Below are 60,948 nucleotides of genomic sequence, written 5' to 3'. Positions count from 1 at the left end.
ATTTACGCTCGGCCCTTTTACATTCCCATTAAGCAAATGAAAATTATATTGCAACTAAACACAACTTTAAGAAATAAATAATCTCACTAACAAACATGTATACAGCCAAACAAGTCAATGAAGTACCTCGAGACGGGTGTGTAGGAAGACGGAATTCTATTACATTTGTTAGTAATTTTTTGGGAAAATTCCTGATTAGTATCCTATACTTTGGCTCGAGTGACAATTTGTTCCTCAAACTTTAAAATGCGACAATCCAATACCTGATCTTTTGAAACGCAACAATCTAGTACCTACGTTAACCAGCCATTAAGTGGCCTATAAAAAAACACAATACCCCTTCAAATGTCATCTAATTTTATTTATCAACCATCCACTAAAATCAAAACCAACCATCAATTTTTTCATCCCCGTTACAATACTTTTGTCTTTCTTCTCCTCTAAATATTTCGTCATATTCGGACCAAAACCAAAGCAATTTATGGGAGAAAAGTTTTACTTTAACTACAGTAATTAACTTATCTGAAAAATGGAAAAAGAGAAAAGTCTTTGGCCACCATCAATGATTTCTCTCTCTCTCTCTCTCTATCAAGACAAAGTTTTCAGTTCTTCTCCTCTCTTTTACCTGAATGAATAAAATATTACTATATTAAGTTAAACAAATAAAAATAAGTTATATAAAACTTGGAATTTTCTGTTATTAGCAAAGACTTGCAATGACTTTGTGAGAAAGGCGGTTGTTGCAAGTGTTTGTGACAAAGAGCTTGGGCTTGTTGCAAGGGTTTTGGTGTTTGTGATAGAAGAAGAATAAACAATGTATTTTATTTTCAATGATGATTTTGACATTTTCAAAAGTCTTAAATGACACATAAGGTGTTGCGATATACACGGTTAATTAATGATAAGTACTAGATTGTTGCAAGATTCAGGGACCAAATTGTTATTAGAGCCAAAATACAGGTACTGATTAGAAACTTTCCCTATTTTTTTCTTTTTTTTTGGGAGATGCTTGCTCAGTTGCTCAGCTCTTCCATTATCCACCATTACGTACTTGTTTCGCTAATCGAGATCAATCTTTAACGTATTAATGCTAATTGCCAAACAGGACCCTCAATGGGCGAGCTGCTGTAGCCGTGCCGTGGGACGCGGCCTTCGGTCCCAGTTCCCACTACCCTTGCCCAACCTTCAGCCCTCTGCTTTTTGGGAAACCACATCCATTTATCTATTAGCTATTATCTATTCCTTCCTTTACTTTCATTTTCTCAAACCCTACGATTCAAACCCATCTTCCCGCTTCTTTGCTCTACAAAGTACAAACCATCAACCATCCGTTGCCCATCTTATTAATCTTAACCGTCCATTCATTTGGCCACTCCCTGTGGTCCAACGTCTTTGCACGTCAACTTGTCAGAGACGTTTTCAACAGCCACACGATCTACGCAAGATTCTTGCATCGGAGACGGATATCTTACAAGTGGGATCAGATTCCAATCCAGGTCGCATACCCGGAACACGTGGACGGTAGATCCTATTTGCGTATAGTTCATAGGAACCCGGATAAAATCCAGTAGTCCTGTAGACCATACATGGCTTTGTGATTCTGGTTTGTCTTACATATGAAATCACACCACGTCCGGAACACATCAAAATTCAGAAACGCCCTCTCGCTCACGAAATTTGAATGATTTGTCTGACGTGAGTGGGAGCTGCGTTCAATCAGTACATGTATAGTCTATAGACGACCATAGACTCGTAGCTTTTTATATACTGGACTGGAATCTCGTCCGTTGCAGCGCAGATCTACGGCACAGAAGGTTCCGATCCAAGCGTTTCTACAGATTTTGCATTTATTCCATCAGATATGAAAAGCGACAGAGAATGGGGTGAACGAGCGGGCCCACCACGTGATTACAAACAAGGTAGGCACCATGGGACCCGGGTACTCGTCGTTTTCATATCTCCGGCGAGATCGACTTGTGCCCACACCGATCTAACAGTATTTTGCAACGTTGCATTGGGAATATTTCCCCATGAAGTAAAGTAACCTTGAGCAGGCTATAGTGTTACACACGCGCCAGATTTTGTTCACACGTGTTTTTATCAACTCGTACCCCTCTCCTCTCTCTCTCTCTCTCTCTCTCTCTCTCTCAAGTCATCTAAATACGACTTCAACTCAAAACTCAAGGGTTGCCCCGGTCTTCGTTTCAAAGTTTCAAATCCATTTCTTTTTCTCTCTGCTGCTGATTCGATCCAAAATTTATTTTACTGTTTTTTTTCAAAAAACCTGAAAAACAACTCAACAACCTCCATTGCAGCTTCTATCAAAAGTTCATACCACAAAAAAAATCCATTCTCTGAAAATCGGAGCTCCCTCCGCTCCCTCTCTCTCTTTCTCTCGCGTGTGTGTCATTTTTTTATCCTTATCTATCAGAGATTTGTTTTTAATAGTTTAAAAATTGAAATACTTGTTACTGTGCGGTTATCCGAGGCGTGGGCTTTTTGAAAAATTACGGGCTGGGATTGACTTACGATAGACGGAAGTTCTGTTCGGAACCCTAATCGGATCGAAAAGGTGAGACCAGAGAGATGAATGCAGTTGGTAGGCAGATGCAGAGATCTGGTACTTCGACCGTTCATCACCAGCGTCAGTACTCGGACAATTTCTTAGATACTTCGTCTAATGGAAGATGGCTTCAATCTGCTGGTCTTCAGCATCTTCAATCGTCTAACGCGACTTTACCTGGTTTACAGGTTTTTGATCTTTTTGTTCTCTTATTTCGACATGCATTGTGTGAAAAATTGAAGTTTTGGGTGCCGATTGTTGGTTTTTTTATCCTTCCTTTGTTGTTGGACCGTGAACAGGACTATGGTTATTATGGCGGCGGCGGTGGAGGTGGAGGAGTTCAGGGGTCGAAGATGTATCGGAATTTGCAGAGGAGTGTTACTGGAGTGAACGAGCTCTTCTCGGAGCCTTCGACTCCTCCTGTTAACTCGCGGTCATCCAGCTTGAGGAAGAACGGCGAAGATCATGTGTCGCCAAGCGAGCTCAGCCCTGGGATCTTGGATCTGCATTCCTTCGATACTGAACTACTTCCAGATGTGAGTCTCTTTTTTGCCTTATGAACTAAGTTTTCCGCGCGATTACGAGCAGTTTGGTGTTTGTACAATGTTATCTTGAATGCTGATTGGATAACGGGTTTTACTTCATATACCATCTGTAATTGGACGTCTTGTTTTACTTAATGCACTATTTCTGTATCCTGCTCTCTCTCTCTCTCTCTCCTTCTCCCTCTCTCTCTCTCTCCGGTAAATTGAAACTGTAATTCAGTTTTCTCCCTTGATAATTTGTTCTTTCTGAAGTTCCACCTATCAGATTTCCTCTCTTGGTTTTCTTGTTTTTCATATCGAGGGAGTCTCAGCTTTAGTTATTTTGATACTTGTATTTTTTTTTTTTTTTTGATAGGTAAAGTTACTTTGATACTTGTAGGTCTTGAATTTGTTGGATTTGATTGCCAAATGGCAGTGCAAATTATCAACTCTAATTCCTTTTTTTTTTCTGACTTATATTTGATTGATTCAATCACATCATGTCATTGAAAGTTGATGGAGAGCACCTGTACTCAAACCTTAAGTTGTCGGGTAGGACCAAATTCTACCCAAAGAATGCATATCAGGTTTGATTGAATGATCGATGTGCATTCAGGTTTATAATTCGTTCTTTAAATATGACATTCTTTTGTGGCCATTTGAGTTTTGCAAGTTCCACTGTAAATTTGGTGATATGCTGATTTTTTATTTAATACCACGGGCAGATGCCAGTTCCTGGCCTATATGATGGTTCTTCCCTTTACCATTCTGTTCGTGGAAGAAGCTTTGATGATTCCGAGCCTTATCTTTCCACCAACAAACAAACAACTAGAGCTCGTGGTTTGCCAGAGAACAATCTACTTAAAAGCTTTACAGCTGATAAGGAGAAGGCCTCTTCTGTTGCCAAGATCAAAGTTGTGGTATGTTCTTTGCTGCTCTGATGTTCTTATTTTAGTCTGTTCAAGGGCTTGGTGAGAAATATGTTATAGAAAAATTGAATTCCCTAAGCAAATAGGAGAGTCAGCTAGATGAAGGTAGGAATCTTATGAACTTTCAATTAAATTCACATCATCAGGTGGCTACTTCTGCATCAGAATAATGGGTCTATCATATTTATCTGTTTTGCATGAGTGAATTGGCTTTAGCTACAACTTTAGTGACATGTCAATGAAAGATACTATACAAATGCAGGTGCGCAAGAGGCCACTTAATAAAAAGGAAATGGCAAAGAAAGAGGAAGACATAATAACAATAGATTCGAGTTCCAACTCTCTTACAGTTCATGAGACAAAACTCAAGGTGAGTTCCTAGTTGGTGGGTTTGCTTATCAGTAATTGAGATTTCCATCTATGCTCAGCTTGAATGTTATCCTGTTGAAGACCCAGAAAATGCAACCTGGAAAAAAATTGAATTGATTGAAATTGGAATTGCAACCTTACCTAACTGTTTGTTGCATTCTGTCTGTTATTTGAGAGTCTGAAATGTTACCCCTGCCATGAGTGGGCGTACTAAATAATATTCTGAAATATGCATATTTGAAGCATGTTTGTCTTATGTAGTTCACATTTTTTTAGTTGATATGTGCATGAATTCTCATGATGGGAAGGGATCTAATAAAAGTATTCTAGTTGTTTGTTTTGTTTTTACGCATTTTCTTGTTACACATTTTATATTTTATATTGTCTGGACAGTTCTTTCTTTACTCAATGCATGTATATCTTGTTTATTACTCTCTGTACCCATTAGTGTTTTTTTTTTTAATTATCTGCATTCTTGTCTTGTCCTGACATACTTCATTATCTTTGCACAATGGCCTCTGGTGAATTGTTGAAAATAGTTAGCATCACCTCTCATTCTTTTAATTCCTACAACTTTCATCCTTTTTTAGCTGAAAAATATCTTTGTAATTGATTTGGTGATATGCTATTTACAGAGTCATGGGTTTCTTTTATTTCTTATCAAAAGTTACTCCTTGTACCATGTACTTCTCTTTTCTACATGCACCCACTTCACTTCTCTAAATTTCCATATGTTCTAGTTCTACTCTAGATTTGAAGTTTTTCATGCATATAGGATTTTCTTTTTATAGTGTTGAAACAATTGTATTATATTGTTTACTTTATGGAAATGCGTTTGATGTACTCCAACTTAATTTATTTTGATGTTGTCAACTCTAACATTGCATGTTCATTTACGTATTGTTTACCACCTGCATGATTTTACAGGAATGGTGACTGTCAGAGTACAAGTGCCAGAAATAATAAGTTGGTCTGATTGGCTTCTGTTTACATGTTTGCATTTAAAATGACTTAATTGCTTGCTGCAATGAACTTTTTAAATCTTCATCTTCAGAATGTTACTATCATTTGCTTGGTGTGCCTGCTTTTCCATGTGAATGAATATAGCTTCAAAAGATTACTATTGGGTCTCACTGTCACCCTCTGAACATGTATTTGCATATGGGAAAGTGATCTCCCCCAATGCTTCAATACTGGCCTTCTTATGACCATTGGAAAAATTTTGATTGGGCTTAATTTCTTTTGTTTTGCTTATTGTTTTTTGATAATTTTCATAGCTTATTTATCTCTCTCCTTCATAGTATCGAGATTCTTATTCAGATAAAAAAATCTCTTCCATATCCTAATTTATTATTTTCTGCAGGTTGATCTTACCGAGTATGTTGAGAAGCATGAATTTGTCTTTGATGCAGTGTTGAACGAACAGGTTTCAAATGATGAAGTGAGTGCAAGACAAAAACTGCAGGACATTGCCCACTATCTTGCTCAATACCTAAAAATTTGATCTTATGGTATTTTCTTTTCTGTTCTTTATCTGTAGGTATATCGCGAGACAGTGGAACCCATTGTTCCAATTATTTTCCAGCGAACAAAAGCAACTTGTTTTGCTTATGGGCAAACAGGCAAGTGCTTGAGTATCTCAAGTCTGGTTCATGTTTAATACTTTAGGAAACTTTCTTTTCAATAATTTTCAAACTGATGAGGCCCTCCTATTTTTTCCGTTTGGAATAGTGTATAGTTACAATCTATTGCCCCCATTCTGTGCAATATGTACATGTATGGCTTCTGTTCCCACTTTCTTGCTTATCTACTTATGTTTACCCATGTTCATGTTCTCCTTTTCCCCTCAATTTGAAGATATTTATTTTGACTATTTGTTGAATTATTTAGTTGTGGATTATGTAGAACTTGCCTATGAATTTCTTTGTTGAATTAAAATGAGATACAGATATTTTTCCAAAATTGAAGTTGTTATAAGCACAACTGACATTTGTCATAGATAAGCTTGATTTCATTGTCTCTTTCCTCATTCAGGGAGTGGGAAGACTTATACTATGCAACCATTGCCACTTAAGGCATCCCAGGACATATTGAGATTAATGCACCATACATACCGGAACCAAGGTTTTCAGTTGTTTGTGAGTTTCTTTGAGATATATGGTGGGAAACTTTTTGATCTCCTTAATGACCGGAGGTTAGTTTTAAGTTTTCAGTAATTAGTTTGGAAAGTTTTCTCACTCCGGAGGTTTATTTTCTTCACCTGATTCGTTGCTTTTGCAGAAAGCTTTGTATGAGAGAGGATGGTAAGCAGCAAGTGTGCATTGTGGGTTTGCAAGAATACCGAGTATCTAATGTGGAGACAATCAGGGAGTTTATCGAGAAAGGAAATGCTACTAGAAGTACAGGTACAACTGGTGCTAATGAGGAGTCTTCCCGCTCGCATGCCATACTGCAGCTTGCTATCAAGAGGTCAGTCGATGGAAGTGAATCGAAGCCTGCCCGGGTGGTCGGCAAACTCTCCTTCATAGATCTTGCTGGAAGTGAGCGAGGTGCAGATACCACTGATAATGACAAGCAGACAAGGTATTTGATTTCCTTTTTGATGTCTTCTTTTTTCGGGGGGGGGGGGGAGGGGGGTAGCCAGGTAGGCAAGATTTGATCCCAAGTGTCTTGCTGGGGTAGCCAGGTAGGCAAGATTTGATCCCAAGTGTCTTGCTGACAGGAAGGCATACCAAATGCATGGTGGTGCATGTAATGCACATGTTGGGTGTAGGACTTTGTGTTTGGTAGGTCACAGATCTAGGTGGATGATAGAAGAAATCATACCCAACCTATTTTCTTAACCAAATATTCTAGGTTGAATCTCTTGAAAAAATTGTTGGTGGCTATTCTAAAATAATTGTGAGGTCTAGTGGGTTTATCCAAGTAAGTGGAATTTGCCAAATAACACAGTTGGAGGGTTGGAGCGCATCCCTTTGTGGGTCTTACCCTCCTCCATGTACTACTTAATTTGCCCTGACGGTGGTAGAATGTTATTTTGTCCTTGAATTCCCTTGATAATTTTTTGGTATGTTTGTCCCTAATTTGCTGGACCTGTATACTTCCTGGTGCAGAATGGAAGGTGCTGAGATAAATAAAAGTTTACTTGCATTGAAGGAATGCATTCGAGCACTTGACAATGACCAAGGGCATATTCCTTTCAGAGGGAGTAAACTGACAGAAGTTCTTCGAGATTCTTTTGTTGGCGACTCGCGAACTGTTATGATATCTTGCATTTCACCAAACTCAGGATCATGTGAACATACCCTGAATACATTAAGATATGCTGACAGGTGACAATTGATAATCTAAGATATATGAGTTTGCATGGTGTTACACCTTTTTTACTTCCTGCATGTCTAATAAATGTTTACTTACCAGGGTTAAGAGCCTTTCAAAAGGGAACAACTCCAAAAAGGATCCTTTGTCGTCAGCATTAAACCCAAGAGAGTCAACTGCATTGCCCTTATCTTTAGTTCTACCGACTGTTACAACTTTTGATAGTAATGTCTTTGATGTTCCCAATGAAACCAACAGATTTGGATGGTCAAAACAGTTTGAAAAGGAAACTTCTCCTCCTTTCAACATGGATAGAGTACCTAGTGGGAGGGAGGATTTTGATTTCCCAAAGGATCAGAGAGGTGGTCGGGGTGGCACCCGTGCTGAAGATTTTGATTTGCCTGATGAATTCTATGAGCAGGAGAAGCCAGTGCGAAAGAAGAATGGAAAGATGGAGAAGTACCAGATCTCAACTGCCGAGGATAAGGTCAGGAATACCGATAGTCTGATGAAATGGAAGGATATTCCAGGTGTTGATTCTAACAATTCACATTCAGATGATGATCTGAATGCTCTATTAGAGGTAAAAGCATCGATAATGTGATATATTATCCATTTATTTGGGTCTCATTTTCTCTGACATGTTGAACATACGATTCATGATTTTAGGAAGAGGAAGATCTTGTTAGTGCTCACCGGAGACAGGTGGAAGAGACATTAGATATTGTTCGAGAGGTTAGTCAATATACTTTATCATCCGATCCTCTCGATGATAATTGATGGTCTAATATTTATTTGTTTGTTATAGGAAATGAAGCTCTTGGTGGAAGCAGAACAACCGGGAAATCAGCTGGATGATTACATCTCCAGATTGAACACTATTCTTTCTCAGAAGGCTGCAGGAATTTTGCAGTTGCAGACCCGCTTGGCTAATTTCCAGAGGCGTCTGAATGAATACAATGTGTTGGTGTCTTCTGGGATCTGATTTCATACGGGGTGATGATTGGAGTCACTTATTAGGGTTTGGCGTTTTGCATCATATTAGTGCAGAATATACACATTATATGGGGACTTGCCAGAATGCCCCGTTGGTGGGTTTGGTGATGCAGGTGCGCCACATCTGCAGTCGCGAGTAGCCATCTGTTGCTGTTGAAATATGGGGCTTCACTGCTCAGATGAGTTGCTTGTTGGTGATTTTCCTTGGACGATATGTGATATCAGGTTTTATAGGTTGCAGTTTTATGGAGTGAGAGGATCTGGTTCTCTCTTTAATTCTTTTTCTTTCTTGTGAGTTGTTGGGAACTAGTATATGGATTTATGCTGATTGAAATCTTCTTTGTAAAGATCTTTCTGTATAATTGTTTGATAAAGCAAATATTATTAGCTCTCTAATATTAAGCAAATTTCTTTCTGGTTTGAGTCGGTAGTTCATATTTCATACTTGTTGCTTGAAAGGTTCAGTCGGAAGAAACTAGACATCATCACGAGATACATACAAGTACTATTTATGAAGGCAAAGCTTGCCATGCAATGACTTAATGAAAGCTCAGAGCGCACTCCTAAAATTATCTCTGATTCTCTATTTAATTCATTGGTTTTCCATTGCCATGTATACATTCTCCTTGCCTCAATGCCAAATCCGTTCCACATATTGGAGCTTTTCTTCGAGTAACATTGCTAGCTGAAACTTCAACTAATGCACGTTTCCCTACCTTTCCCCATCTTTTCTTTCGAACCAAACACATATATAAAATATTTTAAGGTGATGAAAAAGCCAAACATTTGAACAGTTGGATCTAGAACGCCTGTGATAGCCCCGCTTTTTTCTTGCATCATACAAATGAAACCATGAACTAACTGCATGATGGTCATAGTGAGTTATCAAGAGATGGTTGGTGAAGGTAGCAGTGGCATCTTCTGTTTAATTTTCTTCTCTTATGAGTAGGTTTTTAGGCTGTGTTTGGTTTGAAATAAAAGGTAGGGAAAGGGTGCAGATTTAACTTGTGACTAAGCGCCTGTTTGGCATCGATGCCATTGCTCCAGAAAACGGTGATACATCAGTGTCATATCGGAAAAAAATGGTGCTTCAGGAAACGCCAATATGTTTGGAACCGTTTTTCCATAAAAAACAGTGCTCCGAGCTGCGCCTTGGATATTGAAAAGGCGTGGTTTCGTGCAACGCTGGATTTGACATTTTCTCAGGTTGCAGCTTGTTGCTGCCAACGAGGGCATGATGTGGATTTCATATAATGAGTATCAGTGCTAAAAACATATATGGAGCACTGGTACCAAACAGAAAGTATTGCTTTTGCTCTAGGAAACGTCTTACTTGGCAGCAACATTTCCAAACATAAAAAAAGAAACACCGTTTTCTTAAAAAACAGTGCTTCCAAGCCACACATCAGCAACACTGTGCAGATACAAAACAGTGTTATACCTACAGCATCGATGCCAAACATATACTAAAAGATTGCACTACACTAGATATAATCATCAACATCAATGTCTTGTTCTCCCCAATTATATGTGTATGTTCAAAATATAAAATGCATAAATCCTTTCCCTTCATTACCCTACCTTTTCTTTCAAACCAAACAGTCATTGAAACTTGTTACTTTGCAAATGCATCCGTATTTATGTATTTTTGTCACAACTGCACTATGGTAGAGACCGTCATCATTGTCATCATCATTATCATTATCATCACCATCATCATTAATGTGCTTGTTCCAATTATGTTCTCTTTGTTGCCATATCCATTGTTAAGTTATGAGGTTGAGTCATATCTTTCTACTTTGATGCATGTCCTTTTTGGTCTACCCCTGTTCCTTCTAGCCATTTTAACTTGCAACCGATTACATAATTTATTATGGGTGCTGTTAATAGTCTTCTACACATGTGATCAAATTGTCTTAGTTTACTTTCTCTTATTTTATCACTTATTATAGTTATTTCTACATCTGTTAAATATATTTTTCACTCCAGTTTCAATCATTTCCCAAGTCAAGAATCTTCAATTTCTTCCCAGCTACTAGCTTCTTGTTTTCACATGCTTTGGGGATGATCCTCCAATTCACCCATTTAGGGGTGTCAATGAATCAGTTTTGGAGTGAACTCTATCCAAATCAAAATCAATTTGGATGGATTGGATGGACCAATAAGACATTGAATTGGACCAGTCCAGACTTAACAGTCTAAAGTATTTATTGGATTGGAGTGAACCTGATCCATCCATAATGATTTATATTAAAATGGGTCAGATTGAACTAATATCTTGTCCATTGTTAGAAGATAAGGATATGGCATACTGGTGTTAATGGATTGAGTTTGGGTTGGAACCAATCTAAATTAAAACCAATTTGAACAGATTGGACAGTCCAGACATTGAATTGGACCAGTCCAAGTTAATCCAAAGTATTCATCCGATTGGAATAGACCTGGTCCATCTGTAATGGATTCATATTGGACCGGAGAGGATTGGACCAAATCCAGTCCAATTGACACCCCTAACCAAGTTTATAATGCAACCAAATTCAACAGTGCTTTGGTTGGAGTTGGATCCCTTCCATGGTGGCTCTAGGCCTCTGCGTTTCTCAGCACGCATAATAGTTGTGGCTTGTTTGTGGGTCTTCTATAGGCCCATAAGACGATCCATGTCACTTGGGCGGTTCGCCAGTTCCGATTTCCCACCAAAGAATGTAGCTGCGATGCCAAGCGCCCAAGACCTTTTCCCACACCAAAATTTGAACTTTGAACTTTGAACTTTGAAGCACTGTTTCTCTCTCACATCGTATCCTTCCCCGCTTTCGCCAATCGCCATCGTTCCTGCATTCTCCTCTGCAATTGTAGAAAAGCTTGCTTGGCGGGTTTTTTTCGGATCCAAAACAGTCGCACTGGGACCTCCATGCCTGAGACAATTTCTACGAGACTCTTGAGCTAAGAGACTAGAGTTCGGGACTCGCCCGAGACGTGTCGTCGATAATGGCGTCTGGTTCGCCTCGGACGCGCATTGATCAGGTTTCATTCTAATCTTTCTTCTCCCACAACACAAACCCTAGATCTCCGGAACGTCCCCCTTTTTCTGTTTCGGCATTCTTCTTTTGATTTTTTGTTTTTCTGGAGAGCCTTCTCGTAAATCATTCATTTATGGGATATCTAGTTTGTTATCTTTACGAGCGCTTGTATTATTGCGACTTCTAATTTTCTTGATTATCGAAGGATTTTTTTTAGTTCGTCGAAAAATTCAGTATTTGATTACAAACTTTTGATCTCTCGAGCATACACAATGCTTAGTTTAAAATTTTGTAAAGACATGATTTTTTAGGCTTTGGCTTGTCTATTTCTTCTTCATTCTTTTCTCATTTCTCTGAATGGCTACTACGTGCAGTTTTTCTCTTCGAGGAAAAAGGAGTCTTTGTCACCCAGTGTAAAGTCGGGGGGAACTGCTAAGGATGCAAGAATTGCGTCGAATAGCTCCCCTGGTGCCAAAGGTACTTTGGACAACTTCCTCGTGAATTCTCAGGACGATAGTTCTCTTGTCCGGACTGCATCAGCACATTGCAGTGCATCGTCATGGCAAGATACGGTTAAAAAGAAGTTGACGTTGGAGACTAATTTATCTTCAGAAGTTACACGGAAAGAATCCCTTTTATCACCCAAGGAGTGTGGACAAACGGGTGAACTCCTTGGAGAGGTTTCTAAAGTGACACCGTTGGTTTGTTCTAAAGCGCTTGGCATTTCAGCTCATGCCTCTGTGGAGGATACAATAGGAGCCTCCTCACCTGGCACGGATAATCATGAACTCAAACAGTTTGCAGCCGACTTTTTGTCTTTGTATTGCCGGTACAGGCTTATAACAAAGAACATTCAAATGATTTCTTTTATTAATGTTTATCAAAACCATTAGTATTATTGATTAAACATTACCTCCTGATTTTTCTCTACATATGCATCTTTGTTTAATCTTGGGATGTTTTCCTTGTCTTTGCAGTGAACCTTCGTCAAGTGTAAATTCAGCATCAGATCCGAAATTGAATGTCCACAAGAGATTAAGTAGCCCATCTCTTATAGAGATAGAGGGTAAGTCATTGAGCAAGAAGCGATGTCTTTCCACCCAGGACCGGTCCCAATTAGATGCTAAAAATGCTTGTTCCAAACCTGGAGATGCTATGCTTGGACATTCTGGAGAATATGATGTAAGTGAGAACATTCTCAATTTTAGCTCTATAATATGTTTTTGTTGATCGTGGTGAAATTTTCTGCAGATAAATGGTAATATTCCCATTGAGGTCCGTGGAAGCCTGAGAAAATGCAAGAAAACACCCAAACCAAACCCAAACATGGTATCGTGCCATACACCTGATGCATCAACCAGTAATGCATGCACTCGTGAAACACCTAATTCAGCACGAGGAATCTCCATCTTTTCTCCTGGAGAAGCATTCTGGAATGAAGCAATCCAAGTAGCTGATGGTTTATTTGCTCCAGTTGGTAAAAATTCAGTGCAGGTTGCTGAAGAAACTAATGACATCAGTAGCCATAATGGGCAAAAGAACACATGCAATTTGAGAGATGGATTGTGTGATGTAAGGTTCAAGGCCAAATTCGATGAGGGTAACAGCAAATCCAGGCATTTGGATCTTGAATGTTCTTTGGAATCAGAAAAAAAGCATGCCAAAGAAATCGTTGAATATCCTGTTGTAGTTCCTGATAAAGAAGTCTCCCCATTGCCTGTTAAGCATCTTGACTTCCTGCATGAGGACAGGAACCTGAATGACAATTCTCCCCAGCAATGTTCCACGGATAGTGGGACTGGTATTACACATAAAGATAATGAACAATGTCATAGTGGTTCAATAATTGACAAGGCCCCAGAGAGCACAGAGATTCTGTCTCATTCTAAAGCTCAAAGAAATGGAAGGCTTACCTCTGAGGGTGAAACCAGATCTTTTCCTGTTTCCTTGAATATGGATCTTGGTGTGCCATCTTCAACTGTCAATAGAGAGTTATCTCATATTCAAGATGTGACTACTATCCTGCCAGAAACCAAAAACGAGAGGGTTCTTTTGGGTCAAGAGAATAACAGCATTACATCTTGTGAAAGGCAGAAAGCCAATCGCTGCAAATATGATGCCACTAGTACACCGTCCAGTTCTATTCCACTGAAAGATTGTTTAGACCTGAAAAATTGGCTTCCTTCTGAGATATGCCATGTTTACAGAAAAAGAGGCATTTCAAAACTATACCCTTGGCAGGTAAGTAGTGAAATTTTAGTTGAAGTCTGTCTACCTTATCCTGTTAGGCTTGCTCTCTGTTGCATTTGCTAAAACCTTGGAGTTAAGACAAGCATGACATAGCTTTTCTTCTGTTTGGATAGCTTTCAATATTATTTTTTTTTACAAAGGAAAATATTCTTCCATTGTTGATTTGTGTGCTTACCTTCTAGGGATTTGAAATTTCAAATCAATTTTTTCTTACCTCTCTAAAAATAAACACCTTGATATCATGCTCAATGTCATGTGGGGTTATGCAGATGAAGTACGCTGTAGGGCTAGAACATGGGACAGGAAATGGTTCTTCCTCTCTTTACACTTCCATTCCTCCTCCCTTTCACCCTCTCCTGCATTCCCTCTTATTTCTTATGCACTCTTCATGCAATGGTAAGTTTGCATCATCTTTCATTAGACTTCATTTTCCCTTCTTTTGTCTTTTCTTTTTTAATTCATCTGGCCTGCAGGCTTTCATTTGAATTTTATTCTATTGGAAAGCAAATAGGTTGGATATCTGCTTTTCTAGGTTCCATACGTCCATTTAGTATTTATTGATGTTAAGCTGAATAACCTTGCCTTCCCTGTTATTTACATCATTTAGGTTCATGCCTGCTTAAGTCTAAGCATCAAGGTGTAGCATCATAACTTGTTTAATTTATTTTCTAGTTATGGTTCAATATGCTTTCTATTCAAATTATTTACAATCTATTTAACATTGTCTTTTTTTTAGGTTGACTGCCTTCAGGTGGATGGTGTGTTGCAGAGAAGAAACCTTGTTTATTGTGCCTCCACAAGGTATTACTTATAAAATTAAGTGTAGTTCATCTTGAATTTTGCCACTTTGGTCTTTTTTTTTGTTGATAATTGAAAGAAATTTATTAATCAACAATGATAAATAGTACAATGTCCCCAAGTAGAGGCACGAGATGCAACCTCTCCAATATACTAGAACAAGTTACAACTTTCCAATATACTAGAACAAGTTACAATGTAGCACAAAAAAAGATCCTCCCTGGAAACCTCCTGTTTGGCCAATGAATCAGCCATAGTATTAGCTGACCTGCTTACGCATTTTGCCACTTTGGCGTTCTTGTTACCAATTATATTCTTTTGGATATCACAGTGATGAGGCGCGCCTAGGCACATAGGCGAGGGGCATTTTGGGGTATGCGCCTCACCCACGTCCTAGGTGTACCCCTTTCAAAAGGCGCACACTCCTTTTGTAGTGTAGTTTGTTTATGGCTTGATTTGTGTTTCTTTGTTTTCTATCAGTTTTACCTATATTTGGAAATATTATAGTTTTATTGGAGAAATGTTTTAAAAGCTGAATTGGAGACTGTACAGTTTAACTATTTGAACTATCAACAGGCTTCTTAAGTCTTTACTAGGTTGGCAGACCCCCAAACTAACCAGGGCCTCAACACCCCTTTAAGTCAAAAACCTTTCAATTATGGTGGTTGAGCTGTGGAACTATTTGGCTTGAATAGCTTGATGTCATCACTTGGGTCCATGCAAAAAGCAGCCACCACCACTGCTGTAACTATAAGCTCAAACAATTCTTCTGATCAAAATGGCTGGGTTTTACTCTGGAAAATGCTGAAAGATTTTAGACATGTCACATATGTTTTTTTAAGTATGTTATGTTAGTCTGATAGATTACAGCCGTTCAAGTTTTTTTCATCAACTGATAGAAAGTGCTAAGGTTTTGGAAGTACAAAGCTGTCTTATCCACCCAATTTCCTATGGTAGCAAAATGTGGTCAGGAAAAGAGCTTGTGGAGCTTGTCATAAATATACTCTCCTTTTGTTTTTATTCTTTTTTTTTCTAATTGCTTTTGACTGCTTTCTAACTTTCCATTCTAAAAACTTTGAAACAGTATGTCAGTCAATCTGGTTTGTTGAACTATAAACCCAGGCTTGAGCTTCTGTTATAGTTTGATGAACATTTTGGGTTTTAAATGACTTATTAGCTGCTTGAGTAATAGGCAAAGTCATATATTCTTTCATTCTAAAGCATTTCATTTTCATAACATCTGTCTGAAAATGTGAATTCATCACAGTGCAGGTAAAAGTTTTGTTGCTGAAATCTTGATGTTGCGGCGTGTCATCTCAACTGGAAAGATGGCATTACTTGTACTGCCATATGTATCGATTTGTGCCGAGAAGGTACACATGTCTCTTTAAATTCTTGGTGTTACCATAGCCATTACTTACTACTGAAGTTGTCTGTTATTTGATGTAGGCAGAGCATTTGGAGGTACTTCTGGAGCCTCTAGGAAAGCATGTACGTGGTTTTTATGGAAACCAAGGTGGTGGGACACTTCCTAAGGATACGTCTATAGCTGTCTGCACAATAGAGAAAGCGAATTCTCTAGTTAACAGATTGTTGGAAGAGGGGCGTCTTTCTGAAGTAGGAATTATTGTGATAGATGAACTGCATATGGTATACTGTCTTACTATCCAGAACTTATGGATGTTTCTATATATGTGTGTATGTATGTATGTATCTTAGTTGTCAAGGCGACAAGGCGCCCTTGGAGTCTCGCCTCGCCTAATTGCCAAGCAGTTTTCTATAGCGTCAGCGTGTTATAACAAACTTTTATATTCTTAATTTTTTGAGTTGTAATTATAAAATAGACATTTTTAAACTAAAATATTCATTTTGTGTGTTTATATATTAATTTCTTTTTGTTATTTTCTTATTTGTTAGGGTTTAATCAACACAAACATTGCTAAGTGCTGTATTGAACCCTCAAACACTTCAAAACCTGAACCAATAAGTAAGAAAGAACACAAAATGTTGTCCAATCAACAAATTTTCTTCTTTTTCTTTACTAATTTTGTGTTTTTATATACTAATTTCTTCTTCTTCTTCTTCTTCCACCTTTTCTTTTCTTCTTTTCCTATAACAGAAATAGGGGTTCAGCCCCTATATTTTTCGAACTTTCTTCTTTTTCTTCTCATGAATATGTTGGAATATGTTGATTTTCTATACTTTAACATGAAGTTTATACTTTTCTTATGAAAATTATGGATATTTATTAAGGAAATATGATTATGAAACCTAGGGAACTACCCTAGAATACATGTTTTTACCTAAAAAAAATCCATTGCCTAGGCGACTAGGCGCCCCCTTGTCGCCTAGCCTCGCCTTGGTGTGTTGAAAACTATGGTATGTATGTAACATGTGGTCTTCTACTTTCTTTTGAGTATTTCTTTTCTTTTTGCATGAAATAGAGTAAAATTTTATACTTTCATAGTTTTCCATGATGGAAGTCTCTTGCTTTCTTGATTAAAAGTATTGGTTAATCTTTCTGGAACAGCTTTATTTTTGGATATGTTTGATGCACTATAAAACAAGATAGAAGTTGGCTATTTTTGAGTAAAGCTTCACTGCAATTATTGTGTTTCAAACTACTTGAATCTGTTCTCCTACTCTTTCTCTGAAGCTGACATGAAAACATTTTTTTTTTCATTTTCTATTAAGAAGACTGCTAGATAAATATAGTTAATTTCATTTATTTTCTAGCAAATAGTTGTTTGGTGTATATTAAACCACCACAACTTAGTGTTGGTCAGAAGGGATATCTTTCAATTCTAAGGCACATGTGTCCTTTCGAACTTGATTTTTGATTTTGTCAGTGCAACTCGAAATTCTTGTTGTTCTTGAAGTCTTCAGGTCAAATGATACAAGGTCCTAAGCAGCAGTATTTTGTTGAGTTTTGCTTATGTTACCAAACCAGATATGTTAAGGATTGAATATGGTTATGTTGTAGATATGGAATCTTCACTGGAAATTGAAGTATTTGACATGGATATGTAGCCCAATTTGAAATATCTGTGTAAATAGGTTCTGTATGAGTAAATATTAAATACTTAAAGTAAATGTTGGATATGTGAGATTGGGGGAGATAGCAATAGTTTCCTGTGATTATTATGTAGTTCTTTTTTTTTCTCCTATCTTTTTCTTCCTTTCATATATCTTTTTTGTTTTCATAATTTACTAATGCCAGCTGATATCCCTGCATTCCAGTTTATGTTATAGAGCTTCCAAGAATTAGAAGATTCTTTAAGAGTGTTTTCAATAAATGTCTTTCATGCTAAGATACATTTACAAATTCATCAATTTACTTGACAGGTTGGGGATCCACATAGGGGCTATCTTTTGGAGCTTATGTTGACTAAGCTCCGTTATGCAGCTGGTGAAGGTAATGCAGATTCATGTAGTGGAGAAAGTTCAGGTACAAGTAGTGGGAAAGCTGACCCTGCTCATGGATTGCAAATTGTTGGAATGAGTGCAACAATGCCAAATGTAGCAGCTGTAGCTGACTGGCTTCAGGTAACATAAAGTTAAAATTTTCCTGGTTTTTCTACTGAATGCACCATGTAGTTGTAGAGTTGGGCATTTTGATATCCCTAGTGATAAAGCATATTAGCTACCCTTATACCATATTTTGGCATGCCTTTTTTTGAGTTTCTCTCTTTTGGTCCCTTGCTCCCATTTTAGGGGCTAGATGATTGTATTTTGTTCTTTTCTTTTTGGAAAGATTTTGCAGATTTCCAGCCCAAAAATGAACTGGTTGGGCACAACTTATTAAATGCCATGTATTTTTGTGGGGATATGCTTGCAAGGATGTAGGGTTTCTTGACTCTGATAAATTGCTGGGACAGATTTATTACTGTTTGAGGAGGAGAGAATCCAGCCAATGACCATGTAGGAATCTTCCTCTATCTTGACTATCTCTAAGCTGAAGGGAAACTCACACCAAGGCTGATTCAGCCTATGGAAGATGGTTGGAAGAATGTACGTTTAGTGACAAATCTTTGAGTATTTGATAGAAATCTGGTGGAACATTCTCCAATTAAAGACATTTGGGTAATCCTTTCTCTCTAAGAATTGAAGCTTTTGCTTGGTTATTGTCAATGGTAAGTATTTTGAGAATTAAATGTTTGAAATCTCAAGGGTATCATTTGAAAAGCCTGTTTTTCATGTGTAAGAATGCTGAAGAGGATATCATGCTTGCGTTCATCCACTTTAAGGTGGAAGGCTTCATTTTGCCCTAATTTTTTTGTCTATTTAGACAATCAAGTATCAGCCAAGTGCATCACGATGAGATTTATGCTTTTTGGCCTTCTATATCTGGTGGCAAGAGGCAGAGATTTTTTTTTCTTGGTTTTTGTTTTTGTTTTTAACAGACCAGGATTCTATTAAAAAAGATAAGGAAAAACAGTACATGAGTACAACAGAGTGCAAAAGGATCTCCAATGCATGATGATGTGGCTTGATCCAAGGAGATCAGAGGCTCAGTGCACCTGCAATAAAAAGACAAGAAAAGAAAAGAAAACGTGGAATGGAAGAGCATCAATATTTTTCTGCCTGGCTAACTCTCTGTTTTGCTAAGACATCTGCTTATGTATCTACTAATCTTCTATACATCTGACGAGGTGTTCATTCTAGAGACCAAAATGTAGCTTCCCTAATGTGGTGAGAACAGAAAAGGACCATTATTTCCATCTTGTATCCACCTAATAACTACTTTGGAATTTTAGAACTTAATTTTCCGTTTCCTTGCTGTAGACTTTGTTGTTTTGTGATCCTAGTTCTTTTTGAGGGTTTGAAACTTGGGCTGGGTCAATTTGGAGTCAACCAATTTAGTGTCATAGGTCATAATGATATCATTTTGGCTCAGCCATTGGTTCAACGTCTTTGATACATTCTCAAAACAAAAAAGTGCTTTGAATGTTGCAATATTGCGTAATGTCTAAAGAAGATTCAGTTTTAAGGGTTTTGAAATTTTGTGCTATGTTTTGAAGCTTTTATTTTCAAAAAGATCGTAAATATCACATGTGATTAGCTTATAAAAGGGCAGCCCAGTGCACAAGGCTCCCACCAATGCGGGGTCTGGGGAGGGATAGATGTATGCAGCCTTACCCCTGCACATACAGAGAGGTTGTTTCCCAGGTCGCAGTGGAGCAACCCACTGATGCGCCAACTTAACTTGACCTGATCCAACCTGTAGACTGAACCAGTTGGGTTGTGCTTGGGCTGAGGAATTGGTGGCTAGCTTTGGTCTCTGATTGATGGTTGGTCTTTGTTGTGCTTGAGTAGGCTTGTTTTAGCCTTCTTGTGACCCAATTTGCTGAGTTTACAGATCTAATTCTTGAATTGTAATTCTTAGTCTAGTTCGTTAGATTTGGGGTGCCATTTCATGCAACCTGGATTACCATATCATGCTATATTGATGAAAGTTGTCGGATTTGGCCATACTAATTCAGTAACTGTATGCTCAGGCAGCATTATACCAAACAGATTTCCGTCCTGTTCCCCTGGAAGAATATATTAAAGTTGGAAACACCATTTTTAACAAACAAATGGATGCTGTGCGGACAATCCCAAAAACTGCTAACTTAGGTGGTAAAGATCCAGACCACATCGTAGAATTGTGCAATGAGGTATCAACTACTTGTGTTTTACCTTTTCTGTTATTTTGCATTTTATGCTGCAGCTTAATTAAAAAATCATCTGCAAGAGGACAGATTATGCTGGAACATTGACTATAGAGATTTGCTTTGATGAAGGTTGTTCAAGAGGGCCACTCAGTGCTTTTATTTTGTTCAAGTCGCAAAGGGTGTGAGTCAACAGCGAAGCATGTTGCCAAGTTCCTCAAGGGATTTTCTGCCGGCATCCGTGATGATCTTACTGAATTCACTGATATTACTTCTGCTATTGATGCCCTACGAAGGTGCCCTGTGGGTTTAGATCCTATATTGGAAGAAACTCTACCTTCTGGTGTTGCTTATCACCATGCTGGTCTAACGGTAGGATGCTTTATTTACCTCCTCCCTTTACTGCCAATACTACTTTTCTACTGCTTCTGCTAGCATTACTACTGCTAGTACTGCTACTGTTGGTACTGCTGCTGCTACTGTTTCTATCACCACTGATCAGTATTCAAAATTTCAATGCGGTACGCCCTGTATTGGGCATATCGTATTGTATATTTTGCTCAACGATATGCTTATTTTTAGGTATTTTCAAAAAGTGTTCCTTTTGAAGTTATATAACATAAAAATGATCCCCTTGTAAAAATATGAAAAGAAAAAAAAGGTTTTTGGTCACTCGAAACACCCAATATACATGTTTGTGCATATCGGGTGTATTGATATTTAAAAACTTGCTACTGATTGTTATGCATTTGCCTTATATCATTGGAAAACATTTTATGATTATAGGTTCTGTTTTGATAAATGATAGGTAGTTGGCTAATTTTGAAACAGGTTGAAGAGAGAGAGATTGTTGAAACCTGCTATCGTAAAGGTCTTCTACGTGTCTTGACTGCTACTTCTACCTTAGCTGCTGGTGTTAACTTGCCTGCTAGAAGGGTTGTTTTCCGACAACCCAGAATTGGTCGTGATTTTATTGATGGGACAAGGTACAGACAGATGGCTGGTCGTGCTGGTCGGACTGGAATAGATTCCAAAGGGGAAAGTGTATGTCTGCTGCTCATTGCATTGCTTCTTGACTTGTTTCTCTTGATCCTTTTAGCTATTGCTAATTTCTGGGGATGTTATGCTAGCATAAGAATGTGCTGCTCATTCCATACTTTTGAACTCTTGTATAGCTGCCCAATTTAGATACAGTTCCATAGAAGCTTATGGTTTTGTGTCTCTTTCTTGTCCTCCCTACCCTCCAAACCCCCCCCAAAAAAACAGGTATTAATTTGCAAACCAGAAGAAGTAAAAAGAATTATTGCTGTTCTTAATGACTGCTGTCCACCCCTGCAATCTTGTCTCTCCAAAGATAAGAATGGAATGACTCATGCAATTTTGGAGGTTGTTGCTGGTGGGATTGTTCAAACCGCTTGTGATATTCATCGATATGTTCGGTGCACTCTTCTCAATTCAACAAAACCATTTCAAGATGTTGTTAAATCAGCTCAGGATTCTCTTCGGTGGCTATGCCATAGGAAGTTTCTTGAATGGAATGAGGAGACTAAATTGTACAGCACCACTCCTCTTGGACGTGCAGCTTTTGGCAGTTCTCTCAGCCCAGAAGAATCACTTGTAAATTCATGCTATTCATTTTGCTATTGGATCATTCCCTGATCGGTTTCTTGTAAATGTTTTTTAACTTAATTAGGAACGTGGTTCTTTTTCTTGCCAGTTTGAGTTATTTTAAACATTGTTTTATAGATTGTGCTGGATGATCTTTCAAGGGCAAGGGAAGGGTTTGTGCTTGCATCTGATTTACATTTGGTCTACTTGGTTACTCCCATTAATGTTGAGGTCGAGCCTGATTGGGAACTTTATTATGAGAAGTTCATGGAATTGTCTGCTCTTGACCAGGTAAAGATATATATATTTTTTCATGCACAAGCTTATTTATTTAATAAGATTATTGCAAGTTAATATTTTACGACTAGATGTAACTATTCTGATTGGACAACTTTTCCTTTCATAATGGTCAGGAACTTTAGTTTTCTAAGCGTTCTCCCATCTTTTGATCTTTGAACCAGGGTACACATATGGTAGATGGTTCCTTAATGGTTATAGCTTGTTGAGGGCCATAATGGGTCTCACACCAATCAGCATGTAAATTTGGACAGTAAGAGAACTCTTTGAAAGCTTTGAAACTAGGGCACATATCTGGTGGCAAATGGAAAATTATAATCTTCTCAATTTTGGTATAGGTCCCCTCTCACCTGGAGTCTGGGTCATATAGAATATGCTGAGTGGTATGTTTTAACAAATTATGCTACAAAAAAAAATGTACATGCTAGAACTTTATTTAAATTTGGAAAGACATAAGCCTTGAGAAATGACATTTAGCATAAAAAACTAGATATAAAAGTATGATATAAGCCTTTTACGTGGGATACCCATACTTGTATCCATTTCAAGGATTTTAGGAATTGGAGAGTTGTATCCCATTTTCTTTATCCATGTCTGTATCCTTATCCTTATCTGGGCATCATCACTCATGAAAACTCACTTGTGTAGGGAAAGTAAGGGGTCCTACAACTTGCTGTCCACCAAAGGATTAGCAGGAAGATCTTTAAAAGACTGGTTCCACATTGTTTTTTCCATTTCCTTGCACAAACACAAACCTATTTCTCACTTGCCTTGTTTTTCTTATTTGGGACTTTCATAGGATTTGGTTTTAAGGAGTGGCTTGAGGGACTCTGAATATGCTCAAATAGCTGACCTGGGTAACCTTTATTTGTTTTTTTTTTTTTAGGGGGGGGGTTGGTAGAGGGGACCTTTTTTTTACAGATATGGGAGAGTGGATCTTGATACCTCTAAACCTGATTCTAGAATCTGTACCCTCTCTTCTTTGGACTCCTTTTCCTGTGCTTCCTTCTTGAGTTCCTTGGCTTCTCAACCACTCCATGCAGGCATTTCCAGTTAGATTCATCTAGTTTTGACTAGTCTCACCCATAATTAGGCCTTTCTATTGGGAGATATACCATTTGAAAATTGTGGATGGAGATTCCAAGATTGGTGGGCTGGCTAAAGAATGATAGCCAAGGAAAATTGTGATATAGGATTATAGGCACACTGAGAGAAGTCAAACTAGAAAGGGAGATGGTTGTTTTTGTTTTTTGGGTATCTAGATCAGCAAATTGTATGGTTGATTCACTTGCAAAATGGGTGGGGGGGGGTAATAGGTGAGATGTAGAGGGGAAGTGCTGGGAATGGGAGATGTAGAAGGGTTGATGTGGAAGAAATGAGTTTGGAAGAAGGAATTTCAGTAGATGAGTTTCAAGAAGTTAGGGAAGAGGATTTCATTAGGGTAAGGACGGGGCGAAGATGGGTGCTTGTGAAGTAGAGAAAGAGATGGTTTTAGAGGAGGATGTAGGAAGAGAGGGATTTGGAAAGAGGGGGGAATGACAAGGTGGGACCGTGGGAGATGCGGGAGACTCTTCTAAGATTGCTGATGGGAGCTAAATTGTTTAAGTGTTGGAAAGGTTTGAAGGGGGTGAAAAGGGGGAAGTGGGGGAAGCTGGTGATAAAAGGAAATGAGGATATAGAACCAAACCAATTTTAGAAAAAGGATGAGAAAGAAATGGAAGGTGAGGAAGATGGTGTGTATTACAGTTCAAGTGAAGATGTTATTTTAGATGAAACTCATGAAGTAGAAAGTGGAATTGATTTGGATAGTGATATTGAAGTGGAGGTGATTTAACCTCTAGGTTTATTCTTCTTTTTTTTTGGGGGGGGGGAGGTAATGGCGAGTTAAGAAATTTAGGGAGTTGGAAGAAAAGTTTGGTTGATCTTTGAAGGGAGAATCCAGTGTTGGATTTTTGCGGCATCATCTATTTTGGCATGGGATGTTCTAGTGATAGGAGAGGACGAAGCTATTCATACTTCTAAGAAGAATACAGTGTTGGAATTAGAGAGGATCAGCGCTAGCGAGAGGAATCCCAAATTGGGAAGACATCTCAAAAATCAGAAGAACTTCTACAATGTTCAATTGTTGGAATTTTTTGCAAGGCTTTTTATTTTTTTTATTTTTTTACCTTTTTAGATTTGGCCTAACAAGAAGGTAAAGAAAGTCTATAATTAATTGCTAATTGCTACCAGACTGAAATGAAAAAATTTGCATGGTTAACCAGGATGAATTTGAGGATACAATGGGTGAGGACTGAGGAGATCAACATATGGTATGGCGGATGCTTTGGTTAAGCAAGGGGTGGAGAGGTCTATTTTGTTCAGGGCACACTTGTAATGTGATTTCATTTTATGCAAGAGAGGTAGCAACTCATGCCTCTCTAAGGGATGCTTGTAAAGATCTTACATAAAGATATTACATAAAGGTAAAGAAAGTCAGTATTCAGTAAGGGAGGGAAAGGAATGCTTTCTCACATTGTTGGTGATGTTGATTGTTGAATAGTCAGGGGCTATGGTGGGTGGTGTCAGTTGGAGTTCAGGATTTTCTTTTTTGGTTTTGTAGGCTTGGTGGGGGAAGGTGTGTCCAAAGGTTCTAGGAGGTTGTATTCTTTTCTTTTTTCTGGGTTATAACTTATCACCTCTCTTGTACTTTCTTTCTTTTCTTAATAATTTGTTGTTTTTTATTTTTTTATCAAAAAAAGCAAGGGGGTTAATAGGGAACAATTGTCTTGGGGTGTTGTTCTGTTTGTGCCATGAATTCTTTGTTTGCAACCCGCTCTGAATCAAGTTGAGAAAACCCAAAGGCAAACTTTTATAGTGGTTTGTGGTGGAAGCGTAGGGCTTGGGCCACTAAGGTCCGACTCGAATACGATATGTCATGTAGTTTGGGGGTTTTCTCTTTTATGCATCTTTGGCTTGAGAGAGAAGTTTGGGTGTATTGGGGTTTAGGGTTTCCACGAGAGAGGTTGTGCACACCTCTGTATTCTCAATTGCTGATTTCCATAGTGGATTTCTGCTCCTCTCTCCTCTGTGGACGTAGGCTATAAGCCGAACCATGTAAATCTGTGTGTCCTTTATTCTCTTGCTTCTCTTGATCTCTGTTTTACTTCATTTTCTTGTGCCACTTGTCTGTGTTTCTGGGTTTTGCGCAACAGGTTTAACCAATTACCAATGAACCTGTATGTAATAACAAAGGCTGCGTTTGGAAGTGATGTAAAAGTTTACGCCGGTTCGGTTTTGTTGGCATTTGGATGGAGTGTAAATCAAGATCAATGTAAAACTCGACTCCCAGTTCAGATTTATCGGCATTTGGATGGAGTGGAGTTTTACATTGTAAATCGATGTAAAACCTCATCTAAAGTGAAGTTTTACATTGATTATTGATGTATATTCTACATCAATAAAATCGATGTAAAATTCTGCGTTTTTTGAAGCTCAACGGTCAGAACATTCTTACGGTTCGGTGTGAAACTCTATTGATGGAGTTTTACATCAATGAGGTTTTACACCGCTTCCAAACGCAGCCAATGGGGGGGGGGTATGTGGTTCAGGCAAAGGCTAACAAGGAAGCCAAGTTCACTGTGCATAACATTCTTTTATCATAATCAATGAAGCCCAACGGTAACAATAAAAAACTATTTATAGACTCAACATAGAATTCACCAAACTGAACTTTTTTAATGATCTTTTGCTTATAAAAAAATCAACTTTTTAATTTCATTTATGTTGACTCTATTTGTAGACTCAACATGAAAGCTAAGATACCCCTTTATAGACTCCAAACTCAATTGGTAAATGACCTAAAATAACTTTTAATTGCTTTAGAACTAAGGCAAACCCATTGGAATTCTTATATAAGGATTGGCTTTTAAGCAATTCCAACATTTCATTGCCAATCCTACTAATACTAAACAACCAAAAGCAACTGTATGAGGGATCAAGAAAATAGGAAGACTAAAATCTCAGTACAGACTGAAACATATCAGTAAAACAACCATAAGTCTCTAAAACCAAAATCATGTAAATGCGATAAATTTTTTGGCCTCTGAAAAATTGGTTAAAAGAAAAGTGACATGATTAGAACTTTTAACTCTTTAAAATTCTAATAACATTATAAAAAAAAAGCCATTTGAAACTATTATTACCCTCTAAGATGATTTTCCTTATTACTAAGACACTAACAAATTGGAAAAGAAGTCTTAAAATACTGAGATTGACAAAATTCAACTTAACCCAATTAAGCCTTGCCCTAACCATGTTGGTTAGCTCCATGAATCCTGTTTTTTCATACCACTCTGTTCAGTGCCGAAATTGGCAAAATTCAAATAAACCTAAACCTATTGAATAAAAAAACCCTAACTCTATGACATTGGGACTGGTGTTGGAAGAAACTTGATTTCTTCTTCTATGGTTTTTTCCCTTTCCATGTCTCCACCACTCTTCCCTCCCAGTTGGATGGATGATGTAATCCATCATACACTTGTTCTGATGGGTAATCCTTTTGATTTTTCACATGATCCATGCAAAGTACCCCCATAATCATCTCTTGCCTTTGTTTACATGAATTGTTAAAGTTATCAATATTTCAGTCAGATAACATAAGATGAAAAATTGGGACATGGAATTGCTATTACAACAAACACAACATGTCAGATTGAGCCTTTTGAAATTGATCCACCAATTAGGCAACCACGTGTACCATTCTTGGTTCTTTTAAACCGGAAATCCCTTTACTACTGTACCAATCCCCATGCTATTGAGTAATACTAATTGCATGTGGCTTGGATTATTACAATTATTGACGAGCAAGTACTTCAACTACTTTCACTTTTTTCCTTTGCTATGTATCTGCTGTTATTGCAGATGACTGACATTTTTCTTACAAATTCATGACTTGCAGTCTGTTGGTAATCGCGTTGGGGTAGTAGAGCCTTTTTTGATGCGCATGGCCCATGGTGCACCTTTGCACATCTCAAATAAGTCAAGAGAGAATAGGAAAGGACCACACTGTAGTAATATGCTTTCAGATGAACAAGTACTTAGAGTGTGCAAACGCTTTTATGTGGCACTCATCTTGTCAAGACTTGTGCAGGTGATTTTCTTGTCTTACAGAAAAATATTCTAGGTGGTTCTCTTTTTTAGCTACTTGATATTGAATTATGCATTCCAAGATCCTTGATCATGCTTGTGGTACTTGGAAATATATAATTAAATACATTCTCAAGGATGTCTTTGATACATTTTGGGAAATTGATTTTTCTTCTATATCTCTTGGTAGGTCTTCTGTCTTTATTAATGTGTATGCTATAGATTTGAACTTAGTTGAAAAACAACCCACTTGATGTATGGAACTGTTTGAGATTAGATGCAAACCAGAAAATGAACAAACAAGAGAGGAAGAGAAGAGAGAGCTGGCGTCAATGAGTGTTAGAGAGTAAGAGGTTCGAACATTACTCCTCTCTAACACTCTAAACATCTTATTAATAAGTTAATCTTTGACAAATTACAGAGAGGCCCTTGAGTGAGCAGGAAAATACAAAAAAACAGAATATTACAGAGTATGGGCCCAGAATAAGGCCCAGGCCCACAACAGAGAGAGAAACATAACATAACATGAAATGACAGTCTATGGGCCATTCGGCCCATCTTCTCTACACTCCCCCTCAAGCTGAGCATAGATGTTAATCATGCCCAGCTTGCCAGTGTCATGTTGAAGCCTTGCCTTGGAAATGCCCTTGGTGAGAAAATCTGCCAATTGTCCTTCAGAAGTAATGAATGGAAGACACATTCACCGGAGGAGACTCTTTCACGAATAAAGTGTCTATCAACCTCAATATGTTTGGTTCTATCATGTTGTACCGGGTTGTGAGCAATGTTGATGGCAGCCTGATTATCACAGTACAACATCATAGGTTTGTCATGATCTACCCCAAGTTCTTCCATTAAGGACCTTAGCCACAACAATTCCGAGACTCCATGTGCCATGGCTCTATATTCTGCTTCTACGGAGGATCGAGCCACAACTGTTTGTTTCTTACTCCTCCAAGAGACAACATTACCAGCCACCAGACTGCAATACTCTGAAGTAGATCTTCTATCATCAATATTTCCAGCCCAATCAGCATCAGTATAGGCTTCAAGTTTCAGATGACCATGTTTGGCAAATAGAATTCCTTTTCCTGGAGAGCCTTTTAGATAGCACAAAATCCGTTCTGCTGTTGCCATATGGGTATCTCTAGGAGCATGCATGAACTGGCTAATGCAACTGACAGCATACGCAATATCTGGCCTGGTCATGCACAGGTACAAAAGCTTCCCAAGAAGTCTCTGAAAGACCCCTTTGTCTTCCAACAAGTTCCATCCGAAGCTGAAAGTTTGTGACTCATGTCAATAGGAGTTGCAGCTGGTCTTGCACCCAATTTTCCAGTTTCAGACAACAAATCAAGAACATATTTCCTCTGGGAAATAAGAATCCCATCCCTGGATCTGGCAACTTCTATGCCAAGGAAATATCTCAACTCCCCCAGATTCTTAATCTCAAATTCTGTATGGATGAAAGACTTAAGGCCCAGAATGCCTGAGGCATCATTACCAGTCACTATAATGTCATCAACATACACAATGAGATACACTGCTAGAGACCCACTTTTCTTCACAAAAAGAGTATGATCTGACTGTGTCTGAACATAGCCGAATTTAACAAGTGCAGCTCTAAATCTCTCAAACCAGGCTCTAGGAGATTGTTTGAGGCCATAAAGAGATTTCTTCAGTTTACATACCTTTCCTTGCATATCTTTCCCATACATTCCTGGAGGAAGACACATGTAGACCTCTTCATGTAAGTCACCATTCAGAAATGCATTTTTTACATCTAACTGATAGAGAGGCCAATCAAAGTGAGCTGCCAGAGATAAAAGAACCCTCACAGATGTCATCTTAGCAACAGGGGCAAAAGTCTCCAGATAGTCAATCCCATATGTCTGTGTGTAGCCCTTTGCAACAAGTCTGGCCTTGTACCTCTCAATAGTCCTATCTGCCCTGTATTTAATGGTAAAACCCACTTGCATCCAACTAGATCCTTCCCTTCTAGCAAATCCACCACCTCCCAAGTACCATTTTCATGTAGAGCATCCATTTCAGCCTGCATGGCATCTCTTCATTCTGGAATCCCAAGAGCTTCTGATACAGACCTAGGAATGGGGTTAGAAGCAACTGAAGAGAGGTAGGCACAATATGAAGGGGAAAGTAGGTCATAAGAAAGGTGTTTGGAAATGCAATGTGCAGTGCACTTCCGCTTTCCTTTCCTAACTGCAATGGGGACATCAAGATCTGGGAAGGGGGATTCCAAGGGAGCTGAAGCATATCTGTTATCTCATCTGTGTTTGGGAGGGTATGAGCCTCATCTGTTGTAAGGGAAACCATTTGCTCATTCCTGGATCTCTGCCTTTGATACACTTTGGGATTATGGGTAGGACGAGGAGGTAAAGAAATAGGAGCACTAGGACAAGAGGAATGAAGTGGCTGATCCTCCTTTGATTCATTTTGTGAGGATACAGATTTGTCAAGAGACTGAACTGGGACAGAAAGGGGAAGAGCAAAAGCTTGTGACAGACTCTCCCCTTGTTGACAATGTCCTTCCTGAGAGGAACCATAAAAAGGAGAAAGTTCATCAAAGGTAACATCCATAGAGACATGTCTGGTGCCAGCCTTTGGATCAAAACAACAATAACCCTTTTGTGTGGGGGAGTAACCAAGGAATATGCATTTGTGGGCTTTTGGTTCAAACTTGTGTCTCTGCACACTTGGAATGTGAACATAACAGGTACAACCAAACACACGAAGAGGAATTGGGAAGAGATCCTTATCTGGATGAAGAATACTGAAGGGGGATTTAAACCCTAAAACCCTGGATGGCATGCGATTTATGAGATAGGTAGCAGTAAGTACAACATCACCCCAAAATCTTGTGGGAACATGTGAGGCAAATAAAAGGCTCTTTGCAACTTCAACAATATGTCTATTTTTCCTCTCAGCAACTCCATTTTGTTCAGGGGTTCTAACACAGGAGCTTTGGTTATTAACCCCCATGTCAGTGAGATACAAGGATAAGCTCTTCTCAAAATACTCTTTTGCAGTGTCAGATCTGAAAACCTTAATTCTGGTACCAAATTAAGTTAAAACAAGCTCATGAAATTGCCTCACAAGTCTCGGGACTTCGTCTCGGGATTTCATTAAGTATATCCAAGTGAATCTAGAAAAGTCATCAATAAACAGGATAAAGTATTTGTAGCCTCCCATAGAGGATAAGTGGTAAGGCCCCCACACATCAGAGTGTACAATATGAAAAAGAAAAGATGATCTTTTATTGCTCACAGGGTAATTTTTTCTACAATGCTTTGACAACTGACAGGACTCACAATTGAGACTGGACACACTGACTCCCTTAAACAGTTTGGGAAGCAAATGACTTAAAGCAGAAAAAGGTAAATGACCCAACCGACAATGACTCAACATAATTTGACTGACAGACTCTGAAGAAGTAGAATCAAAAGCAACATTCTTGGGATGATCAAAGCATTGGCCAGGGGTGTCGAGCAAGTATATTCCATTCGCTTCATGGCCACTCCCAATCACCTTCCGAGACTTCAGGTCCTGAAACACACAGTGAGAAGGGAAAAAGGTTACACAACAATTCAATGACTTGGTCAAGCTACTTACAGATAACAAATTGGTATTTAACTTAGGTACATGAAGAGTGGAAGATAAGAGTAAAGAGTTTGTAGGCTTGACAATTCCCTTGCCAGAAATAGGGGCAAGAGAACCATCAGTTAAGGTGATTTTGTCACGACCAGGAAGCAAATCATATGACACAAACAAAGTGGAAAGGTTGGTCATGTGATCAGAAGCACCTGAGTCAATGATCCAAGGGGTTTTGGGATTACCTGAGGTAGATGCATGGTTAGCAGAAGCCCTTATACCTGAGTGAGCAAATGCAGTGGTGGCTGGACTTCCAGAAGGGTTGGATGATGAAGATGCACCTTCAAGCTGGCTGATCATCATTCCAAACTTCTCATATTCAGTTTTCATGACTGCCAATTGTGCACTTGCAGAATCAAACTCTGTATCTGTACTTGTGGCTATATGTGCACTTCCTGTCTTTCTACTGTCATTCTTCTTCTGGAATCGGATAGGGACAAGACTGGGATGCAATTTCCAGCACTTGTCCTTAGTGTGTTTCGGCTTTTTGCAATATTCACACACCACCTCCTTCTTTCCTGTGCCACTGGGAGCTCCTGTAACCCTTTTGGGTTTGATTCCCATGTTTGCAAAATGATCATTGATACTGACCCCTTGAACCTGCACTTGCCTCCTACTTTCTTCACTGCTGACCAAAGTATATGCTTGAGACAATGAAACATCTTCCTTGGACAAGATGTTTTGCTTTGTAATGTCATATTCAGAATTCAGCCCTGTCAAGAACTCAAAGACCCTATTCCTTTCCACCAATTTCCTATATGTTTCAGCATCCTTAGGAGTATCCCATGTCACGGCCTCTATCAAATCAATCTCTTGCCATATAGATTTTAGGGTTGAGAAGTATGCTGCAAGTGACTTCTCCCCCTGTCTTAGATTCTTCACATCACTTCTCAGTTTGTAAGCTCTGGCAACATTCAACTTCTGGGAGTAAGTTTCTGCAACACTATCCCAGATTTCTTTAGCCGAGTTCATCCATAGATAATGCTGACTAATCTGTGGCTGCATTGAGTTCACAAGCCACCCAATCACTGTGTAGTTTTCTTGTACCCATCTCTCATAAGATGGATCATCCTCTGGAGGAGCTTTCTTGCTCCCAGAAATAAAACCCCATTTTCCTTTGTTACAAATGTGGATTTTCACTGATTGTGAACAAGCCAAGTAGTTGGTCCCATCAAGCTTAACTGTAGTTACAACCAGCATAGAATCAGTTGGGGTTCCCAAAATCTGTCCATATTCAGCAGCATTCTTGTTTTCAAGGCTTGGGAAATCCATCATGTAAAGGCTCCAATTAGGATTTTAATAGGTTTCTCAAGGTACTGGGGTCTTGATGAGTTTAGTTTGAGCTGAATAGGCAACAACAACTAGCTCACAGAATCAGTTCAGACTTGATTACTGTGACAGTCCAGTTCGGTGGTAGTTTTTTCTTTACTGTTTCACCCTTTAAAGGACACCCAACAAACCTCCAATCACAAGGTATTTCAGGTTCTCAACAGCCGTTGTCCCAAAGAGAAGAAAACAGGGCCACAGTCCTTAAGAGACCTTTTGTCGAACACTCAGTGTGCAGTAGTTAACAGCCTACTGTTAACTAGAAGAAATCACTTCAAGGTGTTCAGTATAGGTCCAAGAAGAGGCTGGGATGAAGATGAGACTAGTGCCACTTAGTTTTAGATCAATTTCAGCAGCTCGGCAGACCAATAATCAGCCGAATAGCACTTCCAAAACAACCCAGAAAAACAGTCCAGCAACAGTGGGCCGAATGTATGTGGGCTTTGAATGCTTAATAGTCCTCCCAAACAACAAAAAATAACTCAGCAAAGGACTTAGAAAAGACTTACAGCAAGAGAGTCTCTGGTTTGAACTATAAACCAGGCCGAACACTTGTTCTTTGAGATAACTTCGAAAGTCCTTTTCTCTGATTTCAAATCAGGCCAAACAACTTGCTCTCTGATTCTTCCTGGTCACCGAACCCTTCTCCAAGTGTATAGAAACTTGGGCACCCTCCAATGACCTCCAAGAACCAGGCGGATGAATGTAAACTTTCAGCCCTAGAACCTCCTCATGTAGTTGGCTGAACTAGAACCACACGCCAAGCAATGGCCCGCTCTGATACCAAGTTGAAAAACAGCTCACTTGATGTATGGAACTGTTTGAGATTAGATGCAAACCAGAAAATGAACAAACAAGAGAGGAAGAGAAGAGAGAGCTGGCGGCAATGAGTGTTAGAGAGTAAGAGGTTCGAACATTACTCCTCTCTAACACTCTAAACATCTTATTAATAAGTTAATCTTTGACAAATTACAGAGAGGCCCTTGAGTGAGCAGGAAAATACAAAAAAACAGAATATTACAGAGTATGGGCCCAGAATAAGGCCCAGGCCCACAACAGAGAGAGAAACATAACATAACATGAAATGACAGTCTATGGGCCATTCGGCCCATCTTCTCTACAAACTTCTAATTATTATTGTCATTTATTGGCAACAATATGGCATACAAGGTTTTTTGCTCAGTTCTCTTGTATTTGGTTCTGTGTGGAAGCATGGGATGGTTTTCAGAGTATTTGTAACAATCTGGCATGCAGGAGGCACCTGTTGCTGATGTTTGTGAAGCCTTTAAAGTGGCTAGAGGAATGGTTCAAGCCTTACAAGAGAATGCTGGAAGGTTTGCTTCAATGGTTTCTTTGTTCTGTGAGAGACTTGGTTGGCATGATTTGGAGGGCTTGGTTTCTAAGTTTCAGAATAGAGTTTCATTTGGAGTGAGAGCAGAGATAGCAGAGCTTACTACTATCCCATATGTTAAGGTGGGAATTCTAATTTTTCTGTGAGTGATTAGTTAATTCTTCTTGCAATAGTTAATCATGACTTTTAGTTGTTATTTGATGTACAATTCCCTTAATAATTAGTTCAAGATTAGCTATATGTCAAGGCATTTCATTTTTACTTTAGGGTTCTCGAGCTAGAGCACTGTATAAGGCTGGCTTGCGTACACCTTTAGCCATTGCTGAGGCATCCCTTCCGGAAATAGTTAAAGCTCTTTTTGAATCTTCATCATGGGCTGCACAAGGTAAAATGTTCTGTGATAGGTCACAAGTGGTAATTCCAATAGTTTTTAGCTATTTTTGCGTTGGTAACTAAAGCCTTTTATAAATTAAAATGTTTTGATTTCTTTCACTTATGGTACTGGTGATAAATGAATGCATAGCTTCTTCTTCCAAAATGCTTTCTTTTTCTTTTCTTGGATACACATCTGCCATGAGATATTTGGAGTTCCAATGGTAGGTTTCTAGTGGGTTTATTTTTTCTTTCGATCAGGATCTCTATGGCATAGTCATCTTTCCTTGTGAAGAGCAATATTTGGCATGCTTCTTTTTTTGCGAAGAGCAATAATCATCTTACCTAGATGATTTAGTTTTGAACTTTTGATTTTATCTTTCCTTATTAAAGTTTTTTTGTGTATGCATGTGCAGACACACACATAGATGTGTGTGCATACACAAATACACATATCAAATCATACACTTTGAGAACTTTGTCTAAAAGAACATGGTATTTTTCCTGAGTTTATTTGTAGATACAGGGGCTGAAATATGTTTATTGGTAAATGGTAACTTTGTTTAATAGTATTCTTTGTTGACTATGAGGCTTGATAATTGGGCTGAAAACTTGGTTTCCTACACACATCCTTTTCTAGCATGTGATACTTGCAGAGATTCATGCCCTGTATATGTTACCATGTGTAACACATACAATTCAAGTAAGTGTTTTCTATAATGATTCTGAAAACATAGTATATATTTCTTTGCTTTGGCTGTTGATAGTTGATTGTGAAACCACTGCATATATTTATATTGGGATTCCTATGTTATTTATCTTCCTAATTTTTTGTTAACATTTGTTAAAAGAGCAATACTACTGTTCAAAATTTCTTTTACTGCAGTTGTATCCTTTATAGTAACAATTTCAGTATTGTATGCTTAGAAGGTTCAGCACAGCGACGGATACAAATGGGTGTAGCCAAGAAGATTAAAAATGGTGCCCGCAAAATTGTTCTTGACAAAGCCGAAGAGGCCAGAGCTGCAGCCTTTTCAGCTTTCAAATCACTTGGACTTGATGTTCCTCAGTTTTCTCGACCATTATTAGTGGCGACATCTAGGGGTAATGTCCAAGAAGGTGGAAGGACATCTTCTGGTGATGACACTGGTAACAGCATTGTTGGTGTACAAGATATTACAACTGCACCAGATGCAATAGGTAATCAGTTTTCTGATGATATTGCCTCAAAAATTGAGGGGCAGATATTGGGAAGGACATCACATACTAGCGTACATGCTTCGGTTGAAGAAGTAAACTCAGTTAATGCAATGCAATCTGCTTCTAATGATGGTAACATTGGAATAAAGATTGAAGGATCTTCTCAATTCCTTGGTATTAATGTTACAGCAAATAACAACCATACACAAAACCCTGGGGTACCTGCACCTGCCTCTGCAAAGTTGGAGAATGCTGGCTATAATGACAGTACACATAGTTGGCATATTAACCATGAACAGCAGGAAGAGAACAGAAAAAGAGGAAGTATTGGTAACACTGCTGATGCCAACATTTATGACAAAGGTCCAATTAGTGCAAGCTGTATTCCTGGTGGATTTGATTGTTTCTTAGATCTTTGGGATACAATTCAAGAGTTCTTTTTTGATATTCACTTCTCTAAGCGATCTGACTTGAACTCCATTGTCCCTTTTGAAATTCATGGAATGGCCATCTGTTGGACAAATTCTCCTGTGTACTATGTCAACTTATCAAAGGATCTACCATTGATTGACATGCCCACTTTGACTAGAAAAAACGAAGTCAATTCTGTGAATGAAACTAGCAATGTGATTAATCGATGGGAAACAGCTAAACACAGATGGAGTAGAATAACTAGGATCATGGGAAGGGGAAATGTTAGAAAAATTAGTTGGAATGTAAAGGTCCAAATTCAGGTGCTTAAAAATCCTGGGATTTCTATTCAGAGGTTTGGTCTAAGCTCCATACAGAAGGATGTGGATATTGAAGTAATAGACAACTCATACTTATTGATGCCCCCAATTTATCTTCAAGATGGAATTGACATGTCTATTGTATCATGGATGCTTTGGCCTGATGAGGAGAGGAGCTCCAATCCAAATCTTGAAAAGGTAATTTTGAGTATTGTTTTGACAAATAGACACTAGAATGGGTCATTTTGAGGCGTTTTTTACTGTGGTAGAAATGGGTGTGGTATTTCCAGAACATGAGTTAATAGCATGCTCAATTTTCTATGAGATTTTCTGATCGGAAACCATGAATTGCTGGTTCCAGAACCTGCAAGCAACGCCCCAACAGAATGTCAACAACCAACACAGTATGTTATGGAACTAAATGAGACAGAACTATGATGGCACCAAACACCTTGTTTGTTGCTTAGATAAGTAGATACCTTTTCGGTATTTTCAATCTATTCAAAACTATCTGGTAAGTGTAGGACCTGTTTACTTGTAAAGAATTTGCCTTGCTTTCTGAAACTATAATCACTGGGCAGGAGGTTAAGAAAAGGTTATCCAGTGAAGTTGCTGCAGCTGCTAATCGTAGTGGACGGTGGAAGAATCAAATGCGTAAAGCAGCACATAATGGTTGCTGCCGTCGTGTTGCACAAATACGAGCCCTGGGTTCTGTTTTATGGAAGTTACTAGTTTCTGAAGAACTTAGTGAAACACTTACAAACATTGAAAACCCACTGGTAAGCTTCCCTATTGGTTCTTACCAGGAACATTCTACTTCTATCTTATAGGAACCTATATTTTGTAATTAATTAGAGATTGGATATTTTGAAGTGTGTTCTATACAATGTTCTTGTAGGTTAATGTCCTAGCAGATATGGAACTCTGGGGAATAGGTGTTGACATGGAAGGATGCCTTAGGGCAAGGAAAGTATTAGGGAAAAAATTAATGGAACTCGAGAAGGAAGCTTACAAGCTTGCTGGCATGACTTTTTCACTTTATACAGCTGCAGATATTGCAAACGTGCTTTATGGACACTTAAAGTTGCCCATTCCTGAGGGGAGCTCTAAAGGCAAGCAGCATCCCAGCACTGATAAACATTCCTTGGATCTACTAAGGTATAGTAATTGAGGTTTTTTTTCTCTCTCTCTCTTTTTTTTTTCTTTTTGCACTGTTGTTATTATTATTACCATTATTCATAAATTGTAATTTTATTAATAAAAAGAGGGAGAGTTTGCCTCAACAAAAATAGATAAAATCCACGAACTCTTTGATAATGATAGTCTATTGCACAAGAATGTTTTCAGTCTTTCCCAATGATAGCCTCCAATGGTTTTGCTCTTCTTTCAAAAATCCTGTTATTTCTCTCCTCCCAGAGTGACCAATAGATATTAAAGGGGAGAAACTCCATAATGTTTGGCCTTGTTTACTATGGTCCTTAACTGATTAAGATGATAATGGCATGAGAAGATCTTGAGGAATGACCCATTATCTCTTGAACAAATGGATAAAGTGATCCCATGTTTTTGTAGAGAAATCACAATGGATTAGTAGATTCTCCACAGGTTCAGCCCCCTTCCTACATAAGCAGCATAGGTCATCTAAGACCACTGGTTCGTGGTCAGAGTCTTGTCTATGGTGGCTCTCTAGATACAAAGGAGATTTTAGAAGGCACATTGACTTTCCCAATCATCCATGGGATTGGTCTAGCCTTCCAAACTCTTGCACCTCAGATGCCTGTTTGAAAATGAGACCTTCTGAGGGAATCCAACAAGGTGAAAGGAATTCAGCTTCCCAGTTTTTAATGTTCATGTGCAGCCTAGGCAACCAGACGATCTGTCCTATCACCTCATAATACTCCTTGGTTGTGGTTTCTTTGTTTTGGGTGAAGCTAAAAAGGGTAGGAAAATCCATACACAGAGGTCCTTAACTGCACAACGTCTTTCAAAAAATATATATTCACCTATTCCCAGTTTAAATCTGATATGCTGTAATAACAGGTCTCTGTTATGCATGAACATTGAAATTTAGCCCTTTTTGTTATCCTTCTAAATATTGAAAGTCTAACTGAAATTGGTTGACCAGTAGATAATACTTTTTTGATAAAAATTAACAGAGATTTTATTAAGAGTTAACCGAGAAAAGTTAACAAAGACAAGGCCTTAGAAGGCATGAACAGAATTACACAGGCAGTGATACATCAGATGATCAGAAAACTAATTAACTCTATGGTCTCTAGATTTGGCTAGGCTGTCAGCTACAATGTTTAGTTCCCTAGGGATCCAAACTAGCTTCACATTCAGGGAATTTAAAATGTCTCTGGCTTCAGTCAGTAGATGTGCAAGCCTCCAAGGACCTCCAGTCTTCTGTCGTAACCACTTTATTGTGTTAGCTGAGTCACCCTCGATAGATAAAGAGGAAAGGCCTAACATTTTTACATAACGGAGACTTGTGAGGGTGGCTAATATCTCGGCCTTGGTGGCATCAGCTCGTCTGATTGGACCACTGTAAGCCCAAAGGATACTTCCCCCACTCCCATGAATTACTCTTCCAATTCCAGCCTTACCTGTGGATCCTTGAGCGCTTCCATCAAAACTTAGAGTTATCAGGTTTTCCTCCCTAGGACAGGATGTTTGAGTAGAACCAATTCTGGGAGAAGTGTAGAGGGTTTCAGCTGAGTTTCTCTGAAAGTCACTTAAGGAATTACCTTTGAAAACATCAGAGTTTGAAGCCCCTCTGGTTCAGAGGAAATACCTTTGGATCACTGGGATGAGGAAGAAGTGAAGAAAGCAGTATTTAATCTGGATGGAGATAAAACCCACGGACCTGATGGATTTCCATTGTTCTTCTATCAAACTTTCTGGGAAACTTAAAAAACAGACCTATTAGAGGTGTTTTCAGACTTGTAAGTCTGCAATTGTGAACAAAGGCAACAACTCCACCTTTATTACCTTAGTTCCTAAGAAAGAGGGCATCTTTGAAGTTGGGGACTTCAGGCCAATCAGTTTGGTGGGGAGCCTTTACAAAATCATACTAATATACTTTTGTGAAAGGGAGACAGATTATTGACAGTGTTTTAGTGGCAAATGAATGTGTAGAAGACTTAAAGCAAAGAGGAAAATCAGGGGTAGTTTTAAAGCTGGACCTGGAAAAGGCGTTTGACAAAGTGGACTGGGAGTGCTTAGTGGAAATTCTGTGCCTGAGAGGTTTCGGGAGTAAGTGAGTCAGTTGGATAAAGGGCTGCATCAATTCTGATAAATGGAGAACCATCTGGTTACTTTAAAGCCAACAGGGGCTTAAGGCAATGCTTCCCACTCTCTCCCTTACTTTTCACTTTGGTAGTCGACATCTTCAGCCACTTGATAGAGAAAGAGAAAGGTTTGAACCTCCTAAAAGGCTTCGAAGTTGGAAGGGAAAGACTTAAACTGTCTCACCTAATCTTTGTAGATGACATCATATTATTCTTAGAAGCTGACTGGGAAAACATCTCTAACCGTAAACAGGTATTAAGATGGTTTGAACTGGTGATTGGGCTTCAAGTCAACTTTTCCAAAAGCAGCCTTGTAGAGATTAAATGTGAAAGAACCCCTTCTAGACAGATTTAAGGAGTTGCTGGGGTGCAAAGTGGAAAGGCTTCCCATCTCTTACTTGGGGATGCCACTTGGTGGGAATCCGAGGAACCAAATCTTTTAGGACCTGATTGTGGAGAATTGGAGAAAAATTAGCAACCTGGAAGAAGAATTATATCTCAAAAGGCAGTAGACTCACATTAATCAAGATCTCTCTTTCCAATCTGTCAACTTATTTCCTTTTGGTTTTTCAAATCCTAGGGAAAATAGAAAACAAATTGGAGAAACTTCAACGTGATTTCTTATGGGATGGAGGAGGTGACAGAAGGAATCACAACCACTTAGTTTGCTGGAAACAAGTTTCTAGGCCAAAGAGGGATGGAGGACAGGGTTTAGGACACATCAAGGAAAGGAATGGTACCCTTCTCGGGAAATGGTTATGGAGATACTCCCTTGAGCCTGAAGCATTATGGATGGCAGTCATTAACAGAAAGTATGGGAGGGATGCCAACAGTTGGAATAGCAAGGTCCACTTGACCCGGGTAAAAGCAACAAACCCTTGGAAGGTTATTTCCTCTACCTACTCTCTTTTCATTGTTTTTGCTAGATATCAGGTAGGAAATGGGAACAAAACTAAGTTTTGGACTGACCTTTGGTGGGGAGAGTATTCCCTTGCACTCTCTTTCCCTAGAATTTTCAGCCTATCACAAAACCAAGATGCCTAATTTTCTACTTGCCTAAGCTACTCTCCCTCAGGAATCAATTGGAACTTGAACTTAAGAAGGCCACTGAGAGAGGTTGAACTTGCAGAAACATCTGTTCTTGTAAACTCTCTAAGTGAGGCGTACATCTCTCCCACAACCCCCGACCTTCGGATTTGGAAACCTAACCCAAATGGCAAGTTCACTACCAACTCCTACTTTAAGGCTCTGGTTTCAGATGGCCAGGTTACTACCACCTTCCCAGCCAAAATAACAAGGAGACAGAAAAAATTTTCCAATTAGTTACTGCATGTGTTACATGCATGTAAAGTAAAATTTTCAATTAGTTACTGTAGACCACTTTTAGCTCAACCGGTTAGCTAGTTTGCAATGTATCGGCCTGTATTGGCTGATATGTATCGTTCCTTTAAAGGCCCGATACACGGAATATATAGAAACCGGTTGTTGTGTTCCTTTTCGTCTGTTTTGGGCCAATACAGGCTCATATCAGACTGTTTCAGCTATGTATCGGCCAATATGAACCCGATACGAGTCAATATTCTAATGTATCGGTCAATAGATTACGGAATAATTACTTTAATTAATTATTCTCCCTCTCACGTTCTTCTTTCTTTTAATTATTCTCCCTCTCTCATTATTCATTCTTTAATCTTTAAGTCAAGTTTGAATTTGAATTTCAAATTTGGCACACCATTTTAACTTCTAATACACATAATTTTGGGTGTAGAAACTAAAGTAGGCAATAAGAAGGTTTGAACCTTGGTCACTAGTTTGTATTTTATAATGACCATGAGTCCACCACTACACCAAATCTATCTTGTTCAAATTTTATGCATTTTGATCCTTAAATAAGCTTTTTCTTTTTATGGATGTCTATTGGGGTGATTATGGGTCGGGTCATGCCCAAGTCTTTCATATATAAAATATTACATATAAAATATTTATATAAAATATATAATATAACATAAAATAACATAAATATATATTATAAGTGTCATTACAATATATATAAAATATATATATATATATATTTGGGCTTGGTACAAAGGCAGCTCGTAGGATCAAGAATGCATAATGTTTAACGTCATATTAGCTATTTGAAGTAATGCAATTGGAGAAAAAATAAAGAGATTAAGAGTTTACATGCTTGAATATGTTTTATATGTTTTGCTTGATTTATTTTTAAATTTCATTTAAAATATGTGTTACATGTTATGTTTATGTATTCTAATTTGAGATAATAGGTTTTTTAAAGCATTTATTTTTAAATTTAAGTTTAAAATTTTAATTAATAATTTGTTTAATATTCTAATTATTTGCATTTTTTTTTGAAATTTTGGCATTTTTTGATTTTTTTTTTGCATTTTTGAACCTTGTTTCAGAAAGGCGTGCACCTCGCATTGTGCCTTGCACCTTGCACAAAACAGCGCTTGCGCTTTTCTTTTGCGCCTCATTTTTAAAACACTGCCTTGGATGTTTGTCAATTAATGTTAACATTGATTATTAAAATTTATATATTAACAAATATTAAGACAAATTATTTTGGTTTTCTGAAAATCAAGGTAAGGTATATATGTGCATGTTTTAGTTTTTCCGTAATTTTTGAGCTGTTACTAATTGTGTCCTGATCTCTCGGACTTCATGCAAACCATTAAAGTAAGGTTTTCATGTGTAAGTAACTTATTTATGGTCATATATGCCCTGTGCGTATTGTTATTAATATAATTTTTAGGATTTATTTGTGTTTCATAGCGTATCCATGCGTATCTTGTGCTTTTGATACTTTGAACCTTGATTAAAATATCAATGTCGTGTTGTCCTTGCAGCACATTCTTTTCCAGTTGTTTTCAAGATATTAATTGTTTATACATTTTTTGACCTACAATCGTTCTTGTATAGTTTTTATTTTTTAATTATATTTTTACATGACTGCTTTGTATGTATCTTCAACTGTTTAATAATGGACCTCTGGTGTTATTTTCAGGCATCAGCATCCTATTATTTCAGTAATTAAAGAGCACAGGACATTGGCAAAGCTCCTAAATGGTACATTGGGGTCCATATGTTCACAGGCTAGGCTATCTGTGAGGTCACGGAAGTATACATTACATGGCCATTGGCTTCAGACATCAACAGCAACTGGACGTCTTTCAATGGAGGAACCTAATCTTCAGGTTTGACCTTTTTTTTTTTTTTCATTTGTTTTCCTAATAGCTTTAATTATAAAAATTCCCATTATTACTTATTTGTTATCATTTGTAGTGCGTTGAACATTCAGTTGAGTTCAAAATCCATCGCATTGACAAAGTCACAAGTGCTACAGGTTCTGATCATCATGCAATTAATGCCCGCAATTATTTTATTCCTACACAGGTATTGGTGTCTTACCATTGCCATTTAGAGAAGGAATTAATTAGTTCCAAAGTTGTAATTCAGTACACCTCACATTCTGAATTTGATCATGGCAGGACAATTGGTTGCTGCTAACAGCAGATTATTCTCAGATAGAGCTACGACTGATGGCTCATTTCTCTAAAGACTCTTCACTAATTGAACTTCTTAGTAGGCCAAATGGTGATGTGTTCACTATGATTTCTGCAAAATGGACTGGACAGTTGGAATCAACTATTACTTCCCAAGAGAGAGATCAAACCAAAAGGTTGGTCTATGGTATCCTCTATGGAATGGGTGCTAAAACCCTTGCAGGACAACTGAACTGTAGTGCAGATGAAGCAGCAGAAAAAATTGAAAGCTTCAAGTCTTCTTTTCCCGGTGTTGCTTCCTGGCTTAGTGAAGCTGTTGCATCTTGCCGTCAAAAAGGGTGAGCTCATCTTTATTGTTTTTTTTTGGTGCAAATGACCACCTGTTCCCATAAGGTTTGGATGGTAACAGACTAACAGTAGTTATCAACTTCTGGGAAGTTGACCTTAAGACAAAGATGCCATTCCAATTCCATTTAATCCAAACTATTGCTTCTCAAAGTCAATGCATACTACAGTTATTTGTGTAGCGTTTAAAGCCTTGTTTTGACAAGTGAAGCACCTGGATATTGTTTTTGAAAGTTTGGTTTAAATCATCTAATTTTTCCATTACTTGTTTCTACTTCGTTTTGAATTATCTACTTGTTATCTTTGACATGTTTTGAACTAATCAATAGACAGCTTTTGAAGCAAATAAGGTGACTTCAGATTTGACAGGCTCTCCCACTAAATATTATGCAGTGAAGTTATTGTTGTTTATTTGCAATGGGCTATTTGGAGGTTTTATGTTCTATGATGTCTTATTTGTGCAGCTATGTGGAGACCCTTAAGGGAAGGAAACGCTTCTTATCAAGAATTAAGTTAGGGAATAGCAAAGAAAAAGCTAAAGCTCAGAGGCAGGCTGTGAATTCAATTTGTCAGGTATTACCATAACAGAGAGACTATTCTTACTATGTTATGTTGAATCCACCTGGTACTAATAGCTGTTTTTTAGGGTTCTGCTGCTGACATAATCAAGATTGCAATGATAAATATTCATACTGTGATTGTCGAGGGATGTGAAAAGCCTAATTCAAGTTTTGAATTTGCAAAACAATTTCCCATGCTTAAAGGTCACTGCCGAATTCTTTTGCAGGTTAGTACTTTCAAACTCCAAGGTTGCAATAATAACAAGAAGCTCTCTCTCTCTCTCTCTGTGATGTACATAGACATATGCTTACATACATAGCAAAGGGTGGACCAGAACATATGCACACATACATATGTGCACAAAAATATAAAAGGGCAGACCAGTGCACAAGGCTCCTGCCAATGTGGGGTCTGGAAGGGACAGATGTATGCAGCCTTAACCCTGCATATACACTGAGGCTGCACAAAAATATCATAATATGCAATATATTCTCACTGTGAGATTGAACATTTTGTTTTGTTTTGGGGTTATGAAACAAAATGTTTGCAAGTGGTTATGGTTTTGTAATATGCTTACAGGTACATGATGAGTTAGTGTTGGAAGTTGATCCTTTGGTAATAGGGGAGGCTGGATTATTGCTACAGTTAAGCATGGAAAATGCTGTATCACTTCTAGGTATGCATGAACTCAACATAACATAAACTGGCTTTGTAATTCATCATCATAATCATCTAGGCCTTAACCCAACAATATTGGGTCAGATACACGAATCCTGTTTCACCATTCCATTCTTTATTGTGTCATATCCATTGTTAAATTGTGAGCGCTTAAATTATTTCTTACTACTTCAATCCATGTCCTTTCTGGTCTGCTCTTAGTTTTTCTGGCCCTTTCAAACCCATTGTTAAATTATGGCATTTAATTCTTTGGAAATATATTCACTAGTATCTTTTTCCTTGTGTCAGTTCCTTTGCAGGTCAAACTGAAGGTTGGAAGAACCTGGGGTTCTTTGGAGCTTTTCCAGGTGGAGCAATACAAAGAAGAAGTCCTCTTACAACATTCTTGAATTATACAAAGAAATGCCTTTCATCATCAGTTGGTACAGAAAAACTTTATTCTGTTAAAGAGCTTTTACATTAATTTGTATAAATATGTGGAAGACTTGGTTACTGGATGGAAAATTTTACTATGTTTTGTCAATTGAGTTATAAAATTGATGCTCTGTAGGTATTCAAATCCTAGAGGAACCCTCAATTGGAGGGGGAAGTGGCAAATTTATGCTGGTAGATCAACAAATTCATTGTCAGCTGCATGGGAAGTGCTGCCTATACCAACAACCTCGACCTCCATTTAGAAGTCATCTAGAAGGATGATTCACGAAAGAAATTGGGTGCAAAGTTCATTTCCTCTTCATGTGGAAGAGTTAAATTTACTTCCATACAGGCCTTGAGTTTATAATGCTTGGTTTGAATTGCAATTGCTAAGTTGTCCAAGAGCTCATTGTTGGGATCTTCAGAAATGCACTCAGCAAGAGATTTGCTAGATTCTGTAACTTCAAAAAGAAGTCTTTAACAAAAGGATTTTTGTACCTGCACATGGAAAGCAAGCAATTTGAGTGGATGCTCTCAATGTCACTTTGTGAATTTTAGAGACATCGATGCTTCTGAAAAGACACATCTTGTGTGGATGACAAATTTTGTTGGTCTTGCTTGTCACATTGTGCCAGTCACAACGGTTACTATGGAGGCAGGTACAGAGTAATTCTGACAATGTTCAGGTTCAGTGCAGAAGGAACATGTGAAAGGAGTGCTGAAGGTTGCAAAAAATTCAAATTGGGTTATACCTGATAGGTGATTGAATCTATGAACAGCTGAGACATGGTAGCCAAGGGTACCTTGGGGTCTTGTGCACAAAGTACTGCCAATGGGTTATGTTGGTAGAAGGATCGTCTTGTTTTCATGTTCAACATTGTCAGGGAACAAAAAGATGCTTTTATGACAACCGCACGAAACATTGAATATCATGAACATGTGGCTTATGAGGTTTTTGGCTTTATTTTTTTAGCAACACTGTAGTATCAAATCAGCAAAGAGAATAATCAACAGATGAGAAATTTTTTTTTCGAGAGTGATCGGTCACTAATCAGCAATGAGAATAATCAACAGTTGAGAATTTTTAAAGAGTTTGGTGGCTCAGTAATCAGCAGTCAGCATGAGAATAATCAACAGTGATTATTCATAGTTATTGTCGTGGTTTCAGGATGTTTCTGTTGGGATGGAGCTTGAAAGCCGCATTCTTTTAAGAGACGAGTGAAGTTGGTGCTAGGCAGACATAATTTTGTGCTGCCTTCTGAAAATCTCTAGACAAGCTGCCTGGACAGGACGTTCTCTTTATATGCGATTTATCGGATTCTTTATTTACAGTTCTCGTGTGGTTGAAACTCTTAGATAATTAGATTCTTTTCCCCCTTTGTTTTTTTAAATTCTTTTTTAGTTTTGTCGTCTAGTTTCTGTCACTGATAAGGAGGAAGCTGGCATGGCAACACCTGTTATAATTGTAAATGCATAACAAGTAAAGCTGACCATGTATATATCGGTTGTTATCTATGAATGTTTTTTAAATTTTAATGGTTGCTTAAGGGATTAGGGGTTTCTGGCTTCATAACTGTGTCGAATCCATACGTTGACAGCAAAATCATCAATAGAAAGGTTTCAGAATAGAACCTCTTGGAATTGTTCAGCTTGGACGGATTTCTGCATTTCCCCCGACTTTGGATGGATTTCTAGTCTCGTGTGGACTAGTAGTGGCGATCTATCTAGGGCTGTGGGCGCCCTATTAAGAAATGATCGATCAAATATCATTCTGAATACAATTCATGAGCTTGGACAGATGTCTGTAGGATTGAGGAGGCTACTATTTAATGGAGGAAGATGGAAATCTGAATCTTACCAACTGGGACCACTAGATCTGATAAATTCAGATACAAAGAAAATTCAACCTTGTTGTGCCATTAACTCGATTAGCTCAACTGAAGGAAATAACTTTAATGAACTGATGGGTGACTGAATGAAACCTTTAACCCATCTCCGAAAGCGAAGATGCCTCTTTTGGCAGTTGGTTCAGTCACTGTCACTCCATAGACCTCGGTTTAATTCATTACTGAATATCAATCTCTAGATTTCCTTGTGTTCTCTAAGGCGTGCCACTTAATATATCCTGGTTCTGCTCTGCCTTCCGAACTCTGAAGTCGCAGAGAACCGATCCTATAGATTTGGTTAAACAGTTGTGTGTCAGATGAGACGGTTGAAATTTGTCACATTGTTACATTCACTTTTCTGTTTCTGACCCTCGTTTCCCTTTTCGCTCCATTCCAAACACAACAATGACAAACCCGTTTGTCATCAATGGAAGCCAAAACACACAACAAATAAGCTCAATATAACAGAGGAGGCTACTAATATGATCTCTATCCTCCATGAAGGTAGTGCAAATTCCCCTCCAGTTCACCTTATAATGTAACTTGCTCTGCATTTACTCAATCTAATTTCTTTCCAGTACTACAACAAGAGAGAAATCCAGGGAAAAATGTGATATGATCATTTTAGGATTTGTAGAACTGAACTTCTTTACTAATGGAAGATTCCATCTATCAAACCATATTACTTCAAAACAGGGCCTGCACCTGTCTGATCAGATGGCTCCAAGACTCAGAAAGAAACAATTCAATATTGGCTTAATACAGACGATGGAATTAATAGAATTAATCAACTCCTACAAATTGGAGGGACAGACAACATTAAATGGGATGACGAGATATAAAGGAATTAAATTCTCACGGTTGTAGTTGCACAAGCTTTGGTATACTGATGGGAAACTGATCAAAACACTTAATCGTGCAATGCAATGTCAGGTACTGAACTGTATTAATATTAGGAGGTGATAAATTGATTGTTCAGTCAACCTCCCATTAACTTTAGTGCAGTTGGAACAGAGATAATTGGGGAAATGGGGTAATGAATCACATAGGTGGAGGTGTTGGTAAGTAGAACCCCAAAAACTAATAAAAGTCCATGAGGTGGACTGACATTTTATATATATATATATATATATATATATATTAGTTTAGTTTCCCTGTAAATGACGACCCAACTTTTGACTGGCCTAATGGTTGCAAAAAAGCAATTTAAGTCACACATGTAATTAAGCAATTCCATTTTTTATTTACAATCAATTCAGTATTTTTTGTGGGTTAATGAGATTTTTCATGCAGCCAATTTAAGTTACACATCTAATTAAGCAATTCCATTTTATTTATTTATTTATAATAATTTTATTCAGTATTTTTTGAGGGTTAATGAGATTTTTCATCTAGCCATTGATCTCATAAAAGGGCTGTATTTATTGTATCAGAATTAAGAATATATAGTACAGAAGAAACAAGAAAACATCTATTATTTATCACTATTACATCTCCATTCAGCAAGCTTTTTATGTAATATGTATATAAAGCCAACTATAGGAATCAGACGGGGACTAACCAAAAGCAAACGTAAAATACTGTGACAGCCCAAGCTAAACATCAACCAGCCTCAATCAAACTAACAGTAGAAACCATGGGAGAACTGCAAGCTCTGTCGTCCTCTCTGTGAATTTCTACTTGCCAACCCAGACAACGTGATCCTCAGGAAGGAAGTGACAGACAGGAACCGTTCCGGGCTTAACCTTGAGTACCTGGAAGGCCAGGTGCCTGGGGTTCCATTTCGCTGTGTCAGTGTGGCATACAGCAACAGCCTTGGCCTTGGTTCCATCAGCACCAACCAGAGGAACAGCGTAAGCCCTTGTGGTCTGTGTGGCATGGCAATAGAAGACAGCGTATGGGTAGTTCTCGCTATGGCACACCACCGACTTGTCGTCGGACAATTTCTCGACGCCCGGTGAGATGGTATACTGCTGCCTCTTGGTGTTCTCCTTATCAACCTCTGTGGACATGGCCACAACATGCTTTCCAAGCTTTGAAGTGCTGAAATCGACCATCGACTCCAGCGATGTTGCACACAGCTTGTCCTCTCCCTCCATGGCCGGAATTTCACAGTCTTCGAGGGTGTTCTTCATGAGCTCGGCTTCTTCTGATTGAGGCTCCACCGAGAACTGCTGGAGGATCTGCGGCAACGCCTTGGAGGAGAAGGGTATGGTGTCTGCAACTTGGCGTGGTAAGAAGGTTGAACCGCTGGTTGTTTTGGTGAAGCGCAAGTTCATCTTGGTGCCGGCGTTCAAGTCTTTCTCCATAAAGAAGAGAGCCACGTTCGGGTCGTCTCGGAGCTGGTCCTCAGAGGCGGCGTACTTGTAAAGGAAAGGACTAGCGCCGGGATGTACCCCGACGTACACAGGCTTTCCCTTGTGTCCTGTGTTGACTGTTACTCCTCCCTTTCCGACGTTGACGTGAGTTCCGCTTCCGCTCCCAGGCTTTCCGGTGTGCACTCCGACGCCTCCTTTGCGTCCAACATTTACGCTGGTGCCATGGGGCTTCCCTTTTCCGGTATTCACGGTGACTCCGCCCTTGCCTACGTTGACTGCTGTACCAGACCCACCGGGCTTCCCCGTGTTAACAATCACACCACCCTTTCCTACGTCCACCGAAGTACCACCAGGCTTCCCCTTTCCGGCAACGACGTGGACGCCACCCTTCCCTACCACAACAGAGGCACTTTTCTCTGCTGTCAAATCTGCAAGTTCAACAGCAGCAGAAGAAACAAGGTGTTATGAATAGAATCACATATTGGTGGGTAGTAAGTATTGTTATTTTTTTTTTCTTCTGATGAATAGTACTGTTAATTTGAAATCACTTAAACTCGGTTTTCTCCGAGTCATTCGTCACTTGTGGGGTTGGTTTTCACCTCTCCCTCCCTGGAACATTCATCACTTTTAATGGGCCAAAACATTCAGAGTTGGAAAAACGATTTGATTTGCTATATAAATCAGATTTTGAGCAAACACTGAGGTTAAATAGAGTTCAGATTTTGCGCTTATGGGGGAGATTTTCAAATGTGTTAATTCATTTATTCTGTTGTAGTCTTCTTTCTTTTTTAGTAAAGCTTTGATGAGCTCTAACTTACTGGACCATCTAAAACCAGAGAACTTCTGACTTAAAAAGAAGAAGAAGAAGAAGAAGTGAGATATGAGACGGACCAGGCCATAAGAGATCACGGATTGCTTTGGGCATGGGAGTATCTGGAAGCACTGATTGCCAATAAACTTCTGAAGGTAAAGTGGCATGGCTGACAACCAATGCAAGCTGCAAAACAAGAAGAAGAAATTAAATGTAACTGATAACTCCTCTCTTTTCTTTTATTCTTTTTGTTTCTAAAAATCGAAAGACAATCCACAAACATACTGACGAACGAGAAAGATTTTGTTAATGAATAATAAAAAGCTCACCGAAAGAAAAGCAAGGATTGGTAGGACACGGAGCTCCATCGCTGCAGGGGCCGATAACAATAACCCAGAGAGATTTTGTGATGATTACTTCACTGAATGCAACACAGAGAGCTAAGCTTATACACTGAGGCAAGGTGAGAGTGGATGCTATTTATAAGGTTATTTTTCATTTTATTTGTTTGATGATGAGAATTCATAAAGCCTTCACTACAAAAGCAACACACCACCTATCAGTGAGACAGGATTAATTGCCTCAAGACCCTCAACTACCTTTGGCTGGCGCAATTCAATGTGATCGGATGGATGGTACAGGTGGTGTTAAATTTAGAACACAGCACAGACGACCCATTTATTTACTTCAATTCAAAACACGTTAGAGAAGTAGAGAATACAAATCTTACAGACTGACAGTTATCTTATTGTATCAAAGATACCCAAACAGATAACATGCAGAATTCGTTGTCAATGCTGACGGCAAAACTTGTTTCCTTCTTTCCCATGGTAATTTCTCTTGGACTTGGGTGCTTCAGCATGCCACACGTGGTCTGAACCCTACAAGTGTCAATCTAGAGAGAGAGAGAGAGAATGCTAGGTTCCTAAGATTTAACAAAGGCAAAACAGATAATTACAACTATCTACTTGTTCATGTATTCATTTAGACGGTGGGAAACTGTGATCACCTCTAGTCCTCCAATGAATGATACGTGGCAAATTGTAGGGTTTAAATTGATTGGGGACATGTGGCTCCGGAGGCAAGGAATTGTTATATGACTAAATTGGTGCTGCTAAGTTAATAGCTTAGACTTTTGAAGCACAACCAACAACTACCAATTTATTGAGGTTAGTAGGAGTTGGGAATAGATAGTTAGGAGTTATGTTGGTAGCAGATCCTGTGGGGTCTGCCAGTAATCTACATTATGCCCATGACCTTCCGTACACACTTTGTTTAGAATTGAGATTCAGTAGATGATTCTAATCAAGATAATTTATATTTGTATGCAAAATACATATTACGTACATTCATCATTATGTATAACGTCCATTCGGTTAAAATCCCTTCGAATCGGAGTTGGAATGATTTATTCTTATAATCTGTTTGGTTTAGATAGGAATAATGAGAATGAGAATTGAAATTAGATGGAAATAAATTTTATTCCTAAGGTAGGATGAGGGAATGGTTATTCTCTTAACTATCAGGAATGGGAATGATATTCCGATTCCACTCAACCACATAGATGGAATCAGAATGGCCCATTTTGATTTCGATTCCAGACCCCTATTCCTACAAATCAAACAGGCCCTAATTATACTCTCCTTGATATCATCATCATCATTTAAGCCTTGTCTTAATTATATGGGGAATGCTACTTAAGGATATAATTATGATACAAAGAGAAAACTTGTAACCAATCAACTGATATCATAAAAGTGATAACTAATCGGGTGGTTACTTGTCAAGTTCTTAAAACATATTGTTCTATGGAGCTACACAACCCAGGGGTAGAGATGGCAATTTTCTCCATTCCCGGGGATGGGATGGAGATTAGGGCTGTTCATAAGAAGGCCCAACCCGGACTGACCCAACCCGAGTCGGCTGGGTTATCTTCAGCACCGGTCGGTTTCGGGTTGTAAAACATCATAAACCAATGGTTCGGGTCGGTTTCGGTTTTCACGCAAGAAAACCGAAACCGACCCGAACTGAACTGACTTAGTAGTTAGTAGTTAGTTCCTACTTCTTAGTTAGTAGTTACAACCTACTTAGTTCCTACTTAACTAAGTTGTCTCTATCCTAATTACAACCTAACTTAATTTCTAGTCTTCTAGTTAGGAATAACATTAATGGCAAGTATTGTAAGACAATTAGACAAGGAATTTTTTTGGAAAAGTTTAAACCAAATAGGCAACCAATTACAATTAGAATTAGGTATCATTTTTTACTTTGATTAGAAGATTTCTTGAAATATACAAATTTCAGTCTTCTTTCTCTAATACAATTTTACTTTCTATTTTCTTGATAACTTCTATTCTAAGTTTCTAACTTGGTCCGCCCCCATTATTGCAGTTGAATTTCTGCCAAGCATGGTTGAACTTAGAGCTGAAACCGACCCAAACCCACCCAAACTGACTCAAACCGATCAGGTCGGTTTTGCTTAACACTGGGTCGGTTTCGGTTTCAAGTTCAGGTAACCCGATCAAGTAAGGTCAGTTGGAAAAACCTCAGTAAACCGACCCAACCCGACCTGTGAACAACCCTAATGGAGATTGCTGTAGTGGGGACAAGGTGGGGATGAGATTAATAGAAATACTTGATTGGGGATATGGAGTGAAGTCCACACCTCGCCCCAACTCCGATTATATATATTAAATATATGTGTGTACATACTATATTAAATATATAATATTATCTATATTATTTATTATATTATTTATATTATATATATCAAATTATATTTAAAATATTATATGCATTTTAACTTTTTCTTTATTTTAAATAAATACCTTTCTAAAAACAAACTTTTAATTAAAAATTCAGGGATTCAAGTCTTTGATGGAGAAGCCCTCTTAATCTGGGACCGGGGATGCGGGCTAAAATTTTTGATAGGGATTAATTTAAAATTCAAGGTCGAGATGGGGAGTATGATCCCCGCCCCGAACTTGCCCATTGCCATTCCTACCCTAGGGGTCATCCCCTAAACCCATAATACCCCCAAACCCATAAACATAATTCCACTAATAGTGGTAATTATAAATGTAGTATCCAATACTTATGAAAATTATTAAAATTTTCCAATTATTTATTTTAGAAATTGAAAGTTTTATAATTTAACTTTCACTAAATTAACAAAATCATTAATTATTGCTAAAAAATTATAGTAAATATCAAAATTAATGAAAACATAAAAAATAAATTTATATTTATTGAAATTAATTTTCCACTAAAAATTACTGAAATTTATTAATTATTATTTGATAATATAATTAAATATTAATAAATTCACCAAAATTACTGAAAAATATCAATAAATACTTATTACTAAAAATTACTGATAATTTTAAATTATTAAATTTGTATTTATTAATATTTTAATTAATTATTATTTTTTAGTAATTATTGATTTTAATAATTAGATTTCAAAAAATTCTGAAATTAAATTACCAAAATCAGTAATTTTCAGCAAGCAATTCTTAGTAATTAAAATTTTCAGTTTACCAAAATTAAGATAAATTATAGTTTAGGTTTTGATATTTACTAAATAATATTCAATTATATAAATAATTATTGAAAATAAAAAAAATATTTCACAAATTAATTTAACCACGTTTTTGGTTTTTAGATTGTTTATAACATAGATTCATAGGTGTTTCAAGGGGAATTTTAGATGGGAGAGATTGTTTTGGAGAAATTTTAGGAGGGGGTTGAGCAGATTGGTAACATGAGAGAGAGAGAGAGAGAAACTCTAGTGAAGAAGATAAGGCTGCCACGTGGCAATATAGATTAAATGCCTGTTTGTTTCCTCTTAACTCTTATCTCTTAAGAGGAACCTTTTAACTTTAACAGAAAAGTGATTGTTTTCTCTTATCTCTTATCTCTTAAAGTACAATCATACAACGTTTTATTTTCCAATGATACCCCCCAAAAAAGATAAACAAAAATTTTCATATATGGGGTCAAAATGGATATTCGATAATTTTTAGAATTCAGGACAACATTCTTTGCATTCAGAGGAAAGAGAAGTTCACCAATGCCAATACACCTCTTAATGTAAATATTGCACTTCCATGTCAGGCTTTAGAGCAAATTAACAAACCCTAACAGGTGTTTTAGGAAGACTTAGGTGGGAGAGATAGTTTAGGAACAATTTTAGGAAGGGGTTGGCTAATTATTGGGAACATGAGAGAGAGAGAGAGAGAGATTTGGAGTGGGACTCTAGTGTAGAAGAGAGGGCTGCCATGTGGCAATATAGATTGAGAGGTTTTTTAGGAAGAATTTTGGGTGGGAGGAGGGGGTTGGCTAAATGATTGGGAATATGAGAGAGAGGTTTGGAGTGGAACTCTAGTGTAGAAGAGAGAGATGCCACGTGGCTACATGAAAGGGCTAGGAACAGGTAAGGAAGAAAGGAGTGAAGTTTAAGGAGAACAGAGAGAAGGGGGAATGGGAGGAGAGGGCTGATGACGTGGGATCTAATCGCTTTATAAAATAGTATAGAAGTATAGATACATTCCTACAATTATTAAAATATAATTCTTGTAGCATATTTCAGTTCAAATATATGGAATTTTAGTTATGTACCGTGGCCATGTATTAGTTGGGATTCATCTGTAATACTTTGTAGGGATAAGTCTGAAATGGCAGCCCCCTCGAGTTAAGTCCATCCCTAGAAATCTTAGTTCCACCACCCCTAGACTGAACTATAAAATCCCTTACTTTGTATTGGTTGGACCGGCATAAATTGAAACAATGAAATCAGTCTGGAGGTCCGGCGGGTTTGGGTCTGGAAAGCCTATTCAAATAATGGGCACAAGAAGAAAGAAAGAAAGAAAAGCAACGCCACGATAGAAAAGGTCGACCCAATTTGAGTTTGCATGGTTAATCTTGGGCTTGGGGCTTTGTCATGGGCTTGCGTCTCGAAAGTCCATTATTAGAATACCCGGTTCTTCTTGGGTTTGGAACAAAGGCCTCGTGTAGTCTGAGGTCGGCTAGAGCCCATGTACCGGACTTTATTAACATTTATCAACTCTATCTGTTGATACTGTGTACATTCAATAACCCGGATAAGCACCCTGTACATTGTGAATAAATACATGTCTCATTATATGTTGGGCCCGGTTCGTTTTTTCAGTCGGTGACCAACTTTTCTGTATATCAATAATTGTCGTGATAATTCAAAAATTTCGATATATATCATTTAGCTGAATAAGTGATACATATATCTCAAGTGGATAATTGGTTTTTTCATCGAAGAAAACTTGTCAAAACATTGTCACAAAAACCCCTTTTAATTAATAAAGTTTAATAGGTAAAAACGGTCAATTGGTTAACTTATAAAAACAAAAAATTACAATGAAAAATATAAATAAACAACTTACGACGCCTTAGTATCAAATTTTGGCTGCCTAAGGCCATGAGCACATCCGTAGGAGAAAGTATTAGATGAACTTGATTGCTGTTTAAAAGACAGAGCCGGGGCCCAATCATTTTGTTCCATGTCAGCCATAAATGCAAGTGAGAGGTTAGAGTGATGTGGGCCATATATGTGTACTTTATGGCTGGTGTGGTGCAAAATGATTGGTCCAGCCTACAAAACAGCTATCAAGTTCAGCTGATCACTTTCCATCTGTAACTATTGTAAATTGCAAAGACCCTCAATGCAATTAATAGTTTAACACTAAAGCCATAAGCACATCTCAGGCGGCTTTGGGATTCATTCCAACACTGAACAAAGCTAAGAGCTTATTTGGGAGTGCTTTAGTTTTGATTGAGCAGCTTTATTTGCCATGTGGCATTTGTTTTTGTTTTAAAAAACAAAACCAACCATTTTGTCCAACACTACGTAAATGCACGCCACCTAAACTATGCATTTGTTTAAACGTCGAAAAGAATTTTTGAATATTGATCACTGCTCACCAACAAACTCGTAGCTCAAGACTGCAGCCTTTGTAGCAATGCAGAATATATAATTAACGATGTTGTAAATTAGGTGTTGCCCATTATTTTTGCTCATGTTGTTGTTGTCTTTCTTCTAATGTTTTGCTTCCTTGGCCCATAAATGGCTAGATTGATACTTTTGATGCTGATACTATTACAAGTTATAGTTTAAAGATTTGATAAAATGTTGAATATAATACAATACATAAATTAGAAATCCATTAATTTATTAAGTTTAATATATATATATATGTCAGCTATAAACTTCGACTATGATATGTTGATTTTATTGTTCTATGTAACTTTCCTTTCTTATATGAAGCCACATCCACATTATAAGGAACTCCAAAATTGCAGATGTTGGGTTTTAATGGCTTATATATTCAATGAAACAATTGCATTGATGGGCTATTTTATAAGTGAGCTTAATTAAGTGATTCAGTTATGTAAAGCCCATAGACTTTAATAAGTAGGTATGGGGTTTAATGGGTGGATATCGCATTTGACCCATATAGGCTTAATGGGATCCTATTAGGTCAAAATATAAAGATCCTAAGTTATGATTCTCAATAGGTTAAATCATTCAGCCGCCCTCTATTTTCTCCCCATCAGAGATAGAGAGTTGAGAGAAGCTCAAGCAAAAAAGGATTTAACTGAGGAAAACCACACCTGTCGATACAGTCATTTTGTCATCTATTCCGCAAAGATTCGACTGCTGCGATGAATACAGGTATTTATATCGGAATTTCCTTGATAACTGCAGCATGATGTATTTTGAGTGCAACAAAATCTCTTGTTCTTTGTATGTTCTTTGTATTGGTCTGTATCTCCAGCAGAACCCCAGAATTCACAGAGCTCACAGTGAATTTGGTTCTCTGAGCAACTCGTTTAGACCAAGATGATTTAGTAGTTGTAGTCTCAAACTTGTTGCAAGAGGTGCAGTCCCTGATTCTTTTTCAAGGGTATGCTCTTGCTTAACAGTTTTAAATGTTCATTATTTCTGTTGAAATTGTAATATAATACTAAGCATTTTCTTGAAAATTTATGCAGAGCTGCCAAGGGTATGGTGGGTTCTGCTACTGTTTTGTCTTTCATGTTTAATTTTCTCTTGTTTTGAGTTTGGAAATATGTCAATTAATAGAGAGACATGTTTTGGAAAACTGAAACAAGCTACTTTGTGCATGCATTTGTGACGTATTGCATTTTCTCACCCAAAGTTAGGGATCTAATGTACTTATCTACACACTTGAACTCTTTCTACGTTATACCTGGATTTGTTCAACTTCATTTCAGGGCGTTATTGTTCGATTTCTGCTTTGCTTTGGTCATGGATGCACATTTACAAAATCCTCTTATGTCTTAATTTTCTCTAATCAGATCCATCATTATCAATATTCTTACTAAGATCATTCTTAAGTAAATCTCTCTCTCTGCCACCCCTCAACACACACACATTTCCTCTCTCCCATTAAATCCTTTCTTTCCTCTTAAATCTTTCTTAATGAAACTGGGATATAAATTAGATAGATTAGATTCGATAAAGGACAACCCAAGACTAACCCTAGACATGAACCTGATGCCCCCATACTGATGTCAAAACCCAAATTTATCAATTCAAACCTAATCGATTCCCTATTAAACCTCCTGCATTGCATGGGTTTATTTACCAGTGAAGATTGAAAAATAACCCTAGATATCGCACGATTTATCCGTAAAATATTATAAATTTCACCCTGAAACAATCTCCTATCTTACTCATAATGATCTGAATAAACAACTACAGATGTTGATACTTTGGAGAATACTGTAAATATCAAATATCACCATACGCTACAAATATAATTTTTTAGTACTGTATTTAATCAATGAAAGATCAATCCCACCTTTCAGAATAAAAATATTTACACCTCTTCGATTCAATTCAGGACCCTAGAATTTCCTCTTCTTTATTACTTTAAGACACTCTCAACCCCTAAAAGCCAAAATATCCCACCATTATTGCGAAAGGACATCACAATCTTTGTGTTTGAAACCTTCTACTCTAGAATCAGTTACATGAACACGGAATCACTGTCTGACCCGAAACATCCCGTGTGAGGATATTTCGAAAAGGCCCCAATATAATACGCAAAGTTGAACCTTGCATAAAATGAAAAACCAGTCTTTTACTGCAAATATTCTATGAGCCATGGTTATGACCAAAGGGTTTAGTGTTGGGCCAATGAGTCACATCGTGGCAAGTGGAATTCATCATCATTTTGCTATTTTGGGAGTTGTTCATCCAACTAAGACCCTCAGCAAGATATATCAATTTTTTAACATAATTGCTCACTTATAACGAACTTATCAGAGACCTTTAAAAAAAAAAAAAATTCTTTAGTTACCCAAAATAAACGAGGAGAGAAAGGAAGTAAGAAGAAGGTCCTGGGGCTAGTTTAAGCTTACGTAAACAATTTCATCTACTACTACTAGAACTTGTAAATTGAAGAGATTAATCAATTACTAAATCTTGGCTCAAATCGCTTTTTTAATCTTTTGAGACGTTTTTTATTTGACTTTGGTGTATGCTAGGGCTCTGGGGTACAAGACAATGACAGTTGAGAAAAAACAAATGAACTCTGTCAAAATGAATGGAGGTCTGAATCTGTGTGTTTACATTAGAAACTAGAAAGGGGGGGCGTTTTGTGGGCTACCTAGTGCTGTTGGAAATTGCACATTATGCTATCTACTCCTCTTCCTCTTCCTCGTTATCATCTTTATCCTATTTCGTCATTTCATTCTATTTAATGCCATATCCATTATTAAATACTGACACCTAATAAAAAATAGAATACTTGGCTACATTTCTCTATATGAGAGAATCGATAATATTTTATTACAATAGAATTCATGTAACCACCACCGGTGTTCCTTTGTTTCTCTCAACAATTCTATTTCATTCCGTTCTTTTATTTTCTCTAAGTTTGGTATCAGACCTCTCTAATCCCTTGCATGGCAATCTAGTGGTAACACCGACCCATCTCAATCTGCTTCATCTATGAATAGTTTCAATATTATTCTCTCCATTGCTGTTGTTCCGTTAATGTCAGCACAACACAAATAAATAAAATGAAACAGAACAATTGAGGGAGATGAAGTACAGGCTTTGTTAAGCAAAAGTTAAACAATAGAAACAAATAAGAATAAACAATTGTTTTTTTTTAAATAATTTATAATTATTTATATTTTATATACTACTTTTAATATTTTTTTGTAATACAAAAATAATAATTGATTGCAGTTAGGGTTGTTCATCAAACCGATCAATCATTCAAAAATTTTCGAGTCTCTCTATTAGAGAGATGTAACCGAAAGCACCATTCTACATTCTGCGCAATTACTAAATTATGAGTGCTTAAATCATTTTTTCACTACTTTTAAATCACTAGTTTTTCTCATTCTATCATCTATTAGACCCATTTCTGACTTATTTTGATGACTTCATTTCTAATATCGTCCTTTTTAGTTTTTTCATTCATCCATCTCAGTATATACAACCCAATACTCTGCTCAAATAAAGAGAGGACAAAACCACCCATTTCGACTTACTGCTTCACCAATGAAACCCATTCACGTAATATGGGAGTAGCATTATGTGACCCACAGAGATTTAAGTTGCCTACTTTTATAGATGAAGTGATGGCGCACCAACGCTTGCCATTGAGCTGGCATGGCATAGTGGTGCGGAGTAAAAGGCTACAGCCTCATGAAATGACCAAGGCCGGCCAACTTTATATTGTATGTTATTTATATGGGTCGGAAGCAGCTGAGTGGGCCACATGATGATGTATGGCCCAATTCCTCTTACCTTCTTCGATGTTCATCAATCTTACCTTTGCTTACAAAAAAAAAAAAAAGAAAAGAATACCATGCATCCTCTTTCATTTAATTCACATCTAATAGATGCATGGCCACCTAATACCTATCCCCTATATAGAACAAATGATCCTATTACATTGGAATATTAGGATGAGGGTGGTTTGGTAATTATATCATCTATCTTCTCAAAGAACTCAAAAAATAATGCAAAAGAAATAACAGAATTCTATTATATTAATGGAGTGGGTCAACTAGAGAACACTCCCTATAGTTTCATGGATTTATTTAAACTTAGCCTATAGTTTTCATTTTATTAAAACATCCCTTATAATTTGCAACATATTTACTTAATTAACCTTTTATTAAGAAGTGTTTATTTTTTCATCTGAAAATAGTAACATGATCACCAAAACTGAATGAGCAAGGTTTAAAGGCATGGCCCCATGATTTGTTTATTCCAAAAGCACCCCCCAAGAGCAAAAATGGTTGCTTGTGCCTTACTAAGGGAAAAAATGGTATTTTTATTTTAAATTTTCTTTTGATTAAATTTATTCAAATGGACATTAGGGTCAAAACTGTCATTTTTCATTGACATCTAAAGGAAGGTCGATTAAGTAAATAGATTACAAACTATAGGGGATGTTTTGGTAAAAATCAAACAATAGGGTAGGTTCTAGTAAATCCATAAAACTATAGGGGTGTTTCCACATAAATTACCCATAAAAATCTATACTATATATAAAAGTGTGAATGCAATGTGAAACTTTTTTGGACTAAAAATTACCCTCTATTTCTTTGTTGGGTAAAGGCTATAAAGGTCATTTTATTGTAGTTTTAATGACAAGTTTAATGGCTACTATAATGGGCATACTTGTGTATTTAATCCATCTCTAATTATTGTAAGGGTTGAGAGTGTAAATTCAATTATTACTTTCCACATCATTTAGTGCCTGTTTGATTTCACTCCAAACAAATACTTTTTTTTATAAGTACTTAATAAAAGTTCTAGGACCACACAATAAGTGGAAAATAAGCACTTGTGGGTATTTGGTAAAAAAGTAATGAAAAAAATACTTATTTGATAAAAAAAGGCTTATTAAAAAAGTCACTTGAGAGTTATTTTATTTATGTACTTGTTAATAAGTGGACCTGAAAAATTTTGGGACTAAAAAGTCCATGTTTATATTT

General features: G+C 37.7%; 3 protein-coding genes across 4 annotated transcripts; 2 read left to right on the top strand and 1 right to left on the bottom strand.

Annotated features, from left to right (window-relative positions):
• Positions 1-2,164: 2,164 nt before the first annotated feature.
• On the top strand, positions 2,165-9,122 carry LOC148842691 (kinesin-like protein KIN-13B). 2 transcript variants are annotated; one of them, XM_088957969.1, is made up of 12 exons: positions 2,165-2,751; positions 2,863-3,099; positions 3,813-4,007; positions 4,279-4,386; positions 5,749-5,826; positions 5,926-6,007; positions 6,420-6,579; positions 6,666-6,968; positions 7,499-7,717; positions 7,806-8,286; positions 8,373-8,438; positions 8,512-9,122. In XM_088957969.1, the coding sequence occupies exons 1-12, from the start codon at positions 2,587-2,589 to the stop codon at positions 8,686-8,688; spliced, it is 2,271 nt and encodes a 756-aa protein (XP_088814095.1). In that variant the 5' UTR covers positions 2,165-2,586; the 3' UTR covers positions 8,689-9,122. The 2 variants fall into 2 exon arrangements, with proteins under 2 accessions (XP_088814095.1, XP_088814096.1); XM_088957970.1 differs by lacking the exons at positions 2,165-2,751; positions 2,863-3,099 and adding an exon at positions 3,595-3,703.
• A 2,119-nt stretch (positions 9,123-11,241) lies between these two features.
• Positions 11,242-46,447, top strand: LOC148842690 (MUS308 and mammalian DNA polymerase-like protein). The gene is made up of 27 exons (XM_088959686.1): positions 11,242-11,720; positions 12,091-12,545; positions 12,694-12,898; positions 12,968-13,957; positions 14,703-14,767; positions 16,032-16,137; positions 16,214-16,414; positions 18,110-18,310; positions 20,263-20,424; positions 20,551-20,790; positions 21,250-21,462; positions 21,685-22,035; positions 22,165-22,317; positions 27,263-27,454; positions 33,700-33,918; positions 34,064-34,181; positions 35,096-36,297; positions 36,681-36,878; positions 36,998-37,257; positions 42,415-42,604; positions 42,693-42,803; positions 42,899-43,251; positions 43,723-43,831; positions 43,905-44,045; positions 44,399-44,495; positions 44,786-44,919; positions 45,048-46,447. The coding sequence occupies exons 1-26, from the start codon at positions 11,685-11,687 to the stop codon at positions 44,884-44,886; spliced, it is 6,669 nt and encodes a 2,222-aa protein (XP_088815812.1). The 5' UTR covers positions 11,242-11,684; the 3' UTR covers positions 44,887-44,919; positions 45,048-46,447.
• Positions 46,448-48,195: 1,748 nt separating this feature from the next.
• On the bottom strand, positions 48,196-50,668 carry RD22 (BURP domain-containing protein). The gene is made up of 3 exons (XM_088959685.1): positions 50,256-50,668; positions 50,007-50,112; positions 48,196-49,543 (listed from the first exon to the last, which is right to left on the bottom strand). Exons 1-3 carry the CDS (start codon positions 50,292-50,294, stop codon positions 48,474-48,476), a joined length of 1,215 nt encoding a protein of 404 aa, XP_088815811.1. The 5' UTR covers positions 50,295-50,668; the 3' UTR covers positions 48,196-48,473.
• Between the last annotated feature and the right edge of the window lie 10,280 nt (positions 50,669-60,948).

The sequence above is a fragment of the Nelumbo lutea genome, chromosome 8 (genome assembly GCF_056320005.1).
Source record: "Nelumbo lutea isolate HS-2025 chromosome 8, American lotus-T2T, whole genome shotgun sequence".
Lineage (NCBI taxonomy): Eukaryota > Viridiplantae > Streptophyta > Magnoliopsida > Proteales > Nelumbonaceae > Nelumbo > Nelumbo lutea.
The sequence above is the reverse complement of the archived record's forward strand: the minus strand, read 5'-3'. Positions and strand labels throughout refer to the sequence as shown.

What these genes read in the sequence shown, in the direction of transcription:
- LOC148842691 (XM_088957969.1), top strand. Translation starts at nt 2,587, where the DNA reads ATGAATGCAGTTGGTAGGCAGATGCAGAGATCTGGTACTTCGACCGTT. An exon ending in TTCATGAGACAAAACTCAAG is followed by an intron (nt 4,387 to 5,748) that starts GTGAGTTCCTAG and finishes TATTTTCTGCAG; the next exon opens with GTTGATCTTACCGAGTATGT. An exon ending in ATCTGAATGCTCTATTAGAG is followed by an intron (nt 8,287 to 8,372) that starts GTAAAAGCATCG and finishes TCATGATTTTAG; the next exon opens with GAAGAGGAAGATCTTGTTAG.
- LOC148842690 (XM_088959686.1), top strand. Translation starts at nt 11,685, where the DNA reads ATGGCGTCTGGTTCGCCTCGGACGCGCATTGATCAG. An exon ending in TATCGATTTGTGCCGAGAAG is followed by an intron (nt 16,138 to 16,213) that starts GTACACATGTCT and finishes TATTTGATGTAG; the next exon opens with GCAGAGCATTTGGAGGTACT. An exon ending in ATCACCATGCTGGTCTAACG is followed by an intron (nt 20,791 to 21,249) that starts GTAGGATGCTTT and finishes ATTTTGAAACAG; the next exon opens with GTTGAAGAGAGAGAGATTGT.
- RD22 (XM_088959685.1), bottom strand. Translation starts at nt 50,294, where the DNA reads ATGGAGCTCCGTGTCCTACCAATCCTTGCTTTTCTTTCG. An exon ending in CAATCCTTGCTTTTCTTTCG is followed by an intron (nt 50,113 to 50,255) that starts GTGAGCTTTTTA and finishes CTTGTTTTGCAG; the next exon opens with CTTGCATTGGTTGTCAGCCA. An exon ending in CCGTGATCTCTTATGGCCTG is followed by an intron (nt 49,544 to 50,006) that starts GTCCGTCTCATA and finishes TTGAACTTGCAG; the next exon opens with ATTTGACAGCAGAGAAAAGT.